Source organism: Panthera tigris, chromosome D4 (assembly GCF_018350195.1).
Source record: "Panthera tigris isolate Pti1 chromosome D4, P.tigris_Pti1_mat1.1, whole genome shotgun sequence".
Taxonomy (NCBI): domain Eukaryota; kingdom Metazoa; phylum Chordata; class Mammalia; order Carnivora; family Felidae; genus Panthera; species Panthera tigris.
The window spans coordinates 76,658,982-76,731,070 of record NC_056672.1 but is presented as its reverse complement, the minus strand read 5'-3'; the positions used below and the strand labels follow the sequence as shown (position 1 = coordinate 76,731,070).

At 43.1% G+C, this 72,089-nt stretch overlaps 1 protein-coding gene and 1 long non-coding RNA gene across 4 annotated transcripts; one reads left to right on the top strand and one right to left on the bottom strand.

Moving 5' to 3' along the window:
• The first annotated feature begins 18,256 nt into the window (after positions 1 to 18,256).
• Positions 18,257 to 62,411, top strand: LOC122233025. The gene is made up of 4 exons (XR_006210449.1): positions 18,257 to 18,355; positions 20,446 to 20,540; positions 31,318 to 31,394; positions 62,150 to 62,411. It is a non-coding gene; the product is annotated as an uncharacterized LOC122233025 (long non-coding RNA).
• Positions 48,210 to 60,396, bottom strand: TLR4 (toll like receptor 4). 3 transcript variants are annotated; one of them, XR_006210448.1, is made up of 4 exons: positions 59,950 to 60,396; positions 55,426 to 55,592; positions 48,824 to 52,104; positions 48,210 to 48,224 (listed from the first exon to the last, which is right to left on the bottom strand). XR_006210448.1 is itself a non-coding variant. In XM_007094337.3 (3 exons), exons 1-3 carry the CDS (start codon positions 60,040 to 60,042, stop codon positions 49,863 to 49,865), a joined length of 2,502 nt encoding a protein of 833 aa, XP_007094399.2. In that variant the 5' UTR covers positions 60,043 to 60,396; the 3' UTR covers positions 48,267 to 49,862. The 3 variants fall into 3 exon arrangements, 2 of the variants coding, with proteins under 2 accessions (XP_042819916.1, XP_007094399.2); XM_007094337.3 differs by lacking the exon at positions 48,210 to 48,224 and having other exon boundaries at positions 48,267 to 52,104; XM_042963982.1 differs by lacking the exons at positions 48,210 to 48,224; positions 55,426 to 55,592 and having other exon boundaries at positions 48,266 to 52,104; positions 59,950 to 60,020.
• Positions 62,412 to 72,089: the final 9,678 nt, after the last annotated feature.

The window sequence follows — 72,089 nt, the reverse complement described above, 5'->3', positions numbered from 1 at the left end:
CCCTCTCACTGTTCTTTTAAAGTGCACATCTCCTGGGGAATTAAAGCTCTGAACTGTCTCTGATAATGCTGAGCACATCAGTTTTTCCTGACAGAGGCAGGTTAAAAGGTTCCTCGGTTACAATGCTAAATGCTCTGACATGACCTTGGTTTCCCTCTGACCCAGGTCAGGACAGGGATGTGATGTGACTGACACTTCTTACCCCACACACGGCCTCTGGTGACTGGAGGCTGACACCTTCACCAGCCCTCCCCCTAGGGTGCCCAGCCATATCTCCCTGTGGGGCTGACAGCAGGTTGGCATCGCTGACAAATGACTCATTTCCAGCCACAGAAAATGGCTTCAATCTTCTTTTCTTTGAAGTCTCACAGATTACGTCCTCCACCCCCTGCTTTTCTGACAACTTCACTCCAGCAGTGCATTATGTTAAAACCACACTTATTATGCCAGAGTGGGGCTGGCACAATTAGAGTTCCGTTTTCATCACGGACGTTGATGTGCTGTAATGACCTGCTTGGATCCATGTTCCTGTGGGCCTTTGACTCCCGCAGAGGGGACCATAGGACCCATTGTCCTCTCCTCAGAAGTGGGAAGAGACTATTCCTCCTTTTTCATTCTCTTAGTGCTATTTGATTACAGCATGCCACCATGAACTAAGTCACCCAAGTCAGAAACCAGGGTATCAGTTCAGGTTCCTGCCCCAACTCTATCCCTCTTAGACAATCAGTCACCAAGTTTCCTTCTTTCCTTTGCTTTGGCGTCTCTCCAATGCCCACTGCCATGTCCCTGGATCACACTACCAGCACCTTTTTAAAAGTAAAGACAGCCCCCAACATACAATATTTTGACTCATAATTTTTAGATTTTATGATGGTGTAAGAGCAATCCATATTCTGCAAAAATTATACTTGGAATTTTGAATTTTGATGTTTTCTCAGGCTAGTGATATGTGGTAAGATACTCTCTCATGATGCTGGGACAGTGGCATCGAGCCACAGCTCCTGGTCAGTCACGTAGTCATGAAAGCAAACAACCAATACACTGACCACCATTCTGGACCCACATAGCCCTTCTGTTTTTCACTTTCAGTATAGTATTCAAAAAATACCTGAGATACTCAACACTTGTTATGAAAGAGGCATTGTTTTAGCTGATTTTGCCCAACTGTCTGCTAATGTATGTGTTCTTAGCATATAATGTATACATATACATAATGTATATGTAAGGCAGGCGAGGCTGAGCTAGGACATTCAGTAGGTAAGGTGTATTAAATACATTTTTGACTTAAGATGTTTTCAACTCATGATGAGTTTATCAGGATATAAGCCATCATAAGTCGAGGAAGATCTATATTGTGAAATCCTTGATGTCAATCTCTCTTCCTCCAGTCTTGCCCCTCCCTAAATGACCCCCAAAGTAATTGTTCTAAAATGCAGACTTATTGATCTGCATTCATTGTCTTCAACCCTGTGCTAGCTTCCCACTAACCTTGGCAGAAAGTCTTCAGTTTGGAATTCAAGGATCTCTCTTTCTCTCAAGCCTCTATACCCCACCCCAGGCAACTTTCACCTAACTCCTGTTATGCCCCTAGGGTACCAAGCTGCTTGGGTCTGCATACATCCTCCTCTTGGATTCCTTCAAATCTTTGCTCAAGCTCATTCTTATCTGGAATGCATGCTTTTCCTCTCTCTTAAGCTCACAAATTCCTTCTCATCCTGCAGGACTCATTTCACCTCTAAGATATCTATCATGACATGCCATCCCAAAGGAATTAAGGGTCCTTTCCGAGGTTCTAAGACTCTTTGTCCCCCTCTACCCTGCCATTAATCTCATTAACATATTGGTTCTTTTACTTGTCTTCTGTCCCACTGAAATACGACCTCCATGAGACACAGCTGGTACATTAGGCGACTCTGTACACCCAGAAACACATACACTGAAAAGTGATTAACTACAGGCTCATCCTTTAGGTCTGCAGCTCAGCTTTGATAATGGTTAGTTATCAGAGGTTAGTGTGTGCATCCTGGTCTTCGATGTATGACACATTTTAGCATCTCTCACAACATTTAATCTTCACAGCAAACCTATAAGAAAGTCATTGTAGCCAATCTTACACAGGAGAGAAAGGAGCCTCAGGGAGGTTGAGATTCTTGTTTGTTTTCATGCTGTGAATACAAGGTGGTGTAGTGCATGTGTACCTGCTGAGGGAAATCTACATGGATTTGGGTGTGAAATGGTTATAGTTACAGAACTAGACCGTGAAGGATCAGAAGGAATTTGTCATTGACTAGGGTGATTAGAAAGATTATTCCAAGCAGAACCAAGGATATCTTCCTACACATTGACATCAATATGAAGGAGGGAGGTGGTTAAGAAAAAGTCCTAGACTGAATGCATCTCTGCCAAAGACTAGCTGTGATTTAGGGCAGTTTCCTCACCTCATCTTCCTCATATGTATAATGGGAATAGTGAAAGCTCCAAACTCCTCTGATCATTGTGAAGACAGCATGAAGTAATGTACACAAATTCCTAAAAACATTCTCTGACAAACAGGAATGGCTCAATACACAGCAGCTATTTCGAGCACTGATATTCCAATTATCCGTTATTCTGGAAGAAACTACTTCCAAGCAGAGCACTGTCAACCATTTGACTTTGGGTGTCAGGATTCCAAGAACTGGTCAGCTGGGTGGTTTGTCTCCGACCCATGTGGCATGGACTGGAACATCCACCGCTAGGATGGCTTCTTCACTCACTTGCCTGGCGTCTGGGAAAGGATGCTAGTTGTCAGATGGACACTGAGCTTAGGCTGCTGACCAGAGAGCCTACAAAGACCAGATAGACTAGAGTGGTCTCTCCAGTGACTTGGGCTTCTCACAGGGTGGCCACTCATTTCCCAGAGAGGAAAGAGATCTGAGCAGAAGCCACAAGGCTCTTCCAAGATAGACTCAGAGGTTACAGAACATCGCCTGAAAACATTCCCTTGGTCAAGTAAGTCACTAAGGCCAGCCCAGATTCAAAGAGAGGCAATTAAATTCCACCTCTCAATGGGAAGACAACAAAGAAGTTGCAGCCATCTTTAATCTACCATACACCTAGTGGTACTGATGCTATTATAACATTAGCAAGCAATAGCAGACACTCCACTGCTGTGAGAGTGTGTATGGAAAGGGGATGATGGGGCTGGGGGCATGGAGCTGCTGAGAAACGACTACACCAATGTGGCAGACTAGAAGGAAGAGCACTGTTCCAACCACTCCACTCCACCCCGCGAAGCCAGTGAGAACTAAGCAGGTGGATTTCCCAGCCCCAGGGGGTGCATATATAAACCAGGGACTCTGGGGCAGCACTCTCTGAAAACAGGTGAGAATGCCAGGAGCATCCCTGGGATTTCTTTTCTGAATCACCTGAAATGAAGCAGCTGACTCTCTCTAGCCTCTTTCTGTCTCTTACACGAGGGAGGTCACACTGAGCTATTTTTCCAAACTGTCGAGGTAAGAGGATAAAAGGTCTCCGCTATCTTGGCCATCACAAGCTGGAGTTACTCATGGGGAACAAGGCAGGAGGCATAAAGAGGACACAGCAAAGCGGATGCTGTACATGAAAGACACTTTCTAGCACAATATAGTTCACATTTCTTGTCCTTACTGACTGTGCTCATTTTTTTTAACCACGTAGGTTTTTGTTACCACAAGATATGTATGGCCTCTTTTCTCAGTTCACTGATCTGGTTTGAAAAAAAAAAATAACATATCTCTTTGGGGCTGACCTCCTCTTACCTGTTAATTCTATTAATGCCTCTGTTATAAGCCTACAACCTGAGAAATACCTAAATAACTTAATGACTTCTGTTCTTATAAATTCTGGACACAAGTAACACACACAAAATTAAATACAAATGTCCATTGAGAGACATATGTTCTCATGCACACATACACACACATAAATGTCAGTGTGCCCTGGATTGCCTGGGCCAGTCATGGATTTCCCCTGGTGTCCGGGTGTAATTATCACACACACACACACACACACACACACAAACTCACATTTCATTCTCAAACATGTCCCATATGAATGATAAATTATATAGTCACCTTCACTTTTAAACATAGACTCCTTAATAAAACATACCATTCCACAGACACATATACAAACATATATATACCAACATACTGAATTCCCCTTCTCCCCACAAACACATACAAAGATATTCAACCATTGTACAACGTACACACACTCACCAGAATGCATGGATGCCCTCAAATTCTAAGTACGCACTTTCAAATCCTTACCTAAATGATCCTTCCCACACTAAGAAAACACCCATTCATTCACACAGACAATAACAGGTTCTCATACCCACATACATGGAAGACAGAAATCCAGAAAGATGATGTGTAAGGAAAAATGACAATAAAATACATGTAGACATACATACTAACACACACCCTCAATATTCGTTACACAAATGGCACCTTCCAATAGTCCACACACACCCCCATGAACACCCATAAATGTTTGTGCCCAAATGAAGCCCTCACACATACACATACTGAGACAAAATCATGCATATATATTTTTAATTATGATAGAATCAATCACCTACTTTTAAACACAAAGCCACATATAGGATATAACAAAGTATACCTGTGCACAGTCACACACACACACACACACACACACACACACACACACACTCTGGTCCCAATGCTCCCTTCCTGCCAGAGCCCAGACTTCACTCAGATGAACATCACCTCAGAAATCTCCCCAAAACAAACAAGTTTTCTGTTATTTTTAACACAGACCTCCTAATGTAGATAATTCCTGTGCCTTAGATGCCCCCCACCTGCCTTGTGGCCCAGACTCACTGCCCTGGCCACCAATACAGAATCCAGGAACACTTTTGCAAACCTTTAATTGGTCCCAATCTAGACAGACTAATAGCTCTGGAAATCTCAGACAACAAAGAAATGCCGCATAAGAAGGGTGATCATGAATAATGAAAGCAAAGGGCCAGGTGCTGAGTGAAACAACTTGAACCCACAAGCAGGACCTGAGCTGCCTCTGCCACAGATATGCTGGGGGACCTGGGGCAAGCTCCTGTTGCTCTCTGGTCCTGGTTTCTCCACCTGTGATGGAGAGACTTAGACTCGACAGTTTATTTTGTAAGATCCCCTAAAAGCTGTGATTCAAAGTATTTGGATGTTTCTGAACCAGAAACTGGCAGCAGGTAATAATTTTTATTTTGATTAAGTCAGGACACTGAATCCTTTGGCCTGAGTGGTCTAGGAAAAGGCATGCAGCGCTTAGAATTGAAAGCCTCGACTTAAATCCTTGCTCCGCCCAGAAAAAATTAAATGAATCTTTAATGATGTATTTAGCAGCAATCAAGTGCTATGCTGGGTATGGGGACAAGAGACTCATCCGAAACAACCTCTGTCCTCAGAGTCTAGATGGAGAGAACAATATGTCCACAAAGAACATGGGCATCAATTGTTTAAATGCTATGAAAGAGGTATTATCACATGACTATCAAACCACAGTGTTATATTATATCATACCATGCTATTACCGTGTTACCACATCTACAAAAATCCAGCCCCATCTTCTTTTTCATATCCTCCCGCTGCCTGTTTACACATATCTGGATCTCTAAAAATCTCAGGGCAAGCTCCAAAGCTGCTTCCCAACCCATCCATGCTTTGGCACTGAGTCTCTGTTTCTCATATGGCAGGAAGGGCTGAGCAGCCCGTAACTGGCTCTTGAAGTTGTGCGGCATTGCATGGCACTGATACTTAATTTCATTACTTTTATCCATCCAGCCTTGGGTACTTCAGCTCGTTGGGTTCCAGCCGCGATTAATTGGTAGATCTCCCACTGACTCCTGATTAGCTGCTTTTGATTAGGGCCTAATGACTTCATTCGGTCCCTAATTCAGGGGGATGAGTTGCAAAACTGCCAGCAAACTGCTCAAACAGAATTACATTTTCCCAAGCCCTGAAGACATCACTTAAACTCTGTGTACACAACATTCTCCCTCCCTCGTTCTTCTTCCCCGTTGCCTCCGGACTGTGCTGCACAGAAGCAGGAGAGGAAGGAAGCTTGTGACCCAGCTCCTGGCTGCTAGAGCAGATGTCACAAGAAAAAGGCCTGGAAGCTGACAGCCTGGCTGCTTAGGAGGAAGTCACCCCCCACAGCACTAACTCCCGCACTGTGCCTGAACGGAAGGCTTGGCGTACGAGAATTTCCCTCAAGTCTACACCTTCTACCCTTACCGCTTGGCTTCTTCAGGAACAAGATACCACCCCGGAGTTTTGCCTTGATCTTTGGCTACAGACACGTAGAAGCCCTGACCCAGAGCAGAAGTCAGAAGACCTAGAGAAGTCTCTACCCAGGATCTAAACTGCCCATGACTGCTGCTGGTCCCTGATACTGGCTCTGACCTCCCAGACCATGCCCCCTGGCATCCTACACTAAGGAGCAAGATGCTCAGAGATACACAATTTTGCCTGAGGATGCAAAGCCCCTGTGATACACGTGTAATGTACAGATTCCCAAGTTGTGAAGACCCACCTCAAAAGATTCTTACCTAGCCCAACATGTAATTCTACACATTCACATATTCTTAAAAGTAATTTTCTAAATATCTATTTAACACTTGTCATGTGCCAGGTCCCATGTTAGGCTCCAGAGAAACACAAATGATCAAGACTCCATCCTTGCCTTCTAAGAGCCACTGTTTACTGGGGAAGCAAATCCTTTGATTGATAAGCCAACATTCAATACTAAGCGTTTGGAACATAACAGGTGGTAACTATAATTTGATAAATTTATATGTGTACATGTGTATACATGTATACATATGGGTATATATGTGTGTGCCTACACACATATGTACATATGGTGTGTGTATACATATAAAACACACAGAGAGAATACACAAATAAGAGGATATGCTAAAATGCAAACCATTTGAAATGCAATAACAAGGGAAGTAATTCTCTATTTCCCCAGTCCTCAAGGTGTTTTCTCCAGAGTCGACTGCTGTTAGCAATTACTTGTGTTCCCTTTAAACATTTTATATTCATATGCACACATTTTAAAATGAGGAAAGCGAAATTCAGGGATAAAACAAAAGAGTAACTTGCCCAAAATCACAGAGTAAGATGACAGTGATGGAGGCTGTAATGGTCCCCATGCACTCATGTTTTATTCCAAGAAATCTTTAATGGCCTTGCCTGGCTCAAGAGACTGGTCCAGCAATCTCAGTATTGGTAGACACAGGTTCAAGAGCACAGCACCGTGCAAACTAACAGACAGCTGAAAGAAGGATGTGGGAGGACGGGGTTTAGGAGGCCAATCATAGAACATCAAAGATCTCCTATGACTATGGGACATTATCCACACAGATTCTTCCAGAACTGCTAAGTGCTCTCCCTCATACGTGTACATTTCTGTCTTATCAAGGTTTAGCCAGGCATCGGGCAGGTCCTTAGATTATGGTGCCTACCCCTACCTGGCCCTCCTTCTGCACTTGAACCAGAATCTGACTCCAGGCCATCCATGAATGTTCCATTCATGTCCCTAGTATATCCCAAAACTTCAGGACCGGTTTGCAAATTCTTCGTGTCTGGGCTATGCCACCTCACAAAGACCGTCTAAGTCAAATGATTGTCACAACAATAGATAATATCTATATAGGATCGCTCTGCATTGAGTGAGGTAGCACAGTGAGAAAAGCATGAACCTTAAAAACATCTAGACCTGGTGTCTAATTCCAGTTTTACCATTATAATTGGTAAACATTGGGCAATTGCAGAGCTTCTAATTTCTTTGTATAAAAAAAAAGAATGATCATATATACTTCTTTAAATGTTTTGTGTGTCCAGCATTAAACACTGTGCCTGTCTTCATAAACATCCACTAAAAGAATGAATGGAAGAATGAAAAAATGGTCATTCCTAATTATTAGCTCAATTGGAACTACAATGATAAGTCTTGGGGCACCTGGGTGGCTCTGTCAGTGAAGCATCCGACCCTTGATCTCAGTTCAGGTCATGGTTCTCATGGTTTGTGAGTTCGAGCTCTATGTCAGGCTCTGAGCTGATAGCAGGGAACCTGCTTGGGCTCCCTCTCTCTGCTCCTCCCTCACTCAATTTCTCTGTCTCTCCCTCAAAATAATAAATAAACTTAAAAAAATAAAATAAGTCTTGATTTTGTTCTTGGAGAAGAATGGAGTCGTTCAAGCTAGGGGGAGGTTACAAGTGAAGGCTAGTTAGTGTGCAGAGCCAAGGCATTTTAAGGAACTGTAGGAAAATCAATACATTTGGAAAAGAAGATTGCTAAGCATTGCTCGTGAGTGAGGTGTTGCCTATGACAGCGTCCTGTACAGATCAGGTCCTTAATACATATACTTAATACATTAGTAAGCACACCAAATACTTAATAAATGACGCTGAGAATAAACATACAGCAAACTCAACAAGAAAGTCTGAGGCGACCACAGTAACTTTGTAAAATTCACCCACAATACTTGGTTGAGAAAGCCACAACCTGGGTCCACTCTGTGTCCTCTCCTTGCATCCCCAGGAGGCTGACACGGTGCTCCAGGTAGATCAGTGGAAGCCACACACACCCATCGGCGTTAGGTAGAACAGATGTCCCGGGGTGGCTGCTGCAAGCAGCCAATGAATAAGCCTGCGTCTGGGTCCTGTACAATCTTAAACATTCTATAGCTTGCTTTCCATGCCTTCACCTCTCCTCTGCACAAATTGAGCAAATTGAGGTGGCAATAAATTGATGAAATGTACCAAATTGCATTTTCTTCAGTGTGCTGAATTAAAGTTTCTCTCCCAGCAAATGAAAGTAGGGGGTTTTAGCCAGGCACTATCCCTGGGGGAATCAGTGATGCACTCTTAGCAAATCAAAGACTTAGCACTGGTATTTTTTGTGATGTTCAGAGATAGGTTAACGGGAGGGGTCGCATCAGAAGGATGGGGGAAGATAGAAGGGGTTGCAGCATAAATAAGCTGGCCTTTGCCAACCCCCTGCTATGATTCTGCCATGACTTGTGTCTTTTTCACTAGCAGTATTTGTAATTATACCTGTCATTTATGGAGCACTCACCAAGTCCTAGGAATTGTACTAAGCACTTTACACACATTATTTAATTTAATCTCCATAACTACTCTGTGAGGAGTACATTATTACATCCAGGTAACAGATAAAGAAACTTCAAATCCGAGAGGCCAGTTAACTTGCCTGGTGTCATATCGCAAACTGGTGACAAACTGGGGACTCTATCACAGATCCTTATGATTCCAAAGCCCAAATCCCAACACTTTCAATCTGCTCCCTCCCATTGCCAGGCCTGGTGGGAGGTCTTGCTTTAAGGCACAGCAAGGGTGTTTGCTCAATGACGAAACAAACAAACTACAGTAAGGAATTATATTTGTCTATATCCTATATTGTTACCCAGCAAATTTGAGGACGCTTTCAAAAATACCTGCAATGAAATTGAAAATGGCAAATAGAAGCCAAATAAAAGGACCAGATCAATGTAAAGAAAATACTGGAACTTAGATATACACTGTCTGACATATAAAGTTTATTAAATCAGCTTGAGCATCCCGTCTGCTGAAGCAAAAAGGAAAACACAATTGTTCGCTAGATGTCTAATATTTATAAAGGAAAAGCATACCAGTTCTTCACAGGAAATATGCTGATAAAAATTTACCATCCAGTAAAAGATGATAGTATAGTCAACAGGCATGCTGTGAGAGTTCACTATGCGTCAATCACAGAGCTAGGTGCTAGGGATATGGTGGTGAGCTAAATAAGCACGATGTATGCCTCTCAGAGCTTTCAGGCTAGTGGAAAGATAGCCCTAAAACAAGTTAGGCAGATGCACATAAAGGACTTGGGGCCCTGGACAAGGAGAATGTGACTGGGAGAGGAGTAGCATTTGCAAATACCCAGAGGTGTGGGAGAGCATGTTCTGTTCAAGAATCAAAGTTGTGGTGCCTGGGTGTTTCAGCCCATTGGGCATCTGACTCTTGACTTCGGCTCTGGTCATGATCTCACTGTTTGTGAGATTAAGTCCTACATTGGGCTCTGTGCTGACAGCACAGAGGTTGCTTGGGATTCTTTCTCTCTTTCTTTCTCTCTCTCTCTCAAAAAAAAAAAAAAGAAACCACAAAAACAAAAAACATAGGTAAATAAACATTAAAAAAAAAAAAAAAAGAATCAGAGAAGTCCAGTGGCTCTAACAGGAGTAGGGACAGAATTAAAGACAACAACAGAACACACATAACCAGAGAGTCCTGGCACCAGTTCATGCCAGCTGCCAAGAGCCCATTGTACACATCTGTTCCTACTTGGGTAGTGGTTTGAAATCTGCCATAATGGGAACATTTATACTATGGGATTGACTATACACGTAGAACCCTTTATTTTCTCGGGAAGAACTGACCATGTCACCATCACATATAACCATATTTCAAGAAAGTGGTCCTTCCAAGGAGCTATCTTGAATGGAGAATCATGTGAAACTGAAGAGATCGGAGACAGCTTCTTAGAAGAGATAGCATTTAGGCTAATGGTAGGTGAGCAAAAGTCCAATCCAGCAGGTTGGCATACGGAATCCAAAGAGTTGAGAACCCACAAGTGATGGGAAAGCACAGATGAGGAACCTTATGGAGAGGCAGCGTGCAGAGATATGAGAGTATCCTGCTTATCTACGAGGTATCAGAAGACCTAACAGATCATTGTTACCAACCAGTCAGCAGTCTGGTGTTCCAGAAAAGGAATCTAGCCTCATGAAAAGAAGAGGCAGGGCCATAAAATTCCAAGCAAAAATCAGTCCTATGGTAATGTCAAACTGTGCAGGGACCCAGGGATGATATTTGGAGCCCAAGATCAATGGCTCTCCCTCTTAGCAAACTGAAGGAGTCCAGCAGCTAGACAAATCTGGAGGACAAGTACATAATCTAGTGCAGATTGACCTAGTCTCTGTTTTTCATCTCCAAGTTTTGTGATGCATGAAATAGGCTAAGGTTGAGGCTAGGTGTGAGCCTCTAGTAACACCAGGTGTGTGGAGAGGTGAGGCAAAAGCAGGAACAGACTGGATTTGGTAATCTGGGGAAGGGGATGACTGGTGAAAAAAGGAGTGAGGGCAGAAAGCCACGGGGGAAATATACAAAGCAGTTTCTGATGAAGAAGAGTGGCAGTTCTAGGAGATAAAGTTGGAAAGATTAATTAGGGCCAGCATGTTAAATGCCTTAAATACTTGGCTAGGATGCTTTGACTTTACCCAGCAGGCACGGCGGGAGGGGGCTGGGCAATGAGGGTATCCAAGCAGGGCCATTAGTGATGTGCCCAGAGCCATGCTTTGAGACTAATCTGGTACTGATGCATACATGTGGGACTGGACAGGGGAGAGGCTAAGGGCCTTGCATTCTCATACAAGTCCAGCTGCACTATGCTAACAGAATATGCTCCTAAAAAGTGGTAAGGGAAATGGCAGCTGAACATGGTGAGCACCATTCCCCCCATATATACATATACATATGCATATACATATATATACATAGATATATGTATATATATGTATATATGTATATATGTATGTGTATATATATGTATATACGTATATATGTGTGTGTGTGTGTGTGTGTATATATATATATATATATATATATATATATATATATATATATAAAATTTATTTTAGAGAGCATGAGCAGGGGAGAGAGAGTGAGGGAGAGAGAGGGTGGGGGGGAGAATCCTAAGCAGGCTCCATGGCCAGTGCAGAGTCCAATGTGGGGCTTGATCCCATGACCCTGGGATCATGACCTGAGCCAAAATCGAGTTGGCTGCTCAACCAACTGAGCCACCCAGCTGCTACACCATTCCTCACTATTTTAAACCCTTTTGCCCTTTTTATGTATTCTTCCTCTGCTCCCGGAACACCCATCAATTTACTGAAATCCTTCTATTAACCATAAGATTGTTGTATAAGGAACTAGTGCCCCAGAAAATTTTGCTGTCTTATAGTTTTCCTGAAATTTTTAAGTTTTGCTCTGTGTAAACATGGCCATGGTCTCTTCCAAAACATATGTACTATTTTTTCTGTGTTTTTCTTTCCTCAACTGAGACCAAGCATTGGAAGTAAGGTTGAGTTGATGAGGAACCCTCTCATTCCTTCAAAAATGCTACAAGGAGTGTCCTATTACAATTTCACTGAAATGACATTTAAGCAACTTGACCTCAGAACTCCATCTTTTGCAAACTCATTGGCGTCACTATGGAGATAAATACTCTCATAAAAGTAATCATTGATGAGTATAGTAATATTCCTGCATTTGAGTCAGAAGATTTGGATGTAAATGTTGGCTCCAACACTTTGTGAGCTTTCAGGCAAGTCACATGGCCACTTTGAACATCAGTTTCCCCCTCTGTAAAATGGAATGATTATGTCTGTCTTGCCTGAGAGGATTATTGTGAGGATCAAATGAGACAATGCGCAAGAAAGATTTTCTCTTTCTTTCTCTTTCTTTCTTTCTTTCTTTCTTTCTTTCTTTCTTTCTTTCTTTCTACAGTGAAGGGCTGCTCAGGTGACAAAAAGCAATTCCATCATTGGTGGCTCCTTTTCTTCGGGGTTTCCATGTACTTCCAAGCCCAAAAGAGAAGCCTCATTCCACACTGTATGTGTAGACACATTTTGAGGGACCAACTGACCTTATTGACTACAGGGAAACCATAATTGTCCTCAAATCCTGGTACAGCCTCTTTTCTCACTTGAAAGCCAAGATTCAAAGGAGAGGTAAGGAAATTGGCCTCAGATAATGAATCCCCCTCCTTCCCTCACTCACCTGACTCTGGGTTGTAGATGGCCAGGAAGGTGCTACTCCTGATTCTAGAAGCTCTTCCCTCAGCCACTGTTGGCTCTGCTTGCTTTAGCTTCACCCTTGAAGGCTCAGGAAGGGGGAGGGCACAGCCTCTGGATGCTCCAATCTCTGGCATCTAGGAGGGATACTGGAAGCCTATCTCCCAAGATGAGACATCTCTGTCAGAATATCTGAGGGGACATTTATCTTCCTGAAACACACACCAATCTGTCAGCCCTGATGAAGATAAAGGGATAAGGAGCAGAAAGGGAAAGGAAAGTGGCCATTTGGATGGGTGCTTGGTACATTCCTGGGGTCGTGCATCCTCCCCACACTCAATGCAAAGAGGACAGCTGATACAGCACTCAAGGAGGTGAAGGAAGAGGCCTGGGAAGTGCCATAGTACCTGTGAGAAAGAGAGTCAGAAGGCCTGAATTCAAGGGGCACCTGGGTGGCTCAGTCGGTTAAGCGTCTGACTTCGGCTCAGGTCACGATCTCACGGTTTGTGAGTTCAAGCCCCGTGTCGGGCTCTGTGCTGACAGCTCAGCCTGCTTTGGATTCTGTGTCTCCCTCTCTGTCTGCCCCTCCCCCACTTGTTCTCGTTCTCTCTCAAAAATAAATAAACATTAAAAAAAGAGTTAAAAAATAAAAAGAAGACCTGAACTAAAATCTCAGCCTGGCCACTTCTCAGCCAGGTGACTTCTATGAGCTTCAGTTTCCTAGTACACAAAATGGACGCATTGCTGGTTGGTGATGTTTCTTCCTTCATATATCACAGGCTGGCCTGACAACTCCATGACATAAGACATGTGAACACACCTGCCCCTATGCTTTCCCCATAACACCATCATCCCATACCCTGAACTGCATCCCGCTCTTCCCATCAAAACTGCCCTGTTTGTGTGACTGATGAATCTGCCAGTCCTGGACTGTAAGCACGTTGGTGCAAATGGTTATTATTTCATCGTTCTGATAAAATAGGGTTGCACATTGGCAATAGCCACATGAGGTCTTCATTCTTTAGTTTCCTAGACTAACGGGGTCCTCCAGAATCCCCGCAAGCCTGCAGAGGATGGAAGGACAGGCCCAACAGAGACTGAGCAGGCAGGCTCCATTAACCTGACCCCAATTTCCACTACAACAGACCCTGTATCTGTTTTATGTATGGGATTTTCTAGCAAGGTGTCTTCTGAATACAGCAAAGGTGCTGCAAGGAAAGACAAAAAAAAAAAAAAAAAAGATAATAATATTTGAAAACTACCTTAGAAGTGCAGTGGCAGTCAGGGGGTAACTTAGGGCAGGCCTCTTCAGAAGTCTGTCAGGAACTTAGCATATCAAACATAAATATGTTACAAATAGGTAGAAGAATGAATGAACGTTTTAAACAGGCGACGCATTCCCAGATGGGGGGCAGAGAAGCTCCAACGTTACTGAGCTGACCAAGCTTTGCTGCCATCATACAGACTCTTCACCTGTTTCTGCCACTCTTCTAGATGTCACTACTGCTGTCCCCACACATGGGCCCCCAGGATGAAAGGGAAGGCTAAAGCATCAGCAGTTTCATTTTATGCTGAAGGCTTCCTCAAGGAAGGCCCATTTTTCAGCTTTTATCTTATGAGACTATCAGAGTATCTGTGATTCCCCAGAGGACACGGGGACGTGTCAGCAATGCTGTCTGGCTGGGTCGCAACTCACCTTCACAAGTGAGCAGTAATATATTACCAACCACAGCAGTGGTGTGCCAGGATCTGTATAAGTATGTACGAGTATTTTCTCTTTCCCCGGATCGATATCCGTACCTCTCTTTTAAAAATGAGAACAGTGAGGCTCCGAGCGGTTTAAGCAGCGAGCCCAGAGTCATATGACTGCTAAGTGGCGGTGCTGACATTTGAACTCAGAGCTTTCTTCCACTCCCAAAACTAACTTCTTTTGTATTACACTAAGCTGACTTGCTCATTAAATACCGCCTCAGACCTTCAAACAACCCTGGATGAACACTTCTCTGGGAAGTGCAGTGTTACACAGATTTTAGGCCACTGCGAGAGCTCCCTCCAGCCGCTTTCAGTAACTCAAACAGGCATGTGCATGCAGGAATCCTTATACTTGTACAATGACTCTAGTCAACTTATAACACATGCAGTCTCCTTGGGCTCAGTCGGTGAAAGACTAGACACGAGACCAAAAAGTACGTGAATGCTTGAAGAAGTGCACGGGTGAATGAGTGAAGGAGAAATTACGTGACCGAATGCCTAAGTGAATGAATGAACACGACATCTTACAAAACCCTGAAATCCAGCTGTGAAGTCAGTGAGTCATGTCAGTGAAGCTGAGACTTAGGACAGACGTGAGAAATTATCCTGGGGTGGGGGGAGTTCTAGAAGGGAAGCACAGAAATGCTCACAGAAATAGTTGAAGGCTGAGAACACAGGCCTGTATTGTAGAGCAGGAAGATGGCCACGGAGATCAGGGCTAGGCTGCTGCAAATGTAAGTCACAGCTAAATACCTATAGGCAGAGCTTTCACCGTGGTGTAAAGAAGGGAGAGGCAGCAGCTAGGACATCCAGCTTGGTGCCTTTGGCCCGTCTCACTGCAGGCTTTGCTCCAACCTGTGTCATCAGGAACAGGATTCAGATAATGGGAGAACCACAGGTCCTGGGAAGATCAAAGACACACGCTTTTATGCCTCAATTAACGTTCCCCTTGTAAGGCTTTCAAACACAATTTAGCTTTTCTCTGCTGGGCTGGGCGAGACACAAAGACAGGCCCTGGATCTTTTTGGAACGCAGAGCCCATGAGCCCGCGTCTGTAATTAACAGTTTCCTCCCACCAAAGGGAATAAGGTTTTGGTACACAACATAGGCTGTATGTGAGAATGCAAAGGACTATTCACAGGGTACTGAGTGGGCCTTCTGCCCAGGACTGCCTGTCCTAGCCCGATAAGGCTTCAGGGCACAAAAAGTTTGAGGTAGGGAATTAAGAGATAGAGTTGTAATCAGGAAGAGAGGAAGAGGGGTGGGGACGAGGAGGACAGCAAGTCACTGTGTGTGGACAGAACACCCACTTAGAGTCAGAAAACCTACATCTGTTGTGTTCTGGCTTCCCCACTTTCTGTGTTGCCTTGGGAATTCACAGAGATCTTTCAATCATACTTTCTTGTAAGAAGGGGCTAACAAGATCGCCCTCAAGGACTGTGGCATTGAATCTATATCCCTTTTTTGGGAGACAGTGTATTTCAATATGCTCTACCAGGCTCATACTGATTCACTGATAAACTTTCTGCGAAACCCTGAATAAGCCATTGTCCTTCCAGACAGAGGGGTATCCTGGAGAAGAGTACTTAACATTTTCTTTTTAACCCAAGTATGATCTGTTTGATGGCTTTGGATGTCATAGGGGTGGAACCATGCCCCTAGAGCCAAGAACTGACTGCCACATAGACTGGGATGACTTGGAAAGAGTTGGGGTTATAAACGTCTTAGAAGAATATTAAAGCAGAGGCCTCAGGTGGCTCAGTAGGTTAAGCGACCGACTCCTGATTTTGGCTCAGGTCATGATCTCATGGTTGGTGAGTTGGAGCCCGGCGGCTGGCTCTGTGCTGACAGCGCAGAGCCTGCTTGGGATTCTCTCTCTCTCTCTCTCTCTGACCATTTCCTGCTCCTGTGTGCATGCTCTCTCTCAGAATAAATAAAAAAAAAAGAATTTTAAGGCAGTTATACTGAAGACCACAGTAATAACTGGTGCAAAGGAAGGCACTGGAGACCTGTGCACGTTAAAAACTCAACCTTTGGGCAAGGAAGAACTGACAGAAACACAAGGGAGCGGAAGCACACTCGTAGAGGCGCAGGGCGCGCAACTTCTGGAGTTGAGGGGGAAAGGCCGGGTGGCCACTGTGGGTCAGGCACCTTCTCTGCGTTAAGTGGCGCAGAAAATTCAAACCCAATCTGTCATTCTCAGCTCTGTCTTCCCCCTCCCCCTTCCCACTGTGGAAAGACCCCTCATTCAACCGGGGACCAAAAGGCCTGGGGCAAAAGCAGGAGAAAGGGGGTTGAGTGGCAGCGACCCTCCCTTCGCTAATAGAAACTGGGTTTCCAAACCTCAAACAGGGTTTGAACTCTCCATGTATCTGTCTGTTCTTTGCCTCCCAGATTGGGTCCCTCGGTAAGGCGGGATCACTGAGTGTTGAGAGAGAGAGAGAGAGAGAGAGAGTTATATATATCCCAAAGAAAAACTTTCAATGCTCTCACTTCAAACAGCCCATTCATCCCCCCACGGCCGGCGAGGACTCCGGGAGCCGGGCCCGTTTCCTCCGTAAATAAAGGGATGGAAGCGTGGGCGAGAACACCCACCAGACCGTCTCCTCGCTTTCATGCTCGCTGGCAGCGCGCGCGGGGGCCGCAGAGGCGGGCACGTGCGCCCGGCCCGGCCTCCCCGACAAGCCCGGCTCGGTCCTCCAGCGCGGAGCCGGGGGAGCCCGGCCTTTCAAAGCCCCGTTTTGAAAGCGGCCGGCGGCTTGAAAGACGGCTCAGATGTAATTTGCGCGCGGCGCCGGCGGCACCGGGGGCTCGGCGCCAGCGGGGGCCCGCGGGCCGCCCCGATCCCCGCAGCGCGCCGTCCCCGGGCCCGCCGCGCCCCCGCGCGGCCCCGGCGCAGCGCCCCGCGCGGCCGGCGGAGGCGCACTCCCCCCGGCGGGGCCCGCCCGCGCGGCGCCCGGGCCCCCGCAGCCCGCGCTAATGAGCTCCGCCAAGAGTGGTTACTGTGGCACGGCTGCCCACGGGACTTCGGGGCATCGGGCGGAGTTTTCAGCGCTTCTTTTAAGTTCGCTCACTTCAAAGTTTTCCATTTGAAGCTGTTGAGAAAGCCTGGTAGACGCAAGAGAAGAAAGAACAGCAAGATTTTTTGAAATAATGTTAAAACCCCCAAACACCCTGAAAAAGAATGCTTCAAGCAAAGAAATAAGGGAAGGCGCGGGGTGGGGGGGAGCGGTAATTAAAAAATAAATAAATAAATAACTCCAGCAATTGAAAACGACGAAGGCGTTAAGGGCTGCCTCCCCTCCCCCACCTCATTCTGACCGGATACATTTTATCTAAACTGAGAGAGACTTGGCAGGGGGGAAAGGTGGGAGCCTGGGGCTTACCAGGAATTGAGGTAAACCCAGTTGAGGGGAATTGAGAGGGAAACCCACTAAGGGGAACTGCGTTGGCTTCTAAGAGTAAACCACATATTTCCTCTTTGGTAGTTTTGCAGATTGGCAAGTCAGTGTGAAAATTCTCCATCTCCCAACTAGGCTTCCTTGTTACGCACTTCCCCAGCGTCACTGGGGACACGGTTTGTACTTTGCTTCATCACAGACTGGGAACCACAGCCCAGAGACTTTAGGTACTTGACCCAACTTAACACAGCCTGGAGTGCAAAGGCCTGGATTCAAACACACCGCTGTGTTTTTCAACACGCCTTTCTGTCTGCAGGTAAATAATTAAGGAGATAAGTCAACGAACACATGAAATAAAGACAAAGGAAAAAAGCTGACCGAGGTAGGATTCCAATCCAGTGCTCTAAAGAGACTGGCACCTCAATGCAGACACCCAGTGTATACATGTATTCCTATTTCCCAGAGGAGGTAACTGAGACACTGAGCGTTTCTGCCCCTGCCCAGGCTCATTTACCTAAGAAACAAGGACGGAAGCTGTAGACCCAGGTCCATCTAACCCAGGTTCATTCTTTTTATGACTGCACAATATTGCCTCCCGGACGTCATAGCAGAAGTGCAAGTTTAAATCCGACTCATTCAGAAGGTTTTCAGATCCATCTTAAAGTTTCCCTGTGCAGGGCATCTGCTAGGTATTGGGGATGCAGAGAAAAACAATATAGTTCTTAGCACCTACTTTCAACGAGGACATCATATCTACCATATCCCCGTGGCAATTGAAGATGTTAAAAAAAAAAGGCATTCCAACACTAGCCCCCACAGTTCTTCAATGCAAGTCTTTCCTTCAAACAGACTCCCATCTTAGACTCAGCTCTCCCTACCTCCACCCATTCCTTCTATGTTGCCTGTTACACTGAAAACTTTGAAGTAAAACAAAAGTATTAGTAACTTTTGGCAGAACCCAAAAGAGGGGCAGTTACATATCCAAGATGATTGAATAAACTCCCTATCCAGTACAAAGAGTGTTTTACAACATCCTTCATGGTTCTTAAAAACCTACAGAAGCAAGAACCTGAGTACCTCTGGGGGCCACCTCCTTCCAGAGGCACACAGTTCCAAGTCCCAAGGATTTCTTCTTAGGCGAAACTGGAAATTCCACCCACAATTCTAGTCAGTCCATTGAAATATACACATTCAGTCTGATCTCTCTTTTCCTGGCTTTTCTTTTTTTTTTAAGTTGCATCCCTCCCTTAGCCCCACCTTAATCTTTTCTTCTCTGAATTCAATATCTCTGACACACTAGATCCTTCCTTGGAGAATATGATGTCTCAAGTATGTCAACATCCCCAATCACTCTCTTCAATAAGATCTAGAGCTTGTCTGTATCCATCTTAAGGTAAAGATGCCAGAGAGAGGCAAAACTTTGGTCCCACCAGAGCATTGTAGCTAAACTTCTATTTGGGCATTCTACTTTTATGAATGCTGTCTGAGTTGCGTTAGCTTTCCTCCACCTTGGGAAGGGAGGATTTGGTGCCAGCAGCAATATTGTTAGTTCATCTGCATCTCTGTTGGGGACAGGAGGAGCAGGTAATTAATTGTTTCTCTTCTGCACTAGGCAGCCGGCTTTCTTCGGAAAAGTTGAGCATCCCTCATCCAGCAGTGGTTTCTGCAATTAGAGCTATCCACAGCCAGGAGTTTGATTAATAGCTGGGAGGTTTCTCCTTTGCTGACAAATGAGAAAAAGAGAAATCAGATAGGGAGAAGCTGAATGCATTTGCTTAGCACAGGGTCTGGCTAATGTTCTTTCCAAAGAAAGAGCTGCAGTAATTTCCTAGGGACTGGCAGGGAGGGGAAAATATCCCTTAAAAGTTTGCAAAGTAATGGATCCAAAAAAACAGATGTGCCTGTTCCTTGGGAGCAGAGAGGAAAGGGCTATAATCCGAGGTCTCTGTTGCTGGAGAGGGTTGCTATGCCCAGAGCACAGATGGGGAGATAAGGCCCAGAGAATAGGACCTGGTTTTCCCAAGGTCACACAACCTGCCAAGAGCATCAAAGCCAGTTGTTGTTGAACTTTGCATTCCCCACTATCAGAGAGCCACTTCCTTCCAGTTGGAAGACAGGGATTAGAGGGTTGTGCCCAGCTATACAATGAAAGAAGCTAAAGCCCCGAATCCAGAACCGGAGACCCCCCAGCTCAGCGCTCTCTCTCTCGCTCTCTCGCTCTCTCTCTCTCTCTCTCGCTCTCTCTGTCTTTCCCATATCACAGCTGCTTGTGGCACAAGGTGTATTTAGCAGCCTAGAATAAGATCTGTAAGAGAGAGATATGCCACTTTATAAATTCCACTCACTGTTCCTAGTTTTTCCTTCCAGGATTGTCCTGAATAATTAAAGTCTCCCGCTTCTTTGCAGATCAGGAGACAGTGACCCTGTTATCCTCCTCTCCCTACTGAGTACCTCAAGTTCCTGGAACCTCAAAGGTCCTGGAAGGGATGGAGTTGGGGCAGGTAAGAATAACTGGCCAACGAAGGAAGTCTGTGGGTTTATGGGACTTGGGGCTAAGCTGTCAGCATCAACACAAGCCAGCAAAGGAAGCAGGGGTGGGAAAGGTAAATGGAGGTTGCCCCAAATGCTACAGGCTCTTCCTGGGGCTCAGCCAGAGCCTGGAGACAGTAAGAGTGTATAAATCATTATATGTCTAGGCAGAAAGCTAACCAGAGATTAGAACCATCGGGAGATATCAGGGGGCGGGGAAGCTGGGGTGTGTAAGACCATTCCCAGTGAATTCTTGTGGATTTTGGATCATTGCAATGAGGTGGCTCTTAAAAGTTCCCAGGCCCTGTTCTTACAGGTGTGCTTCTGTTGGATTTGCATTTTTAAATAGTTGGGGGTGGGGGGGTGGGAGGAGATCAGAAGAAGAATACTATTTCATGACCTGTGAAAAAGTATTCAAAATTCAGATTTCAGTGTCCACAAATGAAATTATACGAGAACACACCTGTCCCTTTATTCACATTCTGTCAGTAACTGCTTTTGAGCTGCAAAGCAGAGTTCCATAGTCGGTAGGGCCCACAAGCCTGAAGTACTTACTGTTTGGCCCTCTGCAGAGAAAGTTTCCTGGATTAAATCCTTCTAGTTTCTTGCTGGCCGTCTCTTCTAGGCTCCGTGCAGTCCTGGCCCCCTGGCTCTCTAGGCTGTGCACAAGGGAGTTCTGTGAGCTCTAGATGCACACTATAACCCGTAGGTTGGGTGCCCGCGTCTTCTGACACACGCATGGTGATAATTCTTCATGTAAATGTGGACTGATAGACAATAGTCTCCAATTCCCCACAGAGAGTTGAAAAAACTCTTTTCCCTGGAGTGCACCGCCCCCCTTCTCTGTGCAAACGCACGTGCTCTTTGCAAAGCCCTAACAATTCAAGTCATAATGGAAGGGAATCTCACCCATTTTATTGCCATAGTTACCAAGATTGCAAGTTTAGATGCTGTATTAGCAGTAAGTGCACGGTAATAATAGAAGTCAGGGAGGAGGGGACGAAAAGGATTCTGGCTCCTGTTTCTCCCTACAGCATCCTTCAGGGCAAATATACCAGAGACAGTTTGCATTAAATTGCAAAGTTGGCGGTTTTCTTAAAAAAAAAAAAAATCCAAATAATTGCTTTAAAATCTCCTGTCTTCTCCTGACTGGTTAACCCTCACGCAGCTCGCCTCATCCTGAAACAATGAAAAGGAGGTTAAAAGAAATATAAGTGGCCAGGGTTACCATGGAAACCAAAGTGGAAGGCAAGTGAAAGTCAATTTAAGGTTTAAATGCATATGAAGCAGATGTATATGTGTGGACATATTTGCATATAGATATCTATCTCCCCTCCTCTCTGCTCTCCATAATGTGCTCTTCCTTCTGGGCCCACCTCAGGACCCTTCACCTCCAGGGAGATTGTCCTGACAATTTCAAGCCCCAGTAATCTCTCTCTTCCGTTACTTCAGTTTAACTGCAGTCTGGACGCAGGAATCGACCTTGTAATGCACACTGCCCTGTTAAGGAATCACAAGACCCTTCAAGGTCACTGAATACTCCACGCTGTCTTATCTCTGTGCCTTTGCCCTTGCCGTTCACACCACCTGGGATGTCCTTGCTCACTCCTTCCACTTGACTAGCATTTATTACCCTCCTTGTCTCAGGGTGAAGAGCAATATCTGGGCAGTTCTTTCCTCCATCCCTCAGTGTCTCTGTGCTGGGTTAAGGGCCCCTCTTCAATGCTCGTTTAGCCCCTACCACAGTTCTGATTACACGGAGTGTGAGTGCTGCTTGCAAGATGGTTGCCCCACGCCTTGCCCTCCAGATCAGGAAACGCTTCAAGACAGAGACTGTGTCTTACTTTGAGGACCCTCATTACTCAATAGAAATATATATATTGAATGAATGAATGAATACTAGAATAAATAATTCACATTGCACAACTTAGGTCAAGACATGCATTTCCATATGCCAAGAACAGTTGCTGGTAATGATTATCGTTGCTAATTGTTACTGTTCTCTTTAAACACACAATGAGCAACTTTCCCCTTTTGAATCTAAGAGGAATCGGGGATATTTGAGGAAGGTGCAGAAAGGTAAGCCGGAGAGAGTGGAGATGGGTAAAATCTTAGCTTGTGAAAAATGGTTAAAGGACCCTGGCCACTGTGGCACAGATAAGAAGCTCGAAGCTGTGTTCCACTGATTTCATTTCTCAGAAAGTTCTGAGACTGAACATATCCTCTGAGACTCCAGAAAGTAGACACAGGGACAGCAAAGGAGAGTCATAGAGCGCAGTTTGTGTTTCCTATGAAAAGACTTACAGAGCTTTAACACTGTTCAGTATTAGAAAAGGCTATCATGTCAGGTAGTGAGTCCCCAACCACAGGGAGTATTCAAGTGCACATGGAATCATCATATCCTTCAGGACACTAGGGAATGAAAAGTATGGTGTACGTTTGGCAAATTACAAAGAGGAAACTAGATGTGGGGGTGATGGAGGCTGTGGTGGCAAGGAATGGCAAGAAATATGCAGGACCGAGTGGAAGAAATTAAAAATGTGGCTCACAGACTAAGCATGAAGAACTGTTTATGTTTACATTTTTTCTGTAGGAATGGGGAGCGTGGGAAAGGTTTGATGTGGAAAGTTACGTGACCATTGATATGCTTTTTGAAGATCATTCAAGATTGGCTGTGACCCAGAGGGATGGAGGGGATAAGCTCTGAATATTTAATATTATGCAACCGCTCCAATAGCACGGGTGATACAGGCCCCGATTAAGGCAGGGGCAGCAAGGATGATGAAGAGCAGGAATGCTGGGGACATAAATCAAAGCAGAAGAGACAGGCCGTATCACCCAGTCCCTCTAAGTTGGTTCCACTCACTGTCAGCCACCCCTGTGTTTGTCCTCCTGGAAAACAAGCCAGTCTTACTTGTTTGCAAGAGCAGCCTCGGACTGTCTGCTCTGCTGCGAAGGTTGCAGTCACCTTGAACGGATTCCCCACGCAGCTCGGTGAGAAGCAGAGCCTTCCCTCTGCTGCTCTGTCAGCTCCACTTTGCATCAAAACTGCTTTGTATGTCACCAAGTTATTAAAGTTGTGGATTGCAGTGCTGTGTCAGGCGATGTTGTTCTGAAACTGGGTCAGCGAGGGCTGTCTCTCCAGCGAGACGTGGGCTCCTGGTGTCCCCGCATGCCAGCCCTGGCTGCAGTGACTTCCTGGCTGCCTCTCCCCAGCCGGCTTTGAGAGGAGGACATCGTAACCCCGTGGATTGGCCTTTCTTTTCAGAACCTCCAGTGGCAAATAATGCCTGACACGAAGATTGAAAGGGGTTTCTCTGTTCTCCTGGTCATTGTTTTTGCTCACAAGGATTGCAAGGTCTTGTTTTTTTTCAAGTCTCTTTTGTATCATTCCTTTTCATGGATAGACCAGCTATACGAAGTGAAAAATAAGTTGTTTCAAAACCCTGAGCATGCAGGTTTCCCCTCTGCTCCAGGAGGCCCGGAGACTGAGGGGGAACAGACGCACACAAACGAATGGAAACGTGGCTAGGGAGCACGGGGGCACTTCAGAGAGGGACCCAGAACTCCACTGAAGAAGGAATTGTCGCACAGCAAGGGAGACACAGAGATGTGGATTTGAGGTCAGAAGGAGGAAGGAGAATTCCTAGTGGCCCTCCTCCAAGACAGGCAGCTACTTCAGTTTTTTTCCAATTTGATCCCATGCATCTTTATTGAACGTGTACTCTGTACCAGCTGTAGGGTAAACAAAACAGACAAAAACAAAGGTTCCTGTTCTTGTAGATCTTCTATTCTAGTAGAGGGACAAAGACCATAAGTGATGAATGTGTGGTAGATAATTAAATAACGTAAGTTATATGCAGCTGATTCTTTTTTTAAATATTTTTTTAGTTAATTTTTTGAGAGAGAGGTGGGGAAAGAGCAGGAGAGGGGTAATAGAGAGGGAGAGCAAAAATCCCAAGCAGGCTCCGCACTGTCAGTGCAGAACCTGATGTGGGGCTTGAATCCACAAACCATGAGATCACCACCTGAGCCGAAATCAAGAGTTGGACACTTAACCGACTGAGCCACCCAGGCACCCCTATATGGAGTTGATTGTTGCACAACACAGATTTGAACTGCATGGAACCACTTACATGCAGATTTTTTTTTTATATAAATACAGCACAGTACTATACATGTATTTTCTCTTACAATTTTCTCGATAACCTTTTCTCTAGCTTACTTTATTATAAGAATACGGTATATAATACATATAACCCACAAAACATGTGTTAGTTGACTGTATGTTATCATTAAGGCTTCCTGTCAACAACAGACTGTTCGTAGTTAAGTTTTGAGGGAGTCGACTGTGCAGGGTGTTGGTGCCCCTAACCCCTGTGTTGTTTCCAGGCTCAATTGCAGTATGTTAGAAGATGATAAACTATGGGGGAAAATATATGTGTATATATACAGACAGAGGCAGAGAGAGAGAACAAAGGAAGAGAAATGACAGAGAATAGGGTTCAAGTTTTATAAAGGGTGGCTACCATAAGCCTCATTGAGAAGGTGATATTTAAACAAAGAATCAAAGAAGTGATAGAATTAACCAAATGGCTTATCTAGGGGAATTGTGTTCCATGCAAAGGGTAGAACCATTTCAAAGGGCCTAACTCAGTGTGGCTGGTAGATCCAGGATGCAGCAGGGAAGACAGTGGGGTAGGAATCCTGTGGAAGACAGGAGTAACAGTAGGAAAGTCAGAGCGGAATGGAGGGCAAGATCAGAGAGTCTTACAGATCCATGTAAGGAATTCATCTTTCACCAAGAGTGATATGGGAAGCCATTCCCAAGATCATGAGCTGTCAGCAAAAGGTAGAACATCACTGAGAGAGAACATTCTACAATAGTAGTTCTCAACTGGGGATGATTTTACCCCTGAGGGAGCAGTTGGCAATGTCTGGGGACATTTGTGGTTGTTACAACTGAGGCAAGTATGCTATCAGCATCTAGTGGATAGAGGTCAGGGATGCTTTTAAATTTCCTACAACGCACAGGACAACCCTCCTCCGAGAACCATTACCCACTACAAATAAATGTCAGTAACCAAAGCTGAAAAACCCTACTCTAGAAGGAAGTCTAGCTTCAGATGGCTGGCAGTCTACGTGTTCTTTGAATAAAATGTACCAACACTTGGGGCTCCTGGGTGGCTCAGTGGGTTAAGCATCTGACTTCGACTCGGGTCACTATCTCGCGTGAATTCAAGTCCTGTGTCAGCTGTGACAGCTCAGAGCCTGGAGCCTGCCTTAGATTCTGCATCTCCCTCTCTTCCGGACCCTCCCCTACTCATGCTCTGTCTCTCTCTGTCTCAAAAATAAATAAACATTAAAAACAAAAAATGCACCAACATTTTTAAGAGAACCTAGCAAGGCCAACATATGCATTAAACACAGTAGGAATAGTTCCTAGGGTCCATGACAATTTTTTAGGGCTACTAAAACTTTTACTCTTTTTATATCAAAAGAAAGAATATATACTTGATCCTGAGTTATAGTCATCTTTATACCAGTGCAGTCATAAAATATACTTTTTATTTATTTAGTTATTTATTTTTAATAAATAAAAAAGGAAGGGACCCATGAAGGCATATGTGCCTACGGCACCAGAAGTCATGCTGGCCTCCCCTGATATTAGACTTGGGACAGCTGTGCCTTCTTGAGGCTTCCACCCCCTAGCTGTGTTCCTAGGCCTAAAGAATTCAGTCCTGTCCTCTGATACTTCCTGTCCAGGTGTATAAAGTTATAAAAACAACTTACTACCAAGTTCAGGCAGACGACAGACATTGTGTTGGAATCAAGAACACGATCAGAGCTAGAAGGATCTTTAGAGCTCCTCTGGTCTGGCTACCTCATTTTCCAAGATATGGAAATCAAGGCCCAGGCAGGGGAGGTGAACAGACCACATCACACACCTAATTTGTACCAGAGTCAGAACTTGGGGGATTAAGGTTCACTTTACCAGCTTTCATTTGGTTTATACCAGTTTCCTCAGAATGAAGTTGATGTTACTTGATGGGAAAACAAAACAAACAAACAAACAAAAAGCAATGCTGAATGTCATGCTTTGTTATTTCTTATCACTTCTCAGTTTTCAAAGCTCTGTAATATGCTAGTTTGTTTGATCTTCCAACAACTCTATGAGAAGGGGTTGGAGAGAAGACAACTCATATCTTGCCTGTTTCTGAGATGCGCAAACTGAGATTTGGGGAGTCCTCGTGATTTCTCCTGCATTACAGAGCTAATAAGGGGTGGAGTCACAGACTTGAATTCCAAGCCATTGACATTTCTTTCAGGACTACCTTCCAAGCCATCACCTTTTATTAGTCTTGATAGGTCACATGGTGCCTACGTCAGACTCTGTGTTTATTAAATGCTTGTTAAGTGACTAGTTGAACTGTCCTGTTCCATAGATTAAATCATGCTCCCAGAAAAACAACAAATCATGTGGTCAGTGCCTGACACATAGTCATATGATGTTGGCCTTATTCATGGAAGTGTCAGCAAAGAATGGGGGATTGGGAGGCATAATTTTAGTTCACGTTTGTTTTTTAAAAATCCCAGCATGCCTTAGTTTTTTTTTCCCCTGGGCCATTTTCATAAGTATAAGAAAATAAGTACAAGTTTAAAGAAATAAAAATGATAAGATGTCAAAACTCCAAATTGTCTAGGAACTACTAATTGAGAGAGCCAAATAAATCATATTACTCTAGTGATTTGCTTGTCTTCTTGCCTGATACTACTCTCATCCTCTGGATTGGGGCCATTTAACCCTATACCCATGCTCCAACCTACTCCACACTTAGGAACAAGTCAGTGCCTGGCCTATAGAGATTGGAAAGGTTCTAGATCAGCAGCTCAGGGCCTCAGCACCAAATCAGTCAGCCAAGTCTGTTGGGCCAAGTCTAACCTGGTTCTACACACTGGGACCAGGATGCCTGGATGGCCTGGGTCTATGCCCCAGCCATATGGCCTAATTATAGAAATGGGGAAACTGGGTCTTTGTCTTCTTCATTCTCGCATTCATCACAAACTTAGAATGAACATCTACCATTTGTCTGCATGTGTTCTTACAATTATTAACAAATGTATGTCTAGCACCTACTCTTTGCTAGGCATTGTGTCTGGTGCTGAGAAACAGAATAAAAGACTCAGCCTAGCTCTCTGAAAAGTCCTAGTCTAGAACAACATGTAGGATGTATCCCTGTAAGTAAACTGTAAGCTACAAAATAATGTGATTGGACGTACAAACTGAGCAGGGACAAAGCGCTCTGAGGACAGACAGTGGGGAATGACTGATTCTGTTTACAGCACAATGGGGCGGTTAGATAAGGCTTTGCAAAAAAGTGCAAAAAAAAAAAAAAAAAAAAAAGAAAAAGAAAATGTCACAAGAGGACACTTCAGGGATGATGTTGGTTAAAGGACATTCCAGGTCGAGGGAACAGCAAGAACAAAGCCAGGCACGTATGAGGGGCCATGTCACTTCTGAGAGACGTAGAGATATCCCAATGATGATAAACCCCAGTGCTGAGTGCTTCTGATGGCCCAGGCAATGGGTTGAGTATTTTGCACAGAGGATTTTATCGAGTCTTCCCTTCATTTCTGAGATTTACCTGTTTCATAGATGTCATACCTTGCACTTCCAAAAAGGTGCTTGCCATCATGAGGAAGTGGTGACCTAAGCAGTTCATAGCCATTGAGATGGACCAGTAAGTAGCGGGGCAGTGTGATCTGTCCATCTACAAAATCCTATTCTTAGACCCTATGCTGTGCTGCTTTCCTATTTTACTGATGAAGAAAGGGGGGCCTGGGGAGATGGATTCCTTTGCTGAGGATTACACAGCTGTGGTAAGCTGAATCTGAAAGTAGGCCTGGGTCCATGTGCTTTCCACTACCTAAACTGTCATTCTGTGCAGGGATTTATTAAAGAGATTTCAGTGTAGAGACAGAAACAATACCAACCCCCCTCTCAAGTTAGTGACAAGAATCCAGCTACTCAGCCTGAAAAGGAGTGTGTTACCTTTATGATGCAAAACAGATAATATCAATGCAAATTGGCCCTGTGTCCTTTGCATCTTGAAAGGGAAGACTACCCAGCTAGAGTAGTTTCAGGGAAAAATGAAAAGGAAAGACAGATAATGGGCTGATGGAAGAGAGATTTGGAAGTCCTTTGGGAAGGAAAAGGAAAACTAAAGACAATGGATTTCAAATGGAAGCATTTGGGAGTTGGGGGCAGACAGGTAGGAGCAAGGAATATACAAGATGCAAGAAATAAAGAGGACAGTGAAGGCTGCTCTTGTCTAGAGAAGCAAACAGAACACACATCAGTAAAGACGGCTTTGTCTGAAATCCACAGAGGAGTAATGGGAAGGGGAATTGTGAGAAATTAATGGAGGAAGAAGCAAAGAGTGGAGACTAGGAGTCCCGCTGGTGAAGAAGCACACATCCCAGTAGAAGGAGAAAGGCATGGCTGAGGAAGTTACAGCCTGAGAGAAAAAGGAGTCACACAAAAAGGAAATAGCTAAGAGGCTTAGAAAGCAAGTCTTGGAGGATGTAAATAAAATCACACAAATAGAGAGAAAACACAACTCAGAGTGGGAGACATACACTACAAAGAGAAAACAGAGCTTGTGGGCTCTGAGTGAAGAACAAGTAGAGATCATTTGAGCAAGAAGGCAATGTGGATTCAGAAAATGTAAATGATTCATGAAAGGAGAGAGGGTCCATAGCTAACATTTATTGATCATCTGTAATGTACCCAGTGTTTTACATATGGTCTATCACTTAGTTCTCCTGTTGTCAGCATGTTTAGTCATATATTCCAGATCCCGCAGCGATCATGTGTCTTGACTAAGGTCACTCTGTCAGTCATACTAGAGCTAGGACAGAATTGAGGGTGTGCCTACTTCGAGACAGTGCTTTCCCATATTTCAACCTGTCTCCATGAGGTCTGATGGCTTATACACTGGTCACTAGAGAAGAGCAATGGAAGATTGGAAATTCTATTTAACATACTCTTTGATGCCAGAATACCACCAATGGTGGGGTACCTGGCAGCTCTGTTGGTTCAATGTCCTGCTCTTGATTTCAGCTCAGATCTTGGTCTTAAATTGTGAGATTAGAGCCTGGGGTTGGGCTCCCTGCTGGGCATGGAGCCTGCTGGGGATTCTCTCTCTCTCTCACCCTCTGCCCCTTCCCCACTCGTGGTCTCTCTTTCTCTCTCTCTCTCTCTCTTTCTCTCTCTCTCTTAAAAAAAAAAGGATCCAACTAATGGTAATATTATGTCAAGTGTTTTGCATAGCCCTTGGAATGCAGACATCACTCTGTAAATGTTGGTTCCCATGATTTTATTTAGTCAGAAATCAGACCTGGAAAATTGATGTGATTTTTGTGTGAGCAAGAATAGATACTTTAAAGGTTAAAGGGAGAAAATGCTGCAATTTCTGAGAGCTACTGAGAAATTTGGCTACTGAGAGCTAGTCATAAGCATCTCTTCCTAATTGCATGTTTGGTGACATCGTGTTGGAATCGTGAAATTAGCCATGGTGGAAATATTTACACCACAGAAACCAGCCAACAGTCAAGGCTTTCTGTTTCCCTCCCCTGCCCCGGAGAGCTGGTTGTTAAACATTCACCAGCACACCAATAAATATTCCCCATGTGGGTGGGAAGCTGCATGATCTCAGTTATATAATAGGAAAGGACAAACATAATGTTTTTTAATGAGTTTGCCTTCCCCTAAAACACACACACACACACACACACACACACACACACACACACACACACACAAATATATTTGTAGAAGCAAAATGAATTTTTTGAAACAGTAAAACAGATTTATTTGGAAGAAGATTTCAACTGTCTAAAGGAAGAGGAAGGCATTGGGAAATGGAGAAGTATGACCTATGAAGCTACATGTTTAAAATTGGAATTGAACAACAGATCCTCAGACACATATGTTAAAATTCTGAAGTGTAATAGTGATATTTATGAGGGTAGCTTCTGGAGTAAATGCCTCAGGATTTAAATTCTGGCTTTGCCACTTACTAGCTGTGGAATCTTAGGCCAGTTAATGAACTTCTCTGTTGCAATTTCATCAGTAAAATGAGGATAATCACAATGCTCCTCTGAGGGAGTCCATGAAGCAATGCAAGTCAAGCTATTTACATAGTGCCTGGGACACAGAAATCACTCACTAAATGCTGGCTCTAGGACTGTTCTAAACCACAAACTGGGCCAGGTAAATAGGTACAATGTATGTGCAAGCAAGAATAGCTGTGGTAAGAGAGGAAACAGTGCTCCTTCTTCCGATCATTCTAGGGTAATAGCTAAATTAATCTTTCAAATGCTGGAATATTTGACCATAACATCAAGGAGATGCTTAAACTCCTCTTAGAGCTGGAGAGGAATGAAAATGCGTTAAGAAGTTCTTAGTTTCTTTCCTATGGCATCTAGTGGATGGTTTCTATCACTACTTCTCAAATCTGCTTATTATCAGAGTCACCAGGTAGATTTAAATATATATACTTCCTATTTCTAACACAGAAAAGTCTTGTTCAAGTCCTTAGGAGTTGAGGTCATGAATCTTTCTCTTTTCTAAAGCACCCTCTCCCTAGGAGATTTTGGTGATCAGCCACGTTTGGTGACCACTGAACTATATGTCATCTCTGTATCTATAAACCAAAGCTAAGGTGTTTTTTTTTTTATCTCCAGCGGCCAGCCCAGCTCCACCCTGGATGTTTCTCTTACACCAGCCCCTGCACCAGCATTTCAGGCCACTGACAATCGAGGTGAGAACTGTTGGGGAAGTGACAGCTTGCAGGGAAGATCATTCCAATTCTGGTTAGGTCTGGTTCCCATGAGAATGATGGCTTGTGCTGAATCCACATCTGTCTGCCTTCCCTTTGAAGTCCATTTGTCACAGTAGCTGTATCTCTCAGGGTCAAATAGAGTCTGTGTAAAATATTAAGTCATCACACAGCCTGGCATCTTGGGAGGGCCTAGGAGATACCCATGGGAGACTTTAGGCCAGAAATCCTACTGGAGTTCAGTGTAGTGACAAACTCTGGGAGCTATTCAGATCGGAGAAGGCTTGCCCCAAGAAAGAGAGTTTTAGCTGGACCTTGAAGGATAGAAAGGTTTTGATGAGATGGAAATTGAGGTTGGGAACTAGGGAACCTCCAAATTGTAGGAAGGGATGATGAGGGACCATAAGGCAAGCTGAGGGCCAAACACAACCTAGCACACCACCCCCTCCAAAGGGGAGATATGTCTAATATTCCTCAGGAACTCCTGGCTGCCCAAGAACAAAGGAAAGGACAGAAAACAGATGGTGAAACTGTTAAAGGGTCTCCATCAGTTTACAAATATCTTAGTACAATTACAAAAAAAGGGTGGAGGGGGGCAATCTTACCAATAGCCTAAAGTCCAGGAACCTTCTACTGTCTTAATGTTAATGCTTTGCTAGAGGGAAAGACAACCTTAGCTTGACAATATCTAGTCCTCTAGTAATCTGTGAGTCTTTAGCATATGGAAAATCCCTTTAAGAAACTTCCTCTTAACTTTACCTCCCCCACTCCAGAGTATATAACCACTCTTCACAACCCCAGTGCAGCTCTTTCTGCCCATGGGTCCTGTCCGTGTGCTTTAATAAAATCACCTTTTTGCACCAAAGACATCCTTAAGAATTCTTTCTTGCCCATCAGCTCTGAACCCCACCATCACCCCAAAACCCCATCAGCATGATGGGAGGATTTTAAGCCCATGAGAGCCAAGGGGGTGCCTTGTAGTCATTGACTAGGGCTCTAGTATTTATATAGTCTCTCTGATACGCCCCATTCTACTCTTACCTTACTCCATTACCACCCTAACCTGAGAATGTAAGCAACCTTATCCTCACCTTAGGAACAAACTGAGGTTAAGGAAGGCTCTGTGACTGTCTTGAAGCTACCTGTGCAGAAAGTGATAAAAAGAAGGATTCAGACCCAGTTTAGCCTGTCTCCATGTCTCAGGAACCTTGAGGCATAGGACTAAACCCCAGACAAATAAAAGAAAGGTGACAGCAGTTTTATGCAAAGAAACTAAGAGATTATGTAGACAGAAAAAAGGAAAAAAAAAAACAAACAGATACACGCATCCCCACACACATGCACACACACACACATGAACGTATACCAGTATTTATTACAGTCTGAGAAACCTCTCCACTGTCCTATGGCTAATATATTCTGGTCCAGGTTTAGGGGATCTAGGAGAGAATGACTTGTCAGCTCATAGGAAGTGAATGATAGCATGGGAATTACCAATAATCCCACTCTCCTCTTTCCAACCCTCCAAGGGACTAAGAGGCCTGTTTTGCTTTTGTTTTCTTTTTTCAGAATGGTTTCTTTCCTTGCATAACCACTGACCTAGATTGTGTCTCTCTTCCCTCTGGTGTTTGGCCAAATGCAACTGGAGACATGACGCGACTGAGCCTTTGCTAGGGGATACAGAAATAATAAAAACAAAGCCGTGCACGTTAGGCGTTTACATTCAGAAGGGCCTCCTGTCTCTTCCACTTGGGGCTTTTGCTCAAATTAAATTACCTTCTGCCTGTTGTCACCACGGTTCTATATATATCTAGTGCTTGAGCTATTGAGACGAATGAGCAGAGCCCACATTGTTGGGTCAGACCACAGGAGACACTGCTGCTGCTTTCTCCCAAAAAGAACAGATTGTTCTGTGGCCCTGAAGGTCCCATTCTATGCTTTATGAGATGGAGATAAAAGGGGCCCAGGTTCCCAGGTCTCCTGATCTTTCAGTCCTTCTGTCACAAGATCAGGAATCAGGATCCTCTTTGACATTCAGCAAAGCTGATGAGGGTATGGCCTCCGTGCTCCAGCTGACTGGCCTTTGGCTCCCCTCTTCCTTCCATCCATCCACCACTTGATCCTCTGATCTTGTCCCTTCCTGGAGAAAAGAGCTTCACCGTTTTCCCAATACCTTAAACAATTTCAGTGTCCTTCCAGATCTGGTCCCCTGCTATTTTTCCAGCCCTTTATATCCTTTATGTCCCCATCCTATTGATGGGGTATTGAACTGGGAAACAAAGGCAGAAGGAAATAGCAGATAAAATTAAATTTCCCTATAACCTGCAGCCCATTGACAAATACTTGAGGCAGGAAGAATGTTATATTCAATATATTCAATATAATATTCTTCCTGCAACTCCCTACTGTCTTAACGGTTTGCTGGAGGGAGAAACAACCTTAGCTTGACAATAGCTAGGCCTCTGGATCCTTTGAGTCTTCGTTAGCATATGAAAGTCCTTTTGGAGACTTCCTCTTGACTTTACCTCCCCCTAACTCCCAAGTGAATAATCAGTCACTCCTCACAATCTTTCCCTGTGCTTTAGTAAAATCAACTTTTCCGGGCGCCTGGGTGGCTCAGTCGGTTAAGCGTCTGACTTCAGCTCAGGTCATGATCTCACGTTTCCTGGGTTTGAGCCCCACATCGGGCTCTGTGCTGACAGCTCAGAGTCTGAAGCCTGCTTCAGGTGTTCTGTCTCCCTCTCCCTCTGCCCCTCCCCCATTTGTGCTCACCTTGTGCAAGCGCGCATGCTCTCTCCCTCCCTCTCAAGAGTAAACATTGAAAAAAGAAAGAAATAAAAATAAAATAAAATCACCTCTTCTCATTGGCTGTGGACGCCCACCACCACTCCAAAACCATGTCAGGTATCACTTATTGAGGGCTTAGTATGTGACAGTGTGCCAATCGCTCTCTATTAATTATGTCTCTTTATTTTACACCATTCTGATTCTCTGAGGCAAGTATCTGCACTATCCTCATTTTACCAGGCAGGATGATGAAACCTAGGAACAGAGGAGTTAAGTAACCTGCCCTGGGTCACACAGCTTATATATAGTACATCTGGCATTTAGGTCTGTCTGTCACCCAACTCCATACCCTTAATCACTGGTCTTTGCCTCCAGTGTATCATGCTACAGTGGGACCAAAGTTCATATGTCTTTCTCTCTTTCAACTCAGTCAACAACTCTGATAGATTAAGAACAATGTTTTCCTTCTTTGCTCCCCATGGATTCTGGCAGGAACAAAGACCTGGCAGACATTACAGAAAATGTTTTCCAGATTGAACTCTATTCTGTCTCTTTGTGGTAGAGGCATGGCAAGAAGTAGAACCTAGCTCCAGAGTACTTCAAATCACACTTCTGTGACCTCTGGGCTTGCAATGATCTAGGGCTCAGTTGTCCGCTGCTCTGTGCCTGGTGTTGCTATCTGTATAATGGGACGGATAAATGAGTACATTCACATCACGCACATTGAAGAATGCTGGCCATGGAGGAAGCTCTCCCCATAGGTAAGCCCCAGTTAGCAATTGGCTGCCTGGTCAGCCATGGCACCACGTGTGCACTCTTAGGGAAGGGTCCATTCCACTGCCCTTTCCTGTATACTATGTTGACTTTGACCTTCCTGAGCGAGGAGGGCACACTTTGTTTTGTTTCGTTTTTTGTTTTTAATATCACTCCCCTTCAGAGCCTGGCAGATAGCATGAGCTCAGTGAACGTTTTTAAATGAGTTGGCAAGGGATGCTGGTATTAATGTCTATTCTCCCTTCTGGGCTATGGGGGGGCAGGGAGGCTACCAGATAGGGATTCTCAGTTGCTTCCTCCAGTTTCCATGCCTGTAAGAACTCCAGTCTACTGCTTCTGGATGCCCCATTGAACATCTGCTCAGAAGCTGGTTACAGAAGCTGACCACACATGAACCACGTAGGAAGTACGTGCCCGGCACCATGCTGAGTGTCTTACATGCATTGCTCCATTTCTTGTAAACACATGACATTAAACACCCTAGTATACTGGAGAGGAACGGGTGAGCAGCACAGACAAACTACATTACTATGGAGGTCATAGAGGAAGGAACCTCTGTGTGCATTCCTTAAGCATTTCCTACCTCCCAAACAGCTCAGTCAGTGACTTGTAGAGGGGGGAACAGCCACGTTGGAAAAATACGAGACTCTGCAGGAAACTTCTCCAAGAATGGTGTCCCTACCCCAGGACAATGGTTTTTTGCTCCCAGCTGGCCAAGAGCTCCTGATGAGCAAAGGGCGGAGTCTGACTCCAACTCCCCTTCTGGACAAGGCTCTATTTCACCTCCCCACACCTGCAAAGCAACAAGTATCAGCGCTTTTCCACATCACAGGTGAAAAATACTAGTCCAACAATGATGCAGAGGAAGGCTGACTCGGGCTCCATTTAAATCTTTCTGTCCCTACCCCTGTCAACAGAGCTGTCAAACCATGAAATGAGACACTCTGGAGAATAATCAGCCCCATCCCTGGAGTTGCAGGTATAAGCGGAACAGTTATGTGTAAGAGATATTGGAGGGAAGGGTTTGGAATCAGGCACACATGGATTCCAGTCTTACGTCTCACCAGCTGTGATATACTGGCTAAGTGGTTTGGAAGAAGCCGTTCAACCTCCCTGATGGTCATTCTCCTCCTCTGCCCAATGGTGATGATGAGGACAGCCACCTCTCAGGGCTTCTGGGGACATTAAATGGAGTGACGGCTGTAAAACACCCAGCATTACTGCCTGGAACATGGTAACAGCCCAAAGACTGCCTTATTTAGTATACATGAAATTCATAATTATTTATGTTCTTCATTAGTATCATTTTAATTCTTATTGTTTCAAGGTAGTGGGAGGAATTCCTGCATTGAATAGAGTGTTGAACAAAAGTTTCTAAAATGACCACACACACACACACACACACACACACCACAAGAGTCAGCAGAAATGCTCCAGTTATTCTCCCATATTTCCCCGCCCACTTCCTTCCACCTCTGCACAGTTCTTTTCTTATCAGTCGTAGTGGTTTTCATATCATTTTGCTACTGCTAACTACCACCTCGACTCCGGTGTCTGCCTCATACACAGGCAGCATCCTGCAGTGGACCAGGCAGATGTGATTCCAATCTAGATCATGCCTCTTTCTGTCCCTGTGACATTACACAGAGCAGGAGATGTGTAGAGAGACACAGGGGAGCCCAGGCCTAAGCCTGCCATGTGAACAAACCCTGTTGTACAGAGTCCTTTGGAAGATTTCTTTTTCTGGTGTTCCCCCTTATGTCCCTATTGCTCAAGTAGTATCTCCTTGAGGGCAGGACGTAGTGGTCTCTTCTCTCTGTACCTTTTCACCATCTGGTAGGAAACTGTGCACTCAGTGAATATTCTCTGGTCGCGGGCTCTATAGCTGCTAATATCTAAGTGATTGATTTTAGTCAACTGCAATGTCTCCTTCGGGGAAGTAAAACTGCCATGTCATGAATCTTTGACTCTCTGGCATAGAAATAGGGGAAGGAGAAATTATATAACCCTGTTATGCAACTGACAACGGTTTTACCACCAGTGACACATTCCCCTTACTCAGTGACTTCTCCACCCCAGATGTTGTGACATTCCAGAATGTCTTGTTTCTTGAAACGGAGGGTGGGGTCACCCCCAATTCTCAGCGTTTAAAACAAAACAAATCACAAGTCACAGTTTCTCAGATCTGATCTATAATGTCCCCATAGTCACACAGCCTGGTTGCAGCAACACCAGGATGAGAATTTGGGCCCTGTAAGTCCCAGACATTGCAATCCAGTGGGCCTGATGCTAGGGAATTATCTGGGCTTTCATTCTCATGGTATCTTCCCCATCTCTTAACAAAAGTACACAAAAAGAATCAGTATTTTTTAAATGTTTATTTATTTTGAGAGAGAACATGAGGGGCACAGAGAAAAAAGAGAGAGGGAGACAGAGAGAGAGAGAGAGAGAGAGAGAGAGAGAGAGAGAGAATCCCAAGCAGGCTCCACACTGTTAGCAGGGCTCAATCTCATAAATCATGAGATCATGACCTGATCTGATATCAAGAGCCAGACACTTAACTGACTGAGCCACCCAGGCACCCGAAGAATTAGTATTTTTGAGTGATTGTTGGGTGGCTTGCCCTTTGTTTGTGTTAACTTGTTTAATACATTATCCTTAACTGAAAGATGAACAAACTGAGAAACAGTCCGATAGATGACTTTGCCAGGGTCAGCTGATGTCAATTAATGATTGGCATCTACCCAATTAACTATTTCTACTATATTCTTTTCCACCCCTCTGTGCTATAGCCATGCCCTTGTATTAATATTTCGTGTGTGTGCTATTTCTTTTATTTTAAAAATGTCTCTTTATTCATTTTTGAGAGAGAGAGAGAGAGAGAGAGAGAGAGAGAGAGCGTGAGCTGGGGAGGAGCAGAGAAAGAGGGAGACACAGAATGTGAAGGAGGCTCCAGGCTCTGAGCTGTCAGCACAGAGCCCAACGTGGGGCTCAAACTCATGAGCCATGAGATCATGACCAAAGCCGAAGTCGGGCTCCCAACTAACTGAGCCTCCAGGTGCCCCTATTTCTTTTCTCAAGAGTTCCTTTTCCTCAGCCTCCACTATGATCCACCTGCAGAGCTAGTCTTTTAAAATGTCTAGGTCAAGGGGTGCCTGGGTGGCTCAGTCGGTTAAGCGGCCGACTTCGGCTCAGGTCATGATCTCGCGGTCTGTGAGTTCGAGCCCCGTGTCAGTCTCTGTGCTGACAGCTCAGAGCCTGGATCCTGTTTCAGATTCTGTGTCTCCCTCTCTCTGACCCTCCCCCATTCATGCTCTGTCTCTCTCTGTCTCAAAAATAAATAAACATTTTAAAAAAATTAAAAAAAAATGTCTAGGTCAAATAGCACCTCCTCTGTAAAGCCTTCCGTGATTGCTTCTAAGCAGAACAACCCACCCCACCCCACCCCCGCCATGTTGGCTTAAGAGTGTATATGTGTGTGTGTGTGTGTGTGTGTGTGTGTGTGTGTGTGTGTGTGTGTGTTAATTATTTGTTGGCACATCTCGCTAACCAACTTGAATCTTAACCCCACAACTTCGGGAACATGTCTTGTTGTTTATCTGCCACCTCACGTGCCTTGCAGTGTGCCACCGTAGGGTAGCTTCTCCGTAAATAACAGATGGAAGGATTAATAAAATAAGGACAACTCTCAAGGAGATAGAGGAAACTGAGAGCTTTACTCTAGCTAATGAAACTGCCAACAAATCTGAGAGGTAGGTAGGTCTTAGTATGCTCATGTTACAGCTGAGGTGAACAAGACAGGTTCTCTAAGCCTTGGCATCAGAAAACAGATCTGATTCCCGAGCTCGCATTCTTCCCAATATGTTAGAAGAAGAAAGGGCACATTCTTTGGGGAATGCAATAGGCATTGTCACGTGCAGAAGCAGGTAATGGAGTTCACAGATAAGAAGGGAAGAGAAAGAGTAAAGGGAGAAAGAAATTCAAAAACTGAGAAGGCAGGATACTGGCAGTTCATGACAGAGTGGGAGACAGGACTTCCCGGGCAAGCACCGACTTTGTGCCCAGTAAGAAGGTGCGAAGGAAGGAAGATCGAAGTGACATTTAGACAGATGAGAATGGCAGCAGAATTGAACACCAGATAATTGGACAAGTTTCTTTTCAAAACTGTTATGGGAACCAGAAAAGGGCAAAGACAGGGGCCTGCAGCAGGCAAAGGAGGAAGAATGATTTAGAGGAAGATGCCACAGCTTGGGAAGGCGGCGGCTTGACCTCGCCGCTTGAGAAGGGAAAGTGCCTGGAAGGTCTGGCAGCCTGGCCACTGAGTGCATCTTTGGTGGCTGTTTGCGGTGGCATATGGCTGAGGGGTGATAGCAGCCCCACGGTGATAGAAGGATAGAAGGGATAATTGTGGATAGCATTTTAAGAAAGAGAGCAGGAAGGAATGAGTAACCAGAGGTCTCTGCCATTATCAAACGCCAATTATGAAATTTACACAGAGTGTTTACTCTTAACTGGCAAGAATCCGCAGATGGTGGAAAACACCAGGGGTCAGACCGTGCCTCCATAGCTAACTGCTTGGGAGCTTGTGAGATAACACTTTACATGTCAAGTGCGGCAAAGGGGAAGGATAATAGCAAGCATTGTAGTGCAAGGAGGTGCTTGGATTTAGACAAACTGCAGTTTTCTCCTTAAGGTAATTCAAAGTAGCCAAGTAACATGTTGCTAAAATATAGAAGAGTCTTATAAAACTGACACATGTGTTAATTTTGCAGCTTTTTAAATGAGTGGGAAAGCTGGGAGGTATTCTTGGTTTATACAATTGAACCATACAATTTGGAAGAGAAACCCTCCCTTCAAGGACTTTTCAATCCAGTGTGATACTAACTTTTCTGATTTACATACCACTTGCATGAACTTTCTTGAATCCTCTGTTCCATTTGATTCATGCAAGTGATTCCTATCTGTCAAAGTGCCTGTATAAACCATGCACCCCGTGGACAAAGAGACACCAAGGGACAAAGAGATCGAGAGGCTGTTTGTTAAACAGATAGTGGTGAGGTCAGTGCACCATCCAGTTGTCCTAATCCCTTCTTCCATAGTCTTTCACCTGCCACTCAACTCGGTTGATAGCTGAGCCTTTACCAGAAATGAGGGCGAATGGGGGAAATGATAAATGCATGAATAAACCCTGAATTTATTATTGAGTCTCCCATTTTCATACAATATCACAAGTTTTAAGATGCTAGAACCACATGTTAAGGGTGATGGAACATCTGTGTGATGGAGTTATGCCTGGAATCATAGATAGAATGGCCATAAAGGACATTTACTCCAACCCCTGCATTTTAGAGATAAGGAAATAGTCCTGGAGAAGTGAACATACTAGAATGTCAGAGAGCTGGCCTGACCCTCAGCAGCCATTTGGTCCATTGCTTTCCAATAGGCAAACTTTCTCATGCAATATCAATTTTTTTTCCACATTTGCGTACCTCTTGTATTATTCATTTTGTTTTCTGTTTTTGTTCTTGATTTTTTCCTAAAAAGGCTTGCATTATAAACTTAAAAATATTTTTAAGGGATCATATTCCTTATTATTCACACAACCTATCATAAGTAGGAAAAAAAAAACATGAGAATATATAGATAATCATTAAAGGTAGTATACTCATCTGTTAACTGCATAAAATCATCTCGATTACCAACATACCACACTTTGGAAAATGCTGACACAGCCCCAGTGTCTCATTTCATAGACGAGGGACTTGAATGCAGGTCAAAGCTCTTACCCACACTACTGCTGCCTCTGCTTACTTACCTAATCTCAGCAGCAAATATTCTAATAACTGAGAAGGGTGTTCCCTGCTCTTTGGGGTTAGTTCCCAGACCTGGACGAGACATTGCAACTACGGCCAATCCAGCCAAAGATGATGTGTGGAAAGGATACACAGCTCTAGCCAGAGAGTTGCTCTCTGCCATGAATTTCAGAAGTGCTCTTTGCAGTTGGAAAGTTTCTACAGTAGATACCTCCCCACTGGGGAACAGTACATTCAACCAGAGGATTCAGGATCTCAGCCTTAAAGGACAAAATCTACTGAATATCAACCTTCAGTGCTCACTGCCCCACTTGCCTCCCAACAATATTGAAAAAGAGGTTCCTGGGAAGACTGACAATGACTCAGCTAGTCTATGCGTCGGAGATCCTGGTGTTTCCCAGAGAAAACTATTTTTGGAATCTTGATTGTCAAAGGCAAGCTGAGTGGTCAGTTTGTGAAAGTACAGCGGACAGGTTTTATTTTTATTTATTTTGCAATAAAAATCAGAAAACCAGAATTGGCAGCAGATGGCTCAGAGAGCCCAGAGCAGACCATGACATGTTTCTGGTATAAGCTTATGCGGGGTCTCAGCTATTCTAGAGCGTGAAGAAGGAAAATCAGAACCACACTAGGAGGAACTAGGAGAAGTGGGCAAGAGCCTAGGTCACAAGATCTAAGTGGATATTGTAAGCTCAGAATCAACTAGGCCACCATTAGCATCCCATCGGGTCTGACCTGGGAGGATGAGGGGAATAACCATACAGTGTGAAAGAAAGAAACTGTCTGACCAATAGGGAGTGTCTTATTTCCCTTGATAAGAAGGATCACATATTCCATCCCGTTGACCTTGCCTTGGCTGTTTTGGATAGTAGCAATAAATCTCAAGGACAAAACCAGTAACCATATTAAATGTGGGGTATTATCCTCCATTTTCTATTATGACTGTCACTGTCAGATCTGTCTGTGCCTTAAAATCACTTGGGCAACCTTTCAAAATACAGATTCCTTAAGCCCCATCTCTGATACTAAATCAGAATTTTCAACAATAAAGATCATAAACACATCTAGAAAAATGGATGGAAATAGATAATTAACGTCCTCAAGTGATTCTTAAGCCAAGCGCTTTTTAAAAAGCCAGAGGTGGATAACTTTATCATCTCGATACACTGTTTCCATTTTTAATAGTTCCATTAAAGCTATCTCAATTGTAAGCTGCCTAAAGTCCTTGGTGGAAATAGATTGAGTACAAATGAAGGGTGAGAGAAGATGCTAGAAGAACATAGAACAGATAGAGAGAGGGACCTAGAGACACAAGAAAACGTGGTAGATTTAGTAGCTTAATCTAACTTTGGGATCTTGGAACAGAGAAGAGAGACTTCTGTTACCCTTCTAAGAAATGAAGTCAGAGACAGTTTCTCTGGGGATTTTGCGAGAAGTTCAGAGCCTCTAAAACTTTTTCACATCCTTTTTTTTAAAAACTCCTTATTTCCATATAGTGCCTCCCAGAAAATCCCTTTAACAGTAAGTGCTCATTCTTTCTTTGTGTGGAGGTGAGAAGACCAACAAGAATCTAAAGGGAAAGATAAGATAGAATCCCCTGAAGAAGATGGGCTTTGCAACCGCATCTCACAGGGCCCCCAGGGAAATAGAGGAGCAAGGTTCTTGGGGGCAGTGGATAAGATCCAGGCTGGGTTTTTTTTAGGTCAGTCATGTTGCTTGGCTCATGGGAAACGGGGTGTCATTAGTGTGAGACAAGAGCTCAAATTGGCAACTGACTGGTTTTGATTTAATTACATAGTGAGTTAGTTTCTTAAGAGCATACAACACAATCCTTTCTCCTAAACGTGGGTTTAATTTTCAACAAAACACTTCTCGCATAAACAACATGTCGTTTCCAAACCCTTACTGCCATTCCCAGAACTGCTTGCAGCCTTTCAGAAACCCATTATTTTATAATTATAATCAAGACTATTAGGACAGGACAATTTGTGCCAAAAAACACATTTACACTCAGAATTGTCACTTAGCACTGTCACAGGGAGGTATCATCTCTATTTCTGCAGAGATCGAGGCGAGGAGCAGACACTGCCTTTTAAACTTTCCATTTCTAGATGGCATGGGGGTTACTGACCTTGTCTACATTATCCTTCAGTCCTTCTCCCCATGGTAGAGTAGCCAGGGCACCATGGCAGTCGTTACATGGCGGAAGGAATGTAGCCCTGGGAATCAGGCCAGCTTGGCTTCACACCCTATCCACCCCACCTTCCAACTGGACAATTCACATTTGCCCCTCAGTTTCTTAATCTGAGAAATGGCAAAACTTGGTAGCTTAGCTACCAAGTACTTGCCCAATAGGGTCATTTTAACAATTAAGTGAATTAGTACACTGATTAGAACAGTCTCAGGCACATGCCGAGGGGAAGAAAAAAGCAAATGTCAGTTATTATTAATACTATAAACTGTGTGACCTTGGATAAGTGGCTCATCCTCTCTGAGCATCCATTTTAGCAATGAGGAGAGTAGTACCTAACTCACAGGGGATCAGTCAGAAGAGCATGCATGGTGCTCAGTGTATTTGGTTGCTTTTGATCAACTACTTATTCCACAGGGTTTCACTTTGAATTAGAAAGCTTGGGGATCTCCTTAAGAGTGTGTGATTTTATTCCAACCAGCCGGAAGGTCCTTAGCTTTTGGAACTTCCCCCCATAACCTCTGTTAAATCACCAGTCTGTGATTCCATTCAGGAAGTCAGACTGACTAAGAAATGATACAGCTACTTAAGGCTGTTGTTTTCAGGAAAATCATCATCTACTGGGCTTGATTTGTCCATTGTTAAACAGCTTTAATCATGCATATCTTTGATTCACTTTTTCCCAGGCTCATATGGCTGTGGTATTAATATCCAAAAGTAGCATAGTAATAATTCCCTTTGGTTAATATCAGTCAAAATTATGATGGTGAGATAGGAAGTTTTATGCTTTTTTTTTTTTTTTTTTTTTTTTTTGAGAGGACCGTGCTCTGGTACAGAACAGTATTAAATAGACCTTGCTATGAAGTGGACGTGGCCTTACATCCTAACCACAGAACTCGCATTTGTTAGCAGGTGACACATTAGAGAATATCTTTAAGTGTCAGTCTTCTCATCTGTAAATTTGAAATAACTAGTATCTTCTTAATTCATTGATGTGACACAGCAAATGAGTTATTACATACAAAGCCTTTGCATGAAATGATTGGTTAGTTAAATCATTTTAATAACATCCTGGGTGGCTCAGTCAGTCAAGCGTCCGACTTCAGCTCAGGTCATGATCTCGTGGTTTGTGGGTTCGAGCCCTGTGTCTGGCTCTGTGCGGACAGCTCAGAGCCTGGAGCCTGCTTCAGATTCTGTGTCTCCCCCCGTCTCTGTCCCTCCCATGCTCATGCTCTGCCTCTCTCTGTCTCTCAATAATAAATAAATGTTAAAAAATATTTTAAAAATAAAGGTAACATTATTATTGTCAGCATTATCATTATAGCCCCATGAGGTCTGCCAAGAAGGTACTGTTACTCCTATTTTATGTATTGAAATCTGAGCCTCCAAGGCACTTGAATGGCTTTCCCATGGTCATATAACAAGTAAATAGAGTGCCTAGACCAGATCTCACTTTCTACCCTCCCAGGTGGTTCGCTGTCTGCTACAGCAGGATTCTGCTGCATTAAAAATAAACAGAATATGGCTTTTGCCCCTTTGTAAATTCTGGCAGCAGCATCTGGTAATTCAATGTGTTTCAGAGCTAGGGCTCTTCCTGTGTTCTCTTTCCATTCTCCCTCCCCGAGATTCAATTTCTTGAGTAAGACTCCTGCCTTAGAGAACTTCAGGATGCCAGGTTTCTATGTCAACTTCATATGAGGCTTGGGATATTACCTATTCTTCAGGTGGACCCTTCAAGTGGGTAAATTTAGGGTTGTGCTGTGTCTCCCTTTCACTCTCTCTTTTATCTTCATAATAGCCCTGTGGCACAGGAGAAACTTACTTACCCTTGCCACTCAAGAAAAGGAATGAGAATTAGCCTAAGAAACTGGTTCCAAATTATACCGCGAGGGGCACCTGGGTGGCTCAGTTGGTTAAGCAACCAACTTCAGCTCAAGTCATGATCTCATAGTTCATGAGTTCGAGCCCCGTGTCAGGGCTCCGTGCTGACAGCTCAGAGCCTGGAGCCTGCTTTGGATTCTGTGTCTCCCTCTCTCTCTTTGCCCCTCCTCTGCTCAGCTCATGCTCTGTCTCTTTCTCTCTCAAAAATAAATAAACATTTAAAAAATTAAAAGCAAATAAATTAAACTAAAAATTAAAAAAAAAAATTATAGTGTGAAAGTGTGGCAGAACCAGGATCCAAACCCAAGTGCGCCATACACATCTACTGGGCTAACAGCTCCATAAACAGGTCCACATAGAATTTTGTTTTTATCTACACCCCCTATATTTAGTAACAACAGCTAGAATGTTCCACGAGAAGAAAGTAAAAGTCAGACTTTCTAGCCACTTCTGATTTTCAAAGCATCTATATTCTTCTTTAGTTAGCAAAATAGACTCTTAGTGTTTTAGGTGGTAGGCTGAAATTCACACTCTCAGACTCTGAGCTATTGGGGTCCTCTCGTTTATCTAAGCCAAAAGAAGGGAGAATAACAGTGCCAGTAGGAAACCCAGTGCAAGGTTCATGCTATGTTGCTCCTCCTCCGGACTGTCCAGCTTAAATCCTGTGTCAAGATACATTGCTAAAGTTGATGAATTCAGACTATATCAGCTTTATATCAAGTTGCTTTCCAATGTCATTTAATGAAGACACTGAAAGGAATGGCCATATATAAAGCCATGTGGCAGAAAGGATCACTGAGTACAGGGTGGTAGGCAATTGCTATAAATACAGAATCAGCTGGGCCCATCTGGAAGGCCATTTGGATGGGCCTATTTGCTTGAAAGCCCTGGGAGCCTCATGGACAAGAATGTGCTCTATTGGAAAAGAGCATTGAAGTGAGAAGGGCTTAGTCCAGCATCATGGGAGGAAATGGTTGATTTCATGGACAGCCTGCTGTCTCTTACACAGTTTAACCTTTGGCCCAACACCCATCCTTTGGTTTCACCACCGTAGCTCAGTTCTGGTGTTGAGTGCTGGCCATAACAAAGAGAAAATAAAAATAAAGAACAGTAGTACTAAAATCTCTATAAGAAATAAAAGGAAGGCATTAGAGAAACCATCTAGCATAGCTGACTTTTAATTTCAGAGAGACTTGTTTTAAATCCAAGCTGTGCATTTACTACTAGCTATGTGACTTTGGGTATGTTACTTACAGTTTCAAAATCTTTGTTTCCTAATGGGTAACAATGCTGATATTACCAGAATCAATCTCATAGTCCTGGTATGGGAATTTAAATTAGATATCATACATAAAGCAGTAGAGTAGGACCTAAAAATAGCCACAACGGGTAAGTAACTATTATAACTCCTCTTCCTCTCTTCTGCAAAGTAACTTTTGGGATACTTGGAGTTAAGGAACCGAGTGGAGGAAATAGTTGGGACCATCTATGCAGACAACAACAGAGACAGGAAGTAGCCATGGAAAGCTAGAGCCCCAGATACTGCATGGGTGGCAGAGAACAGTGGCCTGGGACCTGGGGGCCTTGACCAGGAGGTGCAAAGGACAACATCCCCTCTGGAGATGGTTCTTCATTCACTCATTAATTCTTCAAACAGACGATGTTGTTCTGTCTGCTGTGTGCAGGCCATTGACCTCAGGGCTGGAGCAGCAAAGGATGAATGCACATGCCCTCTGCCCTCACAGAGCAGTCAGTCATTTTTGTGAGAACTGTGTTTACGTAAGACCCTCCAAGGACCTGCTGGTGATTTCTAGAAAGGTGATAAAGTCCAGAAGGGGGCTAGGGTTCTGACAATCCTGCGGGTGGAGGCCAAGTCAGAAAGAAACTGCCTGATTACAGTTACAGTCTTCCTGTGGTCCCACAGTTTGGGAAAACAGCAATTGCTAAAATATTGTTTTTGAGAAGACCACTTAGTGTTTCTTTCTGTTCGCCCTGCATAAAGTCCCAGAGGATCGCTCCTCCATAAAAGTAGTATCCCTTATATGTGCAATTATTTTGAATACTTACAACAGTTTACAGAGTAATATTCTACCCTCATTTTGTATTTGAGTTGGCTCGACTCTCATAAAAGTGAAGCCCAAAGCATACAGGATACATGGTGAATCTGAATTTTGGCTTTCTCCAGAAGCCACACTACCCAAAACACCAGCGGGGGGTGGGGTGGGGGTCTTTCCAACGGTTGAATGGGAAAACAGTATGCTAAACCTTACGCTTAGTGTCTTCCTTTCCCCTTTTCATTCTTTGTCCAGCTTTTCTGGTTCTAATCGGCTAGCCTTATTGCCCATTTGAATCTCCCTCACATCCTTTATGGAAAGAAATGTGTTGTAAGTAAATCATTTGATATATAATATGTGTTGCATATGTATTTGCCTAAAGATTCATGGTTTCAGTGAAAAACCCTTGACTAGTGTCAACCACACAGAAAACTACAGGGGTTTCACTTCTTGTTTTACCAACTCTCAGCATGAAGCAGTGGGGTGTAGTAGAAAACTGAGCTGCCCTGAGGAGGCTGGAGGCCCAAGTCCAGGTCCTGCCATTCATTTACACTGTGGCCTATTGACAATAAATTTACTTCCTTTCACTTCAGGTTTAATGTCAGTGAAATGAGGAAACTAATTCTTAACCTGCTACCTCACCTCAATGATAAGAAATTTATATGTGGTCATAATTGTGTGACTATATTCCAAGTTGTAAGGTATTACACAAATTTAAGGCATTCCAATTAGTATTACTTTCTCTCTATTCCACTCTTCATGTCTTTTCAATCCAGAGGACTTAAATAGCTGCAAAGAATTTGCCCTAGGTCTGACTTTCTTCTTTCCTCCCCTTACATTTCCATCGTATCATTTCTTTCCTTTCTGGTCTACCTCACCTGCAATTTTCTGAATTCCCATCTGGGAGAGGAGGCTGATGGGAAGAAGGCCAGCATCAGCCTTGTATACAAGAAACACTCTAGTTGCATTTTGATTTTCCTCCTTGGAGTCTTGTATGTTTGCTTGAACTAACACACATGTGCAAAACACACACTATAGCGTGGACACGCGCAGAAAACACATGCCTTCAGGCATACTCAGAATCTAATGTAGACATTTGTATATAAGTAATCACATACAAACACAAGAGTAGAGAACCTATCTCAGACAGCTGTAGGGGCACCTGAATGTCTCAGTCGGTTAAGCATCCGACTCTTGATATCAGCTCAGGTCACAATTTCACAGTTCCTGAGATGGAGACCCACATCGGACTCTGCACTGACAGCATGGAACTTGCTTGGGATTCTCTCTCTCATCCTCCCCCGCTTGCTCTCTGTCTCAAAATAAATAAATAAACGTTAAAAAATAATAAAAATAATAAAGCAACAGCTGTAGACATTCACATCAATCACATATTCCCCTTGCAATATAATCACACTGTTCCATACAGACATAATCACACAGACACACACACACAAACTCTTGCATCCACACACAGTAATACTTAGAGACATGCACAAATACATAGATCCACTATCCACTTTCACTACCACGTAAGACTTAGAAGCACACCCAGCTGTGTGCAACACCTCCCACTATATTGCAATGAAAATGCACTCTGAAACACTCCGTCACAAGCACACTCTTGGGTGTGGCCATGTTTTCAGTTTTGACAAGCATCTTTTCCAAGTATCTTCACTGATCTTCCTTTGAATGTACCATTCTGGGGAAGATAAGTGTGTGCTCTTCGAAGAATTCTCCTCAACATGACCCACTTTACCCTCAGTGACATTGTTTTCTCAGTCATAACATCCACTCCTTCCTAAATGTGGTCACAGAGTGATACCCAACAGGAAGCCACAATGTATGCTCCCCACCTTAAACTATTTCACAATCCCTGAAGGCATCAATGTCCTGTCAGGCAATATTCACCTGCTGTGGAAGAGACTGCTGCAGCTCTCGTCATGTGATCACCTCAACTGTATCAGCCATATGTTTCTAGAACCATCAAAAAATGACCTCCTGAGGCCATCCTCAGGAGCCTGAATTGCTCTTTATAAGACCAGGAATTTGGACTTGTCCCTCTCTCTTACAAAAAGTCGCACTTTAAACAAAATCATTGTAATGCTTCCTTCATGACAGTCATAACTTAGTAGTTAATAACTTTAGAGTGACATCAAGCGACAAAGTGATGGAGTGAATTTCACATATTTTCTTGAATGATAGTGCTTAAATATGGAAATTTCTAGCATGTCTCTAAAAGCCTTATTTATGGTAAGAGTTTATAGAGAAGACATGAAAAATGAGAACTAGATTTATAAAAACAAAAATGTATCAGGCACAGTCAGTTAATATTTAGAACATACAAAAGAAAGACCAGGATGTTTGTGGATATGTATTACTCAGATTTTCTTCGGAATTAGTTACAGACTTTAGCCTATGTAAGGAAACAGGTTGAAACTGGAGGGGAGGTGGTCTCAATCAGGAGCCTTCTGAGTTATCAAGTGGAATTTAAATTGCATTCAATAGAAAAGGGAAAAGTGAGTAAAGACCTCATTCAGTTAAGTTTAAGCTGGCTAAAATGTAAAACATGAGGTAGTTTCCATTCAGAAGACTCAGGTGAAGAACTATACCTTCTGATTTCACTAGGGCCCAGGGTCTTGGGTCTAATTCAGTTTGATGGGGTAAGTATTGAGTTGACTTTCCCTGCCATGGACTCCTTAGCTGATTTGGTTGAAACATCCACCTGGAGATTCTGTAATTTAGCACAGTACTTATTCCCCCTGCACTGTAAACCCCATGAGGTCAGCAGTCCTGGGTTCCTCGGGCACCACTGAATCATCTGCCCTTGGCACAGCGCCAGGTATGTCACAGCATTTAATTCTCATTTCGTGAACGAAGGTACTGGGTCAAGCTGGGCAAGGAGCACTGCAGGAGTGTTTCCTCCTCAGACAGAGGTTACTCTTCCACGCTAGCTGCCTTCTGCATCTGCCATTCCTTCTGGACTGCGTGGTTTACCATCCAGCAAGGCTTTTCTGAGTCGTCTCCAGAAGATGTGCCTCCCCAGGACACTGTCCTCCCACTCCAGGTAGGTGTTCCTGTTGAGAAGGCGATACAGCTCCACCTGCTGCCGCAGCAGGGACTTCTCCAACTTCTGCAGGACGATGAAGATGATGCCGGCACGGCTGCTCAGAAACTGCCAAGTCTGGGCAATCTCATACTCAAAGATGCACCATCGACTCTGGATAAAGTGCTGGGACACCACGACGATAACCTTCCGGCTTTTATGGAAACCTTCCTGGATGATGTTGGCGGCGATGGCCACACCAGGAATAAAGTCTCTGTAGTGAAGGCAGAGCTGAAAAGGGGGCACCCCCTCCTCCAAGTTCTTTACCAATTCATTCCTCACCCAATCTTCATCCTGGCTTGAGTAGATAACGAAGGCGTCATAGGTGCTTTCACCTCTGCTATACTTTTTACAGCCAGCAAGAAGCATCAGGTGGAAATAGAACTTATACACCAGAACCACCACCAGAGAAACCAAGAGTGCAGTGAAAACCGACACAGTAATGATGGTCTTGCTCACCTGACAGGTAGCATTCCTAAAATTCAGCATGGGCATGCCCTGCATGTCCAAAGGTTTTGCACACACCATCTGTTCAACTTCCACCAAGAGCTGCCTCTGGTCCTTGACCCACTGCAGGAAACTCTGGTGTTCACAAACACAAGCAAAATCATTCCGAGTAAGATTTAAGGAAGATAGATTACTTGGAAAATGCCGTAGTTCTTGCTCCTTAGAGGCCACTATACGGTTAAAACTGCAGTCCAGAGTCTGGAGGGAGTGAAGTGGTTCATAAGGAAGTGTATCCAATGATAAGAGGTGGTTGTGACTCATATTTAGCAACTGAAGTTTAGGGAGTGAGTTAAATGCCACTTGGGACACCTGTTCCAGCTGACAATCAGAGAGGTCTAGAATGGTCAAGTTAGTCAGCTCCATGAAAATATTTGGAAGGAAGTTGTCCTGGAAAGAATTGCCAGCCATTTTTAAGATTTGGAGGCTGATCAAGCCATTGAAGATGCCATGGAAGGCAACTTGGGTGTGAGTGTAAGAAATATCAAGGTAACGGAGGTTTTTGAGGGGTAGGAATACTGAAAAATCACTGACCTGTTTCAAACTGGAACGCTGGAAATCTAGATATTCTAACTGTTCTAAGCCCAAGAAGTTTGAACTTATGGTAATAATATTGTTGAAGCTTAGATCTAAATGCTTCAGTCTGGTTGTCCCCAAATCTCTCTCAGAACAGCAACTCTTGAAACTAAAGTCATTTCTACTGAGATCTAGAAACTCAAGGCTTTCCAACTTAACCTGAGTAAAAGTGTTCCCAACTTCGTTGGCAGAGAAAACAAGCTCCTTGAGAGAGTCCAGCTTCCATGTGGGAAATTGTTCAAATTCACAGTTAACCAATTCTAACCGTTGCCATCCGAGATTTTTAGGGAGCTGTTTTGGCCCGTTGAAATACAGATGCACCAGAGAAATGGTAGAAACGTTTGCCAAACAATCAAATGAGTCAATAGCATCCTCTGAGAACTTGTCAAAGTATGCTATCCGGAATTTTTCTATGGTCAAATTGCACAGTCCCTCCAGGATAGATTTGTCAAATCTTTCCAAGTTCCTTTCATTTTTAAATTCTCCCAGAACCAACTGATGGACCTGTAAGCCTGCCAGACCTTGAATAGAAGCTTTCATTACATCTGTACTATTAAAATTACTTCTCAAAGTCAGTTCACGGAGCTTAATTTCTTTAAAGGCACCTGGTTGGATAGAGTCTAAAGGGTTTAGGGACAAGTCTAAAGAAAGGTTGAGTAGAGGCTTTTGATGTAGAACCTGTAAGTCTTTATGATAAATATTTTGGATCTTGTTATTGGAAAGATCCAAATACTCAAGGTTGGGCATGTTAGAAAAATATTCAGGTAATTTGAAGGAATGGATAAGATTGTGAGCCACATTAAGCTCCTTCAACATTTTGAGATGTCCAATGGGGAAGTCCTCTAGAGATGCTATATTTGTCTCCACAGCCACCAGCGTCTGTAAACTCGATAGTCCAGAAAAAGCTCCTGGGAATAACCTCTGGATAGGATTTCCTGTCAATATCAAGATGGAGAGGTGGTTTAGGCCCTGATATGCATCATCTTCCATTATTTGAATTTCACACCTACAGGGAAAAGAGATACAGATTATGTAATATTTCTGCTGATCAAAACTCAAAATGGAGTAACCACCCCAGTCACCTAGCTCTTCACACAGATGTGACATGCCATATGATCTATGCCATCGACAAAGACATGAAGCAGGACAGATCATGACACGAGCAAATAAGAAACCCCACAGATGCAGTATTATTACGCCGGACACAATGACAAACTCTTTTTAGCACACTAGGCACACGTGCTAAGCAGAGGCAACACATCCATCAGAAAGAAGTCAGTTGAAGATCAATAATGGGGACACGTGAAGACTGTATGGCTGATAGAGTATGTAACCACCTTGGATTAACTTTAGCTATTTCCTGCCATACATAATTGTGATTGTCCATCAGATTGGCACAGATGATATGGATAGCTTTTAGTTGTTAGGCATGCTAAATAACCGGTCAGTGTCAATTTTAAAGACATAAAAAATTACACATTTGTGTTACCCTCAATGTCTATGCAGCGTTCTCCATGTATGATAGCTAGATATTTGCAAGTTGTGGTTATCACAGGTAAATGTTAGTAGTAACAGGTGATGGGAGTGAGTTGTATGGAAGAAAAGGAAAGTACACTAGGAAACCTTATATGGAAGGAAGGTACCTAGACAGGGGGGACCAGAACAGACTTCCACGAGAGCACTTAAATTGAAACCTGAAAGATGAGTAAGGATTACCAAGAAAAGGAAGTGAGTCTGAGGTAGGCAACAGCCATGATACATGGAGGAACCGTAAGAAACTGCTTCTGTGTCTGGAGTACAGAGAGGGAAGTGGAGGAGTGTGAGACGAACTTGTGGAGAAAGGAGGATACAAAGCAAAGGCTTAAAGACTGGATAAAGGATTTTGAATTTTATTTCCAGAGAAATGGAAGCCGTGCTTTATACAGTGTTCGTAGAGGTGTCCTACAGACAAGGTTCTTATCCAGCCAATGAATGGCAAGTCAATGGTAAACACCTGCCAGTCCTACAAGTGCATGACAGTTACAATTTGCAAGTGAGTTATTTCCTAGTCCAACCTGAATCACGTTAACAATTTCTCCACTTGTCCTATCCCCTCCATGTGGGTCATGGGTAATCAAAGCATTTTGGCCCAAGCTTTTGTTATCGATTGGTAATTCAATAGAAGGTGGAAGATGCTATAGAAAGAATACTGGAAAAGTGGGCAAGATATCTTGGCTCTGGTGTCTTTGATGTCCTCTCTCTCATATCACATGATTTTGGAAACTTCCTCTCCGGACCTCAGTTATCACCTTTCTAAATGAGGCAGCTAAACTTGATTATTTCTCAAGTGACTTTCAGTTATAAGATGTTGTAACCTATAAACTTATGTATATTGCTGTGTGCATCAGATGACTGGAGAGGTCTTGCTCTTGCTCTGTCTCATCAAAGGGGGCTCATCACTTTAGAGAAACAGAGCATTAAGATGAAGACAACATTTAACTTGGAAGCAGGAGATGTGACTATGAATCTCTGCTGCAGCAAGCTCTACAAAACATAGAGAGTGAATGTAGATACATTACTTAAACTCTCTGTACTTCAGTTTCCTTGTCCAAAAAAGCAAATACATGTGTCAATAGGTTTCCATAAGAATAACAGGGTGACTGGTCTATTATAAAGCATCCTAGAGGACTAGTTGAATCACTATATGTGAGATTTGTGAAGGGATATGAGAAGGGAAAGGATATCTACAATACTATGTTTGTCCTTGCCCTAAACCGTAATCAAGAGAGAGAGAGCTGGCCTCTCTTGAGGCACATTGTTAAGGCCTCTGAGAAAAGTTCCTTAAGTATTCCTTATAAAACACATGGTTTGATGAGAAACTACTTCTTGCTTTAAAAAAGGGGAGGGGTGATCTGTTCATCTTAATTATAGTTCTTGAAAAAGTCTTATTCAGAAAAATGAAATTCAGAAACTAATGAAGTGCTATAACAATAGTAATATTTTTATTCTTATAAAGTCTGCCTTATAAGGTTTTTAATATATATGCATGTTAACATCCACGATCACATTTAGCCCTGTGTGGTAAGTTTCATCATTTCTGTTTCACAGATAAGAATACTGAGACTCAGGGAGATCAAGTGACATGCCTCAGTCCATGTGGCTGTAAATATTGGAGGAAGATCTGGCTCAGGTCTTCTGAGCCCCACAGAGCTCTCTCCTCAACCCCCACTGCCTTTCAAAATGCTCCATTCCCTCTTTGTTAATACACTTTCACTGTCCAAGTTAGAGTATAAAACATCAAGTGTCCCCTCTTCTTTCTATATAAAGATCTGCTCTAAAGAAGGTTTTCATGCTATGGTCTTAGAATTCATTAAAAGTTTCTATAATAAATAGCCATATATATAAATGCTTCTGCATTTTCCCCAAACTCTTATATAGAATATGATCCATTATCTAGTACATTTTAAACCCATCATAGCCCCATAACCCATAACCCATAACCCATCATAGCCCTAATGATGAAAATAATTTTAGAATCCAATTCTCTCCCCAAAATAATGATAATAATTTCACCTGCCCTAATAAATGTTACATTTCCCTGAATCAGAAAAGAAAAATCTTAGTCACTGTTCTTTCTTACAGAAGATATTTTTCTTTGATCTTGTCATCTTTCTTCTCGGGTTACTTATATCTTCCTATTTCCCTATCTCTGTCACACTTTCAATATTCTAGATATTTTTTTGAATCCTACTCAGTTCATGAAATCTGTCTTGATTACCCACTGCAGAGAAGGCCTCTCTTTTGAACGACACAACATTTTGCCTCTAGTTTGCACATAGCTTATCACTTACTGGTGTGTATTCCCATGCTTATCTCAGGTTCAAAAATCCCAAATCAGAATCAAGTAACATTTATTGAATGCCTACTATGGGCCTAACATCATGCTCAGGATTTTAATATGTTACTTCATTCAAGTGTGTATGCCCTCTTTAATAGCTGGAGTTGTATATATAATATATCAATAAACTTTTATTTCCTAGTAGATTCTATACTATATAGCAAATAGTAATCAATATATATCTGCTGGTGAAAGAGTTTGAGTCAATTTTCTCCCCTGTCCTAAAATCGAAAGATAGAACTGTTTTTAGAAATTATCTTGTCCAGGTACTCATTTCACAGATGAGGCAACTGAGACCTGGAGAAAGGAAGGGGCTTGCCCAAAGTTATACAGCAAATAAGATACCTGTTGAATGACTAAGTGAATAAAGAGGAGACTCCTGACATAAGAACGAAATGATAGAACAATGAGCATTTCACCTTGTGCCGTGTGTAAAATCTCAGTCATTACCTGGATAAATCCAGCACCTGCAGTTCTGGGAAGTTGGAGAAACTATGGCTGCCTAAATGACTCAGGGGGTTAAAGCTCATGTCCAGGTCCTTGGTTGATGAGGGGATGTTGTCGGGGATTTTGTGAAGATTCAGGTCCATGCATTGGTAAGTAATGTTAGGAACCACCTGCAATGATCACATATTAGATACAGTGTCTTAATATATGCACCTCAATGGACTGCCCTCTCCACACCCTTCTCCTAGGCCAGACCCATGGAGACCTCCTGGACTGGGGCCATCCAACCATCTTTCATCCATCCATCCATCCATCCATCCATCCACTCATTCATTCATTCATTTATCCACTCACTTTATAAAATCTCTTACTCTAGATTTGGAAGGGGAGAGAACTTCCTATGTCCTGTTTTCTAACCTCTGCTATCACAATGGCAGCATTTAGGGAGAAGCAAGGGAATCAAGTGCTGAAAGGCTAAGGCTCTGGAGTCCAGAAGCCCTGAGTTTCACCCCAGTGTTCCATGGGATTTGGGGCAAAACCTTTTTTATACCAAGTACCCCACAATTGTATACAGCCTCGAGGAGACTATCAGTTCAGGTGCCTGGACTTCATAGTCATAACTCAATTTTTGCCAGTTGCATTCTCTCTTTTGGCTGATTGACCTTTGAGTAGGTAACACAGAAATGGGGAAAAATCCTTCAGATGCTTGGACTTCAGTGGTGTAACCTAGCAAATAAGGCCAGGTACTTTATGCTCCCTTGGTTCCTATGCTTGTTTCCATCATATTTCCCAAATTCTTTGTAGGCCTTGTTCTCTAACTTCCCATTTAATTTCTGAATTCTCTGATTTATTCAACAAAATTTCTTGCTTAAGCCAGCTAATTTTGGTTTTCTGTTTAAAACCAAACCAAAATAGAATCTGTTAAAAGGATTAAATGAAATAAGGCATTTGAAGAGATTATCCCAAAGCCTATTACAGTGTAAATGATCAATACATGTTAACATTTATTGTTATTAGTTATTAATCCCCTACCATATGTGGGCCTATTTCTTATATGTTATATACTTTAATCTTCAAATAAACCTTTTAAAGAAGAAGTCAGAGTGATGGAATAATCTGCATAAGGTCTTACAGGTCACGTGTGCAGCTCTTCACTTCATCGATGGACATGTCTCTGGAAATGCTATCCCCTGTAGGAGCCTCCCAGACCATACTGTCTCATAGAGGATGGTACCAGGCATCCTTCCCTTACGCTCTGTCATCTGCCTTCGCAGGGTGTATCACCATCTAACATTACACTGTCTATGTGATTGTACCATGTGTCTTGTTCATTACCCTCACTACATTGTAAGCTTTGATATTCTTGTCCTCTGCTATGTCTCCAGCACTCACAGTTGTGCCTGGCAAATGGTGAATGCTCACTAAGTATTTATGGACTAAATGAGAGAATACCTGATTGAATGAAGATTTGCTTAAATCCAAATTGTAGCCATTTTATCTAAGTGCTATGGACAGTACAAAGACCAGTGTGAAACTGGTCTCCAGACTTCAAGGAGCTTACAGTCTAGAGGAAGAGCTAAGATAGGAACACAACTCACACTAGTGTAATGGACCGTAAACCAGGCCTGGAAATTTTTTTCCCCCAAAATAGTTCCTTTGGCACATAAGTGGTAGAGGTCAATTCTGGATCCAGGGATTATAGAAGGCCTCTGAGAATGAGAAGGTTTCAAGGTGTGTCTTCAAGGATGAGCAAGATTTGGATATGTGGAAAGAGAAAGAAGGAGAGAATAATGTAAGCAAGAAAAGGATGGAAACTATTTCAGAGCGGCTGGTCCATAGTGGGAGAAATGGATCCTAATCCAGTGCGGAAGATAGAGCCCTGTGGCAGTATTTTTAATCATCTAAAATATATAAGTTGAGCAATTTCTATGTACTAGGTACTGGGTATAGTCTAAGCTTTGACAGTAGGCATTTCTTGTAATTCAGGTGTCTGGTTTAAGCTTTAATTGGGGGAGGCATCAGCTTCGAAGAGGGCTAAAATAAACACAACACCAGCCACATGACTAGACAGAGCCAGGACTTCTTCCCCCACTGAGCCTTCTTTTTTTTCCCCCTCGACCTCCTCCCTTTAACTCTTTGCTGTTATGTTTTAAATTCACCACTAAGAAGGGAGCCAGGGAAACCCTAAGGCCCCATTCTCAACCCCAGTCAAAACAGAACCCCACATGCTTGAGCAGTTTTTCTCTCTACCCTCAGTATTGAGGCCACATGTGTGGCCCTACATGTGCTGTATAATTTCCAGGTCTTATAAGTTATAAATTTTTAGTTTTTCAAAGTTTCCAGATGGTTATTGCTGAAAGGTACCTTACAATCCAAAAGAACCACAAGGGCTGGTCCAACCACAACATTGGTTATTGATAGACTGAGACCAGCACAAAATGCTGGGATATAGTGATAAATAAGATCAGAAATGTTATCCTTCACTTATAGATTCCATTTTAAAAGGACGGAAAAATAGTGAACAAATACACAAAAAGTATTTAATGATGTGCTATAAAAAATAAATCGTCATAGAGATTAGAGGCAAATATGGGGCATAGGGAGTTCTACATGAGGTGATCAAGGAACACTTCCAAGAGGAGGTGACATTTTAGCAGAAATATGAAGTGAGGGATTAAGTCATGATGATAAGGAAAACTGCACTTTCCAGCATGGTAGCCACTAGCTACACACGGCTATTGAGAATGAGAAACAGTCTAAATTGAGAGGTATATTAAATGTAAAATACATACTAAATCTCAAACACTCTGTGCCACAGAAAGGCTGTGAAATATTTTATTAATAGTTTAGTATATATTACATTTTCAAATAATATTTTGAATATATTGGATTAAATAAAAATATTAAAATCAGATTTATCAGTTTTTATTTTTTCAAAGTGGCTATCAGAAATTTTAAAGCTACATTTTAAACTTAGTTACCTACAATTTAGTTAAGTACAACTTTGGCTAAATTTAGTTGCTTACATTTATTGTTTAAATAAGATCATGTGACCCACATGATATTGCCTTTGGGCAGCACTGATTTAGGAGCAAAGCATTCTAGCTAGAGGAAGCCAGTGCAAAGGCCGTGGGGTAGCAAACTGTCCTAATAGCACTCAAAAGTTATCACAAGTTGTTAAGAGGGCAATTTGTTGGAACTGAGACTTAGGCAAAACAACAAATAAACAAACAAAAATGTGCAGAGTTAATTAGAGTGGAAAGGGGACTCCAGAGGCAGGAGACCAGTCACTATCCAAGACTCAAGGCCAGGAAAATTGAGGACCTGCCCTAGGGTGGCACTTAGGGGATAGGCAGGGTTGGACAGGTTTTGGAGACTGAGAATATGGGGTGTGGGAAAAGGGAAGGTGTGATTTTATCTAGTGGTGACTTTGATTAGAGGACCATCCCCATTAACCTAACAGCAGGAGGGATACAGAGGAGACAAGGAGTAGGCCTCTGGGCAGGAAATTGGAGGAAGGCAAGACTTTGAGATGACAAATTTGTCTTTGTTACATATGGTATGTATTTCCCCCATGGTATTTCCGCCATGCCCTCAATCTCTGCACACCACTGGTTATGCTTTTCTTGAGTTTCTGACCCTGTCACACATTAAATCCCAGGACATTCTCTTGGTTATTGGGTCCTACCATGGGCTTCCAAAGCACTTGTGAAAGTCCATGCACAGGGTGGGGAGGGACAGAAGAGATCCATCATGAATGAGATTATGCAAAAGTCGGTTGGTATTTCACAAAGAAAGAAGCCATTGCATTAGCTGTCATTTTACATGGTTCTTTCTTCCCCCACCCCTTGTATCTTTGTTTCTCATTTTCCATTTTGCCTTCGTTTCTCTTTCTCCCCTTTCTTTTCTAAACTCCTTTCTTTTCATCCTTTGGAACCAGGGCTAGATCCACAAGTCTGAAATCCACTTAGAAAGTTCTCCCTATTAAGAGAAAACACACACACCCCCACACACACCCCCACACCCCTCCCACACCCCTCCCACACACACACTCACACACTCCTTCCTGAGATCGAAAGGGGTGAAGTGAGTGCTTGAAGCTGAGAGTACAGACCACTAGCAGAAGGAAATGACAGGAAGCAGACTTCTTACAGCTCTCTGTTTAAGCAGGTATTATTATAATGCTTTCATAGATGTGAAATCTAGCTTCAGAGAGGTTTAATAACTTCTTCAAGATCACACAGCCCAGAAGTCAAAGAACAGTGATTTTAAGCAGATCTGACCTAAAGCCCCTATTAGCACTTAAAGTCCTGAATGGGACATGACCCATGGGCTACCTGTTGGTGCCATGGAACCATGAATTGTTTGGTCCCTGTGCCTTCTCAAGTCCTTAAGGTAATTTGACTCTTTTTTGCAAATGAAATTAGGCAACTAGCAGGGGATCCACAGTGGGAAGTTCTGGGCAGAGAGCAGTTTTTCAGAAGCAAGGCAAATCTCATAGGAGATGAGCTGACACTAACCACGTACCTCCACACAAGGGTCCCAGCTCTCAGGTCTCAGGCAGGAGAGGAAGGCCATGGCTGGGATCAGAGTCCCAGCCAGGCGGGTAGGAGGCATCATTCTGGCATTTTCTGTGTCCAAAAATGGCTCGGTGAAACATGACACGCTGTATCCGCCTGCTGGTGTGGCCTCCGAGGTACTGCCGCTTTCTCTCCCCTGCTCAGTGCCCTAGGACAATGACTGTATTCAAAGCAATGCTGCGTTCAGAGGCAAGAGGAAGTGAGAAAGGCAACCTTAGCATTCTGGGCTTTTGTTTCTCTAATAGTTATGTCCCCAGTCACAGGAGGGGAAGTTAGAAGAAGAAGAAAATGTCTGCAGATCAGTGGTCCAAGTAACAGCAAGAGGAAGCTGACTTTGATCCCGGGAAGTCATCTGACCTCCTGGTTAGTGAACTTAGGAAAGCAATCAAACTGGTCAAACAGCCTGCGCAACAATCCAGGACGTGGCTTTCCAGTTTCGTTTTAGTAGAGGAAACTCACTGTATGTATTCATTTCCTAAAGCTACCGTGACAAATTACCACACACTGGGGTGGGGGTGGGGGGCTTCAAGGGCAGATGTTTATTTCCTCATGAAGTTCTGGAGCCTGGAAGTCTGAGATGGAGGTGTGGGCAGGGATGACGGCTCTTCAGGCTCTCTCCTCAGCATACAGGTGGCTGCCTTCACTTGCTCTTCCCTGTGTGTGTGTGTGTGTGTGTGTGTGTGTGTGTGTGTGTGTCCCAATTTCCCCTTCTTAAAAGGACATCAGTCATTTTGGATTAGGGTCCATCTATATGACTTCATTTTACCTTAATTACCTTTTTAAAGCTTCAGTCTCAAAACACAGTCACGTTCTGAGGGACTGGAGAACTTCAGCATGGATTTTGAGGGGAATACAATTCAGCGCGTAGCAACGTCAACTCTTGTGAAATCTTGTGAAGAAATTCACTTTTGTGAAACTGACTGAAAACACAGCTCCAGTGAACCACAGTTTGAAAGCACAGCAATATTGGGAAGAGATTGGAATGAAGAATCAGATATACTGAAATCCAAACTGAGGCTGGATGACTTAAGGATGGCCCCATGGCATTTGTCAGTCACTTCATACTACTGATCCTTAATTTCTGGTCTGCAAAATGGGACAATGCCTTTAATCAGAATCAAAGCTCGAATCTATGAAATTCACAAAAATCGAGCCATGGGACAGTAGTCCAATGATGCAAGCCACTAAGCCTTAGTTTTCTAGTCTTTGAAATGGAGATAAATCACATTTGTCTTACATGATCAACTTTAGTTAATCTACATAAAATGTTTAGTACATGCTTCATCAGTATATTCCATAAATTGGTAGCTATTATAATCATTAAAAATATATGTAAAATGGGGATAAAATAATACCTCAAAGTATTGCTATGGGATTAAATGAGTTGGCATTTGTTAAACTCTTAGAGCTGTATCTGGGATGTAGCGAGGCAAGTTTCTGTTAAACAAGAACATCGGAAAAAATGGGGGTATTGCTAGCATTGTGTCCTAGATAGCTCTACCAAGATGTCCTGCTGGCACCTCAAGTTCAACATCTCTAAAATCAAGCTCTGAGGGAGCATGTCATAGACGACTGAGCACAAACTCTTGCAGTCTTCTTCAACACAAGTATACAATTAAGCTAAAAATAGTCCCACTGTCAAACTTTTGCTTTGAGGATTGAGACTATGTAAAGATCATAGAGCAGTGCCTGGCACAGAGTAGGTGCTCAATAAAGAAGAATAGTTCTCTGAAATGTAAATAGCATTTCACTTCCACATAGTCATCCCAGAAGGAAATCGCTTTGACTTCCTCTTTTTTCTCATCAAATGCACATTAACTACATTTTCTTGTTTTCTGCATTTTTGTTGCTCTGCCTCCCGGCGTTGCTGGCTAGGATAGACTGTCCCTCCCAGGGCTAGACAGTCCTTTGACAGCAAGTGATTTGCTCTGGAGTTCACTTTTCATATACAAATGCACCAATCCTAAGCTCAAACTTTGAATGCCTTTTCTGCCTGGCTTTTATACGCTAGGAGGCAATTTTCTGCCTTAGGTACCAGGTACCAGACACCTAGAGAAAGCACCTATACCCCATAGCTTCCTGAAATTATTCAAACTAGCCAAGTCTAAGCCTGCTGACCTTATGTTTTCTTGCCTTTCCGACTTCAGAAACTACAACCAAACCTCCTGCCTGTGTCTGCTGTTTGCTCTTTATGCCTCCTGACAGATGCTGGTGCTTCCACATGTGGCCCTGCATGGTGCAGTGTGTGGCCTTCCTCTTGGGAACTGTGAATAACAAACTAGATTTTCAATGGCAATCATCTCTTGATCTGTTGGTCTCACCACACCTGAATGATAAAAACCTACACTTTAAAATAAAACATTCTACCATTTCCTAGAGATTTGATCTATAAAAGAATTCTAAAATGTCAGTCTTCATTTCTATTAGCATTGCCATTGAATATATCCCTCGGCCTGGATTAGCGGAATACACTATTAACGGGTCTCTCAGGGACCAGGCTCATTTTTGCCCATGTCTTAACTCTTCTAATCCATCCCTTATCCTGAAAACAAAGCAATGTTTCTAAAATGCAAATAAAATCACCTCATGTTAATAATATTCTAATGGTTTGTATTGCCTAGACCTCATGCGTTATGCCTCTAACACCCACTAGACCCAGACACATCCAGACACACCCACACACACACACAGACACACACACACATTCTACCTTCTCAGAAACAAATGTGTGTTATTTCACGCCAGACAAAACAAGGTCTTGTTACTAGAACAAGACCCCATTACTAGAACACAGCACTCAAGGGGATAGAGTAATATGTGTGTAATGGTGCAAATCCCCTTTCTTCCCATCACTAAGGAGAAAACCCCATGATGGCCAAGATGAGGACTAAGAGAAGGGGTCGAAGACAGTCTCCCAGACTATGTTTCAAGGATGTGAATACACACATTTTATAGAAGTCTTCTTGAAAATTATTCTTAGCCAAGAACGGGGAGTTAATGATAGTGCCTTGTAAAGATGCTTTTTTCTTTCCATGGGATTAACACACCATGATCTACTGACCTCAGTCAAAGAGCTCTCAGTTCTGTGTGCCCCTGCCAGGAGACAGGCCATGTATCAAATACAAAAGAGAAACTCCTGGGCCCATAGTTTCCACTGCAATACAGTAATAATCACACCCTGGGTACAGTCGAGGAGACCCCGCCAGGGGCGTGGGAAGCAACTTGCTCTTCTAATCCCTGTGGAGCAAGGTCAACTCAGGACCCATAAGCATTCAGTCAGTTGAGGAATTTCCATCTTCATCAGAGTTTTGGAAGAAGTGTTTGGTATTATTTGGCAGGCACTACATACTTGCTAAGAAATAAAGAAAGAACAAAATTGACCTGTGCTAGGATAGGCTGATTTCTGTATCTACCTCCACATTTCAGTGACTTAAAACAAGAGACGTTTCTTTCTTGCCCATGCAATGTTCAGCAAGAATATTCCTGATTGGAGGTACTCCAAGAATGGTTCGTGGGTCCAGGATCCTTTTATTTCATTATGGTAGAATATTCAATATGCAGCCTCTAAGCCTGCTGCGGAAGGTGAAGAGAGCATGGGAGGACACACAGATACTTAGAAATCCTTGCTCAGAAGTGACCTACATTATCTCTACTCACACATTATTGGCCAGAACCAGTCCCAAGACCACACCCAGTGAGGACTCTATCTCCTAAGCTTCAAGCCTCCTACCCACCACCCAAAACTCACACCCACTCACACACACAGACACACACGCAGACACACACACACACACACTGGGATATACGGCTCCACAGCACCAATTCCATGTTATGGAAAGGAACACAAATCATCTTTGATCAGAGAGTTATCTTAGCCACAACCTTAGCATCCTATAATATCTATTTATGGTAATTAAAATAAAATAAGGGTAAACCGTCACAACATAGCCTGGATCAGACAAGAAAGGCCCAGTTAGTTTGGCATATCTAAGAACTAAACCTGATTCTATCCAACAGTTCCACATCTCACAGTTTCTCACATGTTAACACCTCTCAAATCAGGATGCATCTCATAACTGACAATATATTACAATTATACTTTCTCCTTTTCCTTGCTTAGTGGCAAATACAGTAACGGTACGTCTTAAGATCAGTGGTATCTTATATTCAATGAGAAATAGTTTGTCACTAGTTGACTCCTTACAACATATCCTAGGCTAATGTGTATTCTGCATCTACAAAGGGACATAGAATACTCAATGCTTCCTATTTTGACCCACAGACTCTCTTTTATCTTTGTATACCCACTACCAGTCCTCTATCCTTTAATGTGCCCTGAACCACCGTTCCTATGATCTAAAGCACACACAAAAATGTTGCTTTTAAGCAGAAGCATAAAGTGTATTCTGGCTCCAAGTGACCCAATTCCTGTCTCCGGGGCAGGGTCCTTACATTAAGTACTGTCCTGTATGTTTCAATATTTTCTCCCGAATGCTTCAAGTCCCAGGGGAGAGTGAGGGTACCCACCCCCACCCCAGGAGCTCTCAAGCCTAAGTAGCACCTATTCCTCCCCAGCCTGAAGTGTTTATGACATTTCCTGTGTCATTTAAAAAATTACTTTGAAGGCATTCAGTGGCTCAGTGCGTTCAGCATCTGACTCTTGCTGTCGGCTCAGGACATGATCTCACGGTTGAGATAGAGCCCCACCTTGGGCTCTGTGCTAACAACGTGCAGCCTTCTTGGGATTCTCTCTCTCTCCCTCTCTTTCTGCCCCACCCCACTCGTGCACTCGCTCATGCTCTCTCTCTCTCTCTCTCTCTCAAAATAAATAAATAAACTTTAAAAAATGAAAAATTACTTTGAATTTCCCATCTCTATACTGTCTGTCTCTACCAGTAGAATATAAACTCCATGAAGGTAGAGGCTTTGTCTGATGTTCACATATGTTGAATGCATGAGTAGGTACTCAGTAAGTAGCTGATGAATGAATCAATGAACAATGTATGTGAATTTGTTTTTACTATGTCGCTGATATTTTCAAGTACTTGTTATCTTTCCATACTGAGTACTGCGACTGTAATAAGATGTTCAGTGATTATTCTGGACCTTTCTTATACTTTCCTACCTCCTGTTATTCCCCAGGGGATAACATGTGCCCCCAGGATAGCCAACACAGAGGCACATAGAGTCATAGCAAGTGGGTTAAGATGAAAATACTTGTAGTAAACACGGTGCCTTCTCATGGGGTACAGAAATCCTTTGTCTCTTTTTCTGAGGCAGAGGTTGGTTCTTTATAGCCAAGAGACTATCCTTTCTTTGTTCTGTCTCACAAATCACCAAATTTCCCAGTTCATTCAGACTCTGGAAAGACATCATGTAATCTAGAGAGGGCTATATTTAAAAATATTTAATTATCCAATTGACTTTCTGGCATCATCATTTCTTGGTGTGAGGCTTATCTTTAGCATTACTGAATTTCCTTAACTTTATAATGGAAATAATACTATGGCCCAATTAATAATATTACTTGAGGGTTAAATGAGGATGTACCTCTAAACATTACAGTTTTACACAAATGTTGACTATCCTTAATTAATTCATTCACCAAATATGTGCTCAGTGCTTAAACTCTGCCAGGCACTGTTCTAGTCATAAAGGACACAGCCATGAACAAAACAGACGCCTGCTTACACAGAGCTCATGTTCTAACACAGAGAGAACCAATAGCAATGATAAATTACATAGTATATTGGATGATGTTAATATATGTGGATGAAAATTTTTAAAAGGGAGTAGGGGGGATGAAGAATGGTTAGTGGTATTAAAGTTTTAAGTAGGACCATCTGAGGGGCACCTGGGTGGCTCAGTTGGTTAAGCGTCCGACTTCGGCTCAGGTCATGATCTCACGGTTTGTAAGTTCGAGCCCCGCCTCGGGCTCTGTGCTGACAGCACAGGGCCTGGAGCCTGCTTCAGATTCTGTGTCTCCCTCTCTCTCTGCCCCTCCCCTGCGCATGCTCTGTCTCTCTCTGTCTCAAAAATAAATAAAACATTAAAAAAAATTTTTTTTAAAGAATCCAACTCTTGGTTTCAGTTCAGTTCAGGTCATGATCACAAGTTTCGTGAATTCAAACCCCACATTGGACTCTGCACTTACAGTGCAGAGCCTACTTGGCATATTCTCTTTCTCCCTCTGTCTCTGCCCCTCCCCTGCTTGTGCGCGCTCTCTCTCTCTCTCTCTCTCTCTCTCTCCTTCAAAATAAATAAACTTTAATTTTTTTTTTAAATAGGGCAGTCCAAGTATGAGATAGTAACATTTTGAGCAAATTCTTGAACAATTTGCTAACCATGCAGATATCTGGGAGAATATTCTAGTTAGAATAGTGGTTCTCAACTGGGGGTAGTTTTGCTCCTAGGGGACTTTTGGCAGTCAGTGCCCTCTGCAGATACTTTAGGTTTTCATGGCTTGGGAGCAGAGAGTTTTGCTACTGGCATCCAGTGAGTAAAGGCCAGGAATGCTGCTAAATATTCCACAATGCACAGGATAGGACCCTAATCCAAAATATCAATAGCCAAGGTTAAGAAACCCTGAGTTAGAGGGATAAGTTAGTGCAAAGGTCTAGACAAAAGAAATTACCAGAACCAACAAGGATGCCAGTGTAGAGAAGTGGTCATCTACATCACTTAGGTCATTGTAGGCCACTGTAAAGACTTTACATCATCTTGATCCCTGCCCCAGCCTCCCCAGGCAGACATCATCACTGTCTTCTTAGTCTCCCACAGCATCATCTGTCATGCTCAGGAGTGGTGAATTGTCCGCTTCCCTCACTAGGCTCTCAGCTCCTTGATGACAGCAGTTGAACCTGGCCTATGTCCACACCCCATGCCTATCATAGTGCCTGATACTCAGTTCAGTGCATGTTGGTCACCTCAATGATTATACTAATAATTGTGGATGACCATGGGAATTGATTTTATTTTTATTTCATATATAGGCTCATAAGATTCAAGAGAGAACATATTTTGTCTGTAACATTCATAGCTAGAGCTCCACTGCCCAATCTGTACCAGGTGCATAATAAGTGCTCAATAAACATTGATTGGACGAAAGAATGAGTAGATTATACATAGTAAGCCCATCCTTTGATTGCTGGTCAGTCAAATTTCTCCTCTCCTTAGCAACTTCTCTTCAACAAAGGAAGGAGAAATTGAAAAGGGATATCTGCCCTTTGTCTAGAAGACAGCCTATGACAAAATATTTTCAGTTGGCATCTGATGCAATGCTGTGCTGGACTTGTAGGTCACATTGTGACACACTACTGTGGACAGCACATGCGTAACTCAGGACATATATCTTTGGAAATAAAAAAAAAGATAAGTGGGGTGCCTGGGTGGCTTAGTCGGTTAAGCGCCTGACTTCGGCTCAGGTCATGATCTTGTGGTCGGTGAGCTCAAGCCCCACGTGGGGCTCTGTGTTGACAGCTCAGAGCCTGGAGCCTGCTTTGGGGTCTGTGTCTCTCTCTGTCTCTGTCCCTCCCATGCTCCTGTGCTCTCTCTCTCTCTCTCTCATTCTCTCTAAAAAAAAAAAAAAAAAATTAAAAAATTTATTTAAAAGGGTAAGGACATGAGTATGTAAACATTTTTTAACTACCTGGTTGATTCTATAAGTAGCTTTCCTCTCTTTTAGTCTCCCATACTAGAAGGATTCAGGAATCTGGAGGTGACCAGGTAGGACAATGATGAGAGAATATGCAAACTGGGACATAAACATGAGACACTAAAAATTACCCAGTGAATGGCTTCCCTGAGGTTCAAGAAATATAATTCAATCCACAAAGAGTCAAAAGTATGGTACAGAATTCAGAACACCATTCCTGGTAGAACTAACTTATCTCATGGACACTCCCCAGATCCCCAGTATTATCCCTGGCCTTTGTGAGACTTCTACCTAAGAGCTATCGCTTCCCTGTAGACAGCATCATCCCCAAACCCTGCTCCTCACATGCTCGCCCCCTTCCTGTGGACCCTTGATCCTTCTCTTCATCCCAAAGCCAGACATTCTGTGAACTATAGACTCCAATATGAATTGTTAGTTTTCTCCTGCTCGGCTTGGAGTTGTTGATGGGTAGGGGAAAAGGAAATCTATAGATCCTAAGGAGAAGAGCATGGGACAAAGAGACCCTTGTGGAGTGACCACCAAGGTGGGTAGGGTGGGGCTGGGGGGAAGAAATATTAAAATAAAAATAAACCAAAAGGATGGACACTTATTGCTTACATGATAAAGATGAAACTTTTGTTGCCCAATTATTTTATATTTTATGCTTATGTAAGTACTCACCTCCTTTCCTGCTTTGAGTCAAAATAGGAAAAGTTGGGGGGAAGGAAAGAAAAGAAAAAGAAAACCATTTTTAGTGCCTTGGTCTAAAAGGTTGAGGCTCCAGGAAGCAAGAAGATGCAGAGAGAAAGAGAAAATAAAAGGTTTGATGTGACATTGTGGAAAGGGATTGTGCTTAGAGTAACTAAAAAATATGTTTAGAATCCTAAACATAACTATGTTTCTATTTTGATTCTGCCCTTTTGATCTATGCCAAAGGGACAGTGCTTTTTTCATCTTTGACTCCTTTAGAGCTCAGCACAGGGAACTGCTCAGAGTAAATAGCCATCGACTGTCTCCTGAATGACTCAATAAAGGAACAACCTCAATGACTTGGCATGAAATAATAACTGAAATGTATGGGGTATGCATTATATTGGGAGTCTTGGCTTCTAATACTTCATCACTTCCCAGCTGTGGGCCTTCAACCAAGTTACTTAAATTCAATAAGCCTTAGTTTCCCTCTCTGTGCAATGGTTCTTGTAAGGAAAAAATGTGATAATGTGGGCTCAGACCATGGCGACTTTAAGATGTAGTATTTGGATTGATGTTAATACTTGATGGAAATTTCTCATTGCTTGTAGAAGAGTAACACTCAATGCACCTTCCTGATAACAGACAGCTTATTCTGAGTTGATTTGTCAATATTTTATATCTTGGAGTTAGTTGGAGTTTCCCATGACTTAAGAAGATAAAAAGTAAATGGCAGATGGCACTTTGTATGTTGGGGTTTGATCATCACAGTCTGTTTCCTTCAAGAAAGGAGCACATATCACCTTACCCGAGGCTACTAAAATTGGGTGTGAAGAGGAGATGTTGACTCAAGCTGTTTGGGGAGAAAAGTTGTCTTCCAATGCTTCCAGCTCAGGTCAAAGCTGACCTTCACATTTTTCTCTGCTTCCCTCTTCAGCATCCTCTACTCTCAGCCCCACATACTCACACATACCAGGTCAAAGTGACCTCATTTTCCTTTGAATTTTTTTTAGAAATATTGTCCTGGACCTTATGCATGCTTATCTATAAAGAAAGGCATTTTATCGCAGCTCATATCCGCCCCAAACTGGGAATTCCCCCAGGAAATGAAACTTACATTACACATATATATACTCTACATAGCACTTTACCCTGCAGAAAAAACATCAACTAATAGAAGGGAAGAGGAAAGGAAAGGAGGGAAGAGGAAGGAAGGAAGGAAGGAAGGAAGGAAGGAAGGAAGGAAGGAAGGAAGGAAGGAAGGAAAAGACTGGAGGGAGGGAGAAAAGGGTACATGAGAAGGAAGGAAAGGAGAGGAAAATAAATGATAGCAGAATAAATTTTAAAAAGTGAAAATTCAAAAAGGGTACATATCATAACCCCCCCCCCCCCAAATCACTATAATAAAGCGCAATGTGAAAACTCAAAAGTCTTGCAACTGAAAGAGAAAAGATCCTCATTGTCTAAGAACTAAAGTGAATCCTCTTTCCATTTCCTTCTAGTAAGGTGGCCTGGGACTCCTTGGTCAGGGCTGCACAGCGAAGCCCACAGGCCCAGCTGCCTTGGGGCCTCCCAATAGCATTAGCTTTATTTCCGCCAACCACAAGTATTTGCTTCTGCCTCTGTCCCAGTCCAGCTGGAGAACACATGGTAGAGGACTGGACATTCTAAAATCTCTCTTTTGCTCATGATAGGTGGTTTCTATGGGCGTCCCTCATTCCTGTCTAACTCCTTCACCTTTAAATGTGCTGAAAAGTGAGTTTGAAATTAGACTCAGAGCCATATGGCAAACCTTAGGGGCAGCATATGGTTGCAGGTTGCTCAGTGCTGATCTACAGCATCTTTAAGCTCACCTTTTATCTCTCTCTATACACAGGAGGCAGTGATAGGGTCGCAGTTCTGTACTTTGATTTATTCTGTCCTTCATGTGGGAAAGTGAGACTCAATACAGCATCCATGTGAAAGTTTGTTTTAGTTTTCTTGGTCATGGTGGGGATATAGTGCAGGGAAATATCTACACACCTACTTGAGATCAGTGGGGAGTAAACTGTTAGGGGTAGAGATTCAGTCTGTGAACTTGAACAATGGTCCGTCCAATAGAAATGTGAGTTTGAGTCAACCGAACTGGTCTCACCTGCAGATTTGGATCATGCCAACATAAACTGCAGATAGGGACAAATCAGTTTCATAGAAGCAGGAGCATACTGCTGAACAGTTAATACAGTGAGGTGACAGGGAGAGAGAGGAGTTCTGTGGTCAAAGCATGGAAAGTAATTTTTTTTAACAAGCTGAAAGACTTGAAAATAAAGGGGTACCGAGGAAAAGTGGAGAGTCAACTGCAAGGAATGAAAGATTGCGAATAAGTACACACTGGGAAGTAAATGAGTCAGGATCTAGCTGTGAAGATGCTGGGCCACAGCATGTCTGCCTCATCTTACTTCACTACCAATGCCATTATTGTTGCAGGGACAAAGAATACTATTATAATTGAGTCAGGTTCCAGAAATCTTGACTGGACCCATTGGCAGTGGTTTGGCCATGCCCCACCATTTGTTTCTTTCATGGAATCAAGTTTCCAAGAAAGGAAGCTCCTGTTTCAATGAGTAATAACATATTTTTCTTTAGGAAGAAACTCAAACTTCGTTATAGAAATGCACTTTTCTCATACAATTAAATGTGGCAGAGATGGAACTCAAATCCAGGTTTTTTTTTTAATTCAAGCTGTGTAATTACACTACACTGTACACTAAACCAACGAACACGTAGACAAAGGGGAAATGCTTTAACATGGAAAAGGGGAGAACCACCGCAGAATACCCTGGGGGAGAAAGAGAAAGGAGAGAGAAAGGGTTTCATAACTTTGGAATAAAACAAAACAATGTGATTTTATCATCATCACCATGGCCATCTTGAGATCCAGTTCATGTGTTAGGGTATAGCTTTAATAATATGTCACTGTCCTGAAACCATTATCGCACTGTATGTCAACTAACTAGAATTTAAATAAAAATTAAAATGATAACATAATACATCACTGAACCATCATTAGGGCCCTAAACAGCTTGTGTTTTTTTTGTTTTGTTTTGTTTTGTTGTTTTTGTTTTTGTTTTTATTTTTGTTTTAGAGTAATCTCTACACCCAGTGTGGGGCTCTAACTCACAATGTTGAGACCAAGAGTTTCATGCTCTACTGATTGCCAGCCATGCCAACAACTTGGTTTGGCTCTGATATGCGTTTCCCTGATGACTAATGATGTCAAGGATCTTCTCAAGTGTTTATTGGTCATTTATATATCTTCTTTGGAGAAATATCTATTCAAGTTCTTTGTCCAGTTTTTTGAAAGTTTATTTATTTTTGAGAGAGACACAGAGCATGAGTGGGGGAGGGGTAGAGAGCAAGGGAGACAAAGAATCTGAAGTAGGCTCCAGGCTCCAGGTTGTCAGCACAGAGCCCAATGCAGGGCTCACACTCACAAATGCAAGGTCATGACCTGAGCTGAAGTCGGACACTTAACCGACTCAGCCACACAGGTGCCTCTCTTTGTTCATGTTTTAATTGGATTGTGTCTTTCTTTTTGAGATATAAGTATTCTATGTATATTCTGGATACTAGACTTTTATCAGATTCATTATTTGCAAATATTCTCTCTCATTTTATGGATTATATTCACTTCTTGATAGTGTCCTTTGAAGCACAGATGTTTTAAGTTTTAAAGTGTAAATTATCTAGTGTTTCTTTCATAT

Bases quoted from the DNA above. Each gene is read 5' to 3' on its own strand.
- TLR4 (XM_007094337.3), bottom strand. From the start codon at position 60,042: ATGATGCCTCCTACCCGCCTGGCTGGGACTCTGATCCCAGCCATGGCC. The intron at 55,593-59,949 runs GTACGTGGTTAG...TGATCATTGCAG, and splicing joins GCTGGGACCCTTGTGTGGAG to GTGGTTCCTAACATTACTTA. The intron at 52,105-55,425 runs GTAATGACTGAG...TTTTCCCTGTAG, and splicing joins CAGGTGCTGGATTTATCCAG to GTGTGAAATTCAAATAATGG.